Source organism: Polistes fuscatus, unplaced genomic scaffold, assembly GCF_010416935.1.
Source record: "Polistes fuscatus isolate 324 unplaced genomic scaffold, CU_Pfus_HIC Scaffold1, whole genome shotgun sequence".
NCBI lineage: Eukaryota > Metazoa > Arthropoda > Insecta > Hymenoptera > Vespidae > Polistes > Polistes fuscatus.
In genome coordinates, this window is record NW_025112997.1 from 12,159,702 (window position 1) to 12,217,384 (window position 57,683).

Sequence of the window (57,683 nt, forward strand, 5' to 3'; positions counted from 1 at the left end):
AAAATGTCAGAGATAATAAATTTTACTAACAAAAAAAAGCAATTAATATTTTTTCGATTTCATTTATTGATAGCAGATACGTAGGATAGAAAATAGGAAAATATAAATTTGATACTCGCGAAAGGGATAGCGCCGCGAGTGGTTTTCGCATGAAACATTCCGATTGTACGAAAGGGGTGGTTATAAGAGTGTTAGTAGGGTGGAAAAAGAGGGTGTCTCTTTCGTGGGAGAAGGGAGGTTACGTTTCAGTGCGCGTTCGACCGTTCTCTCTACGACTTGTGTCATCGGTGAATGCGTGGTTAGAAACGCTCGGAAAGGATAGGCGGGAACAACGCGAGCTTCGAGTTATTTTTTTTTTGCGAGACATGATTTTAAATAATGTTTAAATGATCGATCGCATTCGTGATATGATCGAAAGAAAGTAATCCGAGATAGTAGGAAGTCAGTTGTTCGAGAATCATGAAACGAACGATGTCTCCTTTATTTTCCTCCCTCTTGCTATTTTTCTTCCTTGTTACAGCAGTTCTCGTAGTAGGTGAGTTTTTATTTATATATATTTACATATATATATATATATATATATATATATATTGAAGAGAAATATAATTTAATATACTTTCTCACATTTATATTAGGTTTCAAGTTGAACAGGTTAAAATTTCGTAAAGTCGATTAAAGACATATTCGATAACGTTGTTAACACCGTCAACGTCTATGTACCTTACTGTGTTCTATCCCTTTCTCTCTCTCTTTCTCTCTCTCTCTCTCTCTCTCTCTTTCACACACACTCTTTGTCACATACCTATGGACAACTAGCAGTTATTTGCGGAAATTGAATCGTAGACTAAGGTAGTAGGAAGAAGCACAGATGTCACGGTCAGTTAGGATATCTTAGGGTAGGCCGCCAATCGAGCAATTTTTTTTCGTTCACGAGGTTAAAGTCGAACGACTTATATCGAATCAAATATATGTATTAATGTTCCCTTATATCGATCTAAGACCATTAAATGTATTTCAAAACCTTTCTCCGATTACGACGAATCACAGGGGTGCTTTTACCTTTTAATGGATAAAGTCATTTTTTTTCTTTTTTTTTCATACTTCGATAATCGAGTTATCGATAATCGTATTGTCAGGAACAGTAGAGTGTAATGTCATATCAACTAATAGAAATTCGATAGTAACATTTGAAAATTGCATTTAGATTCTGCTTGCTTTATTATTACTCCCGATGGAATACTAGATCCTAAAATGTTAATCATATTATATATTCTTTCACGTGTTATCGAATATATCCGTAATTTTTAATTTGTCAAGAAAGAAAAAAAAAGAAATTCGCATTTCTTTTTTCTCTCTCTTTTTTTTCTTCTTTTTTATTTCATTCGTAGTACTTGCCAGACGAATATAACTAACGAGGATGCAGCCAGCGAGAATCGGAAAACCATTGTTATATACCGTAGTAGTTGGGTTAAAGTGGGTCACAAATAATGAGGTTCGCATAATGGACGTCGAGCTTTGTTTCAAGAAAGGAACGACGAAAAATGAGACGCAAAAGAAAAATATTAAGACGAAGGGAGAACAAAATATTATTTTTGAATTATTGACAAGATCCCGTTACAAGAGTTTCGTTGTCAAAATTGGCATGACCTCTCTCTCTCTCTCTCTCTCTTTCTCTCTGTATACATATTTTAGGGTGAACCAAAAGTTCGTGTGTTTATTTTGTTATAAATTGTATTATAAAATGCATAATGAATTGTTTTTGGAAAATTTACTTTGGAAATATTAATTTAAAAAAAGCGCACGAACTTTTGGTTCACCCTTTATATATTTATATATTTTTTTTTTTATTGTATTTTTTGTTTTTATTTGATTCGAGTATCGAATTTAAAAATATCAATAGGATAAGGAAAATAGAATGAAAAAAGATAGATTGAATCCGGAAGAGAGAGAGAGAGAGAGAGAGAGAGAGAGGAGTGAAAAGGAGAAAGTATAAAGATGAAATGAAAGAGTTTATTTCAAGGACCATGTCGACTGACTCGATTCTTTCAGAGGTCATGAGATCGATATTAAGCCACTGCCCATAAATACAGAGGTTCCTTTACTAAAGCAGGCCAACTCCGATGTTTTCTCTCATATTCGAATCTGACCTAATTTCTGTATTTCATATTTTTATTTGTTTTTTGTTTTTTAAAGCTAAAAAACTTCGACGAAAGAATCATCGGATAAAATTCGTCGTATTTTTGATTTATTCGTTTCTACGTATTTTTCATTCCTTTTTCGATTTGTTTTTTTTTTTAAATTTATTGATAAGAATTTGGAAGATATTAAACATCACAAAAAAAATGATTGTGTATAAAATCTAAAAAAAATAAAAATAAAATGGAATTTAACAAACTCCGTCGATTTGTCCGTAACATTGTCAAGCAACGTGTACAAAAGTAGAAAAAACAGAATTGCCAAGAGAAAAATAAGTATATTATTAAGCATGAGAACGAAACCCTACGATGTTGTGTGTTCACTATTCGATGCGTGGGTATAGACGCTTTATTTCTCTTATTAGTCAAGTATAGTTACAAAGAAAAGTAGTATCTACTACTACTACTAGTACTAATGTAAAAATATCTATATTTTTTTTCCTTCGATCACGTACATTAAAAGAAAGCGATGAGTTTTCTAAAGGGAAAAAAAAAATACCGATACTAAAGTAACCACCTCCTCGTAGAACGTGTAACATCTGTTGAAAAAGATCCAAATTTTTGTTGGAAGAAATAATACCATAGTTTGTTTTTTTTAAAAAGATCATTTTTATTCATTAGCAAAATTCTTTTTCTATTTAATCGTATTTTATTTATTATATTGGATCGATTATAATAAATATAACGAGTTATATTTATATATATATACGATAATGAAAATAATTAAAAATTATTCTACTATTCTAAATTATTATAAAATATATTTATAAATAAAATGTTTATTATATCAAGTATATAAAAAAGTTTTGAATAATAATGATATCTCAAGTTTCAACATGTATACAGAATTTTACAGTAAGATCCCTTGTTTTTTTTGACAATATCAAAGTTCAGAGTATCTGATCGTGACAAAACAGAACAATCCATTTCGAACCGTATTCGGAAACTTGGACGGGTTTATAAAGATTTTCTTTTAATTAGCAAACGAACATATAACTTTGATAACAACGCTGCACTTATTTATGAATCAACGCAATTGTCAAAAAAATAACAAATGGTAATAAGTAAGAATTACGATGTGATAAAATAACATATTTATAAATAACTTGCGTTTTATTGTAATAAACTTTAAACTCACGATGGCAATTATTTATGAATCAACCCAATACATCTTATTGCTTTTAGCGAGCTTGAAGAGAAACGTGAAATTATGATTTCAAAGCAATTAGGGATCAAAGGATGAATCTTGTCAGTTTTGCTTTCGAAGAGAGAGAAAGAGAGGAAGAAAGAAACGTAATGGTGAGTCTAGAAACGAGGTGAGGAGGACTTCGACATAGGTGGAAAAGCGTTGTTATCGATCGAGCTGATAAGCAAGTCAGGTGCATATATCGCGAGGGAGTACTTGGACCTGGCTCACTGACACGAGTTAAAATAGATGTGTTAGCGTGAAAGACCGAAATTGGAGAATGTCAAGATTCACGTGTATGTGAAATTTCTACAGAAATCAAATATGTTAGTTAAAGAACGAATATTTCAGTATATTATTATACATTAATATTTCGGACCATGTGTATCTTAACATTCTCCAATTAGAAGACATTATTATCTATCCAATTAAAAGACATTCGGTCTTTTATAGTAATAGATGTATAATATTTACTGCGACTATAGTTGGGCAAGGTGAATTATGTAGCCAAGGTAGTGTTCAAGAAATCGTTTGATTTTCTCTCAGGAGAGTTATTATATCTAACGAATGATTTTCTAGAAATTATTCCAAAATGATTGATTTGTAATTTATCATTAGTAAGATACGACAGTATAAAATATTTATTATAGTTATAATTTAACAAGATGAATGATACGCTTATCATAGTGTTCAAGTTTTGGATGGTATTGTTATTCTCTCTCGAGGGAACTATAACATCCTTCGAATGATTTTCTAATCTTTCTATAATATTATTAGACTAAAAAACGATGTTACGAGTATATTCGTCTAACACAAATTACATGCTATGTACAACATTAAAATATTTGATGATAACAAAATAAAACTAGATATTTTTGGATGAAAATTATTATCAACGAGTACATCATCAAATGTATATTTTCGTTTATTATTAAATATTTAAAAAGAAATCATTTAAAATTTACAAATAATCGTCAAAATTTGTCCAATAAATTTTTGTTTCTTTAAATAACAAATGAGAATTTTCTTTTTTCTCGTACAACGAGTATACGTATAGTAGTTCGTAATTAACATAAGAAGAGATTAGGAACAATTCGAATGATCGAAAATTTGTTATATACAAAAAGTTTAGATTTTTAATCTTTATCATTAGGAAGATGAGATAATAGATAAAACATCGAAGCTCTCGGTTATATGCTAATATTCACGGTGAAAATCGATAAAAGAGATAAAAAGAAAAGGATTCGTTTGAAAAGGACGACGATGAAAGTGCAGATATAATTGGAAATAGCAAGTGGCCAAGATTTCTTAAGGACGAATAATAAATGAATGAGAAATAAAATGGAGAAGAATAGAAGTAGAGATTGAAAAGGGGACGCGTATGTACGTGATAGAAACTAATTTTCCTCGAAACTTTATCTTATTTTTTCTCTTTTTTTTTTTAAATTTGATTAACATCGCTCGAACGCTCGAAATCTTTTTATCGAAAAAAAAAACAAAGAAAAAGAAAAGTCTCGTTAAATTTTTATTCTCACGATCGATTCCGTTTCTATCTCCGGTTTTAATCTTCGTAAAACGTCGTAGTAATCTCTCGAAGTAAATGGATTTCTATTATCATCTTCGATTAATCGCTCTTCTTCTTCTTCTTCTTTTTCTAACTTTTTAATTATATCATGTATTTTTTCTAGACGGTATTATTACAGATAAAAGGAAAGAGAGAAATAGGGTGAGACTGAAATACGAGAATAAAAGAATTTCTTCTTTTAAAATTGTTGTGATACCAAACTTCAATCTAATTGACTAACAGTAGGTTCTCATATTACAAATAGTTGTGTTCCCCTTTTATATTATATCGTTCCAAGAAATTTTTCACATTTTCTTAATATGTTTTTTCATGCAATATATACTTTTAAATGTTAGTTTACTAACAATGAGTTATATAAAATACTACATTATAATAAAAAATAAAAGAGTAAAATGGATCTTGCGTATATTACTAAAAGTCAAATAACGTATAAACAAAAATATATTATTGCATGTGTATAACATTTACTATATTATAAGATAAAGAAATCTGCAATAATTTAATCTGTCTAAATATATATTTTCGTTAACATTAAAATAAACTTGAAATAATCGTTTCTTTTGTTTGTCTTTTTCTTTTTTTGCATCGATTGAAAAAGCTCGGAAAAAGCTCGGACGATGTTCGTCGTACGTGAAGCGCCTACGTTCTATTATTGATCGACATTTTCTACTATACAGAGAATAACGTTTCCTTAAATTAAAAGTTATATTATATAATATATTGCTTTGAAATGTATTCGAATTAAAAGTATATACTTATCATTTTTATTTTTTATTTTCCTTTTCTTAATAGTCAACGCCAAAGCCGAGTTAGAATCTAACGTGGATAATACCTCGGTGAGTTAATTATTTATAATAACGTTGCAACGTTTCTTAAAACAATTATCCATCCTTTCAATAATATCATCCTACCGGGTTAATTTTTATTAAGCGAAATAAATGATATCATTTAGTTGTGTTAGATAACATTTAAATCTAAAGAATGATTTATTCATCGATTAATATCCTTAATATTAAACAATCGTATAGAAATTTGGGAAACGTTGTATCGGTGAAAAAATAAGAGATTAGTATTATACTATTTTGTTGTCATTCGTAACGTTTGTTATAGATTATAATAACGCATAAAACCGATGAGATCAATTCTACGAACGATTCGTTGAAACACGTGAAAATTTTTGAGGAGGAGGAAGAAGAGGAGGAAGAGGAAGAAGAGGAGGAGGGGGAGGAGGAGAATGACGAGGATGAGGAAGATGACGGTGAGGGTGGTAACAGAGACGAAGAAGAAAACGAACAGAGGGGTGAAAAATATGTTTCGGAAGAGAACGAGGAAGAGGAAGATGGTAAAGAAGAATACGAGGGTGAGGAAAGAAACGAATACGAGGACGAATTAAAGGCCTTGGCAGAGTCTCACGAAGCTATGTCGAAAGATGAAACGAAAGATGAGACTAAAGATGATATTGTTCAATCTAATACGAACAATTCGTCCGCTGGAAAAAATTTTGAATCACATGAAAATGTTCTTGAAAATAAATCGGAGGAAGATGTTGCTTTCAACGAAGCTATCACCGACGAATTGCCTAAGAAAAACGAAGATAAAGAGGTTGGTTCGTTTGAACAATGAAAACAATTTGTTGTTTATCGCGTCCAAAAATAAAAATTATTAATAAAAGTGTCACAGGGAAATTGGACAGGTTAAAATTTTAAAACGTTATTTCGATCTTATTGAACGTTTCGTCCCTTCATCGAGATTTCTTCAGCAACTCGATCGTTAATGTTCAGAGTCTTTTAATAATATGTAGTCTTCGTAATAATATGTAAAAGACTCTGAACATTAACGATCGAGTTGCAGAAGAAGTCCCGAGGAAGGGACGAAACGTACAATAAGATCGAAATAACGTTCTAAAATTTTTAACCTGTCCAACTTCCCTGCGACACTTTTATTAATAATGAAAAAAAACATTATTTTATGCATAATAACATTTTGTTTCGAGTTTTATCTACTTTTTACTACTTTATTTTATTTTATTTTATTTTTTATATTATCTATTTAATTATCTAGATCATTCGTTATAGAGGTTGATTCGTCTAAAAAAAAAAAGAATTAAATGAAAACATTACTATATACAAAGAATTCTTTATCTATTTTTTACTACTTCATTTTATTTTATTTTATGTTTATATTATCTTTTTAATTATCTAGTTTTTATTCGTTATTCATTTTATAATTTTATTCTTTCTTGTCAATTAGTAATATATCGTATTCCTTGTAATCCTGATAGGTAAATAATATATTATCATTATTATTATAAAAAATTTGTTTCGTTATTTTTTTTCTTTCCCAGGTAGCAGATCTAATAAAATATAAAAAAGAAAAGGGCTTAAGGCAAATAGAGGAAGAAGAAGGTATTAGAAAAAAAAAGAAAAAGCGAGTACCCACCGTGAAAAAAGAATTAAGTACACAAAAAGAAATCATTCTTCCTGGTAACGAGACTCAAGTTCCGAAAAGTCTCGTACCATCCGAAGAAACTTTTAATGATTTGAACGAAGAAACTGATCATGTAAAAAGAGAAGATTCAGGAAAAAATGAGGTGGGAAATAAAGTTGAATTTTTTCTAGTATTATTAACCTACACACTCAAATAAAATTGTTCTACGATTCGTTACAATTGTAATTCGTGATTTCTTAAATTAATTAGATATCTTTAAACATTTCATTATTTTTTTAATAGTCATTTTAATTATAATACAAATTTCGTGATTTTAAATTTTTTTCGTTAGAAAGTATATAAACTATATAAATTTGATATTGTAATAATTTATATAGTGAAAAATAAATATCTCGTACGGATTTAAATTTATTTTTCAGTTAGTATAAAAATAAAAATGTAAGATTCATGATTTAATGGTTCACGAATTTTGAAAATTTCAAAACTGCTATGTTAGCTTATTTATTTATGAAACTTGATTTAAAATATTTTATTAAACAACTTTTTTTTTATATTGGAAAACTGATATCGGCTCTGATGCTATTATTAATTAAAAAATTCTTGTTTATTCGTTACAAGCGAGCAAAGGATAAAAGAACGTTACTCATGAAGGACATTGGTAGAAATGACGTACGCGTCAATATATCCGATGATATTCCAGAATTGTTTAATAAATGGCTTGAAAATTTAGTGAAAAATTTGACTAAAGTATTACGAACCGTTTCAAAGGATAAAGAAAAATTACACGAAACAAAGGTAAGAATCGTTAGGAAGATTTTCTATTCGTTCTTCGAATAAAATTCTATCAATTTTAAAATGTAATTAATCAAGTATTATTTATCAATAGGATCAAGAAGAGAAAATAGGTAAATTTTTGTTAAAAATTGATGCAGATTTACCTGGACTTTTGGAACGATATTATAAAAAACAAAATCTTATACGTAAGTTCAATTAATATAAATAATAATTATTGAATTTATTTTTACGTTAATCTTAAATAAAATCAAAATATCTAGAACAATAAATTACAACAATTTGTTTAAATAATTTTCTATTACAATTTATATACAACTTTTACACTTGACACTTTAAAAAAGGGGAATTAATAACGATAATTATCAGTTGTAAACAATTGTATATAGACTCCCATTTGATAGTAGATTAAAAAATAGAAAAATGATATTACCCAATTTTAGTGGACAAAAGTGCATATATGCATTACCTGAAGAATATGGATAATATCGAGAAAAGAAATGACGATGGATTATCAACTACCTTTGCTACGATTAACGAGGTATCACAGGATGATTTGCAAAAGGAACGTAAGAAAACTAAGAAAAAGAAGAAGAAGAAGAAGAAGAAGATGAAGAAGAAGAAAAAGTTACAAGATCGTGAATCAACAACAACCATAACGACAACGACTACGGAAATAGTAACACCACCACCACCATCAACGATAACATCTCATCCAACAATGACGTCAACTAAATGGCAATTATTATCTGATAAATTATCTGGACCAAATTGGGAAGATAAAGTTCGGGTTGAATCAAACGACGTAGCAAAGATTCGTTATTCAGCCAATTCGAAACCAAGAACGATTAATGGTCGACGATTTATCGATGAACCGAATAATTTAAAGGAATTAAATACGGATAGACGACAATCTTTGTTATCTTTGCAAAAGGGACAGAAATTATCAATCAAACCGAATTATTATCCGTTAGATAAAAACAATCCTAATCGTAACGGATTCGACACGCAAGTAGACCGTTTAAGAGATTACGAAAAACCCGAACGAGTCCTTCAATCTTTTAGATTCGGTCCGATAATTTTACCATCGCGTGATTTCGCTCAGGAAAAGGGTCAGGAAGATTATCAGGATGATGATAATGGACGATGGGAGGAAGAGTTTGCACGTGTGAGAGATAACAAACCGTCTAATAAGAATTTTCCAATTAGTAGAAGTTGGCCGGATGTATCTTCGAAGTATAATAATCTTCCTTGGAAAGTGGACGGGTGGGATGGACGAGATGAACGTACTGTGTCATCGCGTTTACCTAACGAATGGCCTTGGAGACAATCCCAATACGATAATAATTATTGGTCAACTCGTGGTAGAACTTGGCCAACGATTAGAAATAACATTTGGACTCCGTTGGACAATGACAATGATGAGGAAGATTCCGAACCGGATTTTGGTTCAGATAATCGAATCGATCGGAATTGGCGTGAATGGAGAGAATCGCAGGAACGAAGGCAAAGACAACAGGACAGGGAACGTGATGAAGATGACGATGGACGTTTTTCGTATCCCTGGGAATTGGAAGGGCCTAATGTTTGGTCGGGTTCGCAAGTCAACCCACCTTTTCAAGTTAAACCCCCCTGGTCGCAAACGGAAAGTAGTCAAATATTAAAAACTCGCGAAAATGTCGAACGAAAGACTATAACAACACCATGGGATGATACTAAAATCAGACCTTATCCCGAAACACCTAAATCGACTACTAAAATGGCCAGACAATATGGTAAAAGTCAAGTTTCTTTACCGAAGATCAGTATGACTACTTGGAACAGTTTGACATCAGATCCGGCAACTTGGCCGTACAAATCTTCGGATACGAAACCGTGGCCGAAAGATGAGAACGGTAAATCGTACAATCCTAACGCGGATTTGGTTAAAAAATTAGGCTTAGACAAGAATGACGAAAAGATTTATGAAATGCCTAACGATCAATGGAACGTTTTGCAAAACGATCAAAGAAATTCGTCGAAGCAAGAAAATCAATCGATTCAAAAATACAAATTACAAAAGGATATGTTAGATTACGGTAATTACAATGTTAAATCAAAGAGTATGACGGATTGGGGAAAGCCTAAAGCCGATGACAATCGTCGATTCGAATCTTTAATTGACGACGTTTATAGCTGGTATCGTGGGAACAAAGAAAAACCAGTATGGTCTAGAAAATATGCTTTAAATTCTAATTTACCAAAGATACAATCGGTTGATTCTTGGGCCATGCCTGCTGACAAATCAACATCGATCTCCAATCGATTCGAGCATCACCAAAATGCACCTCCTATTAACGAGAATCCCACAAAAACTACGATGCAACGTTGGTTTGAACCAAACGGTAATAACAATATGGTTTCAAATTATGGAAAACATATCAACGAAGTTGAGTCTTGGTCTACAAGACCTAAAAATTTCAATCCTTGGAACAATGAACGCGATTTATTATTGCAAGACGAATCTAATCCTTCTGATCGTTGGTCTTCAACCTCAAATAAAGTTATTTATTGGCCGTCCAAAATGGAAAATGATTATTCGAACAAAGAGAATTATGTTTTACGAGATCGTAAAAGTAATTTTGACAAAGGTCAACCTGAAAACGTGGATTTAGGGATAAACAACCATAAAATCATTTCCAACGGATCTTCTTCGAAAGTTAACGAAACGAATATCAAAGCTGATCATTCGAAGAAAACTTTACCGATATATAAATCGAACAATTGGAATAACACTTATGAAAGATCAAACTCGTGGCCTTCGAAATGGAAACAATTTAGTTATCATAGGGTAACCACCCTACCGATCATGAAATCAGGCATGGCATCTAACTTTTCGACAAATTTATCGAAAAATGCTTTTGTTGCTGTCTCGGCTGTTGCATCGGAAAAATATACGATATCGAAGAACGACGATAATTTTGACGAAACTCATAACAATCGGAACGATATTTTGGAAAAACAATTGGAGGATCTAAGGCAACAGAATTTATGGAATTTCAAATCAAATGCTATCGAGGTGAGAATTATATTTTATAAGAATATATATAATTATTATTTATTATTATTATATATATAGTTTCAAATATCCTTAATTTTATGTTTATTTATTTGTTTCGTTCTTTTTATATTTTTATTAGGAACCTAATCGATTACCTACTCCTGTGGAAAAATCAATGATCGGATCGACGATCGAACCAACGATCAAAATTATCACCAATTCCACGTCCATGGTAGTACACCGTCCGGAAGAAGAAATAGAAGAAGAAGAGCTTCCGAAATATGCGAATAAATAATACAAAATGCATTATAAATATTCTAACAATATAGAGACCCTGAGAAAAAATTGTCTTTCAGTTCGTAAGAATTTTAATCAGTATAGACGAAGAAGCTCTCAATTAGATTCTTAAATAGATTTCGATGGTGATCTAACTACTTAAAAAAAAAAAAAAAGAAAAAGAAACCCTCGTTATAGTTCAAACATTTAACGTACTTTTGCGTTTAAATCTATAATGGTTATTTATCGTATCGTCTTGTAGCATATTTTATAACGATAATTATGATAGTTGTTTAAAATTAAAAAAAAAAAAAACATTGATTTTATGATGTATTTATTCATTACAATTGTTTATATTATAAAATAAAATTGTAAAATAAATTTTCTTTATCTTTGGACTTGGTGTCACAAATTATCAAGATATATATAATTATCAATTTGTAATAATTTAATTATAAATTTTATTTTATGAATTTTGTGTAAAAAGAAAAAGAAAATATATTAATTTTCTTTTTTATTATACGATCGATAAATACCAATAAGTAGTGACTAATAATAACATGGGCAAACATATTACAGGGTCTTTGGCATAATACTCGTTGAAATGAAAAACATTTATGCGATCGGAATAAATTCCTTTCATTTTTCTTATCGTTCGATTCGATATGAAAGTTCGAATTAAATTCTTATATTTCTTTCTTTATATACTTGACTCGATTAATCATCATTATAAAACTTCGTAAATTTAACGATTAACGGTACTATTATACTCGTCATTTTCATTTATCGATTTTTATCAACAAATAAAATCAAAGATATCGATTAACGCGATGACATATAATATAATATCTATTATAATTCAAATCTTCAAGCGTGAAATGATTGAAATGATTTATTAAAATGATATTCACGCAAAAAAAACAAAATTGGTTATCGAGAAAAGCGATGTGTATATACGTATACATACATAAATATAATATAAAGAGAAGAAAGATACGAAATAAATAATTAACAATAAATAAAAAAAAAAGAAAAACTAAGAGAAAGAAAGAAAAATGAAAAGTGTTACGATTGATCGTTTGATCAAAATAATAGTTGTACGCACAACGTATAGATACCTACATATACATATACATATACTATATAAATATAATATATGTTAAGTATATATTTTATTGTTAGAAAAAGTTGGCGAACTTCTAGTTGTGCAAATTTATGTTAATCCTTTAGAATTCTTTAACGATTTCAAAGTGACATATCAATTAATTGTATTTAAAATTGTTTCCTTTTAATTTAATTTTATTATCCCAATAATAATACATATATTGTTTAATAATTAATTATCACCAGTAAATTTAGTATATTTGAAAGTTGTTTATTCATTATTTATTTGTATTTATATATATATATATATAAAACAGATCTGTTCAAAGATATACAGAAGAGAGATACTTATATATATATAAGTAAAAAATAAATATTCTCATGGATTTTCAAGCTTAAGCTTGACCAATTCAGACGTCTACGATTTTAAACATTTGTCTTAAATAAAAGATCGTAATTTGATCTATCTTCTTAATCCAAATGATCTGTATATACACACACACATATATATATATAGGTATATATCTCCCTCTCTCGGAATCTCTCTCTCTTTTTCCCTTCCCACGTTACATAAATATGTAATACTTTTTTGTTTGTAGGATCTTCTATACCAAATCTGTACTTTAAATTAATTCAAGGAAACGAAAATGAGAATAAATGTCATTCGTTGTATATTCTTCATGGCACTTTGTTTTTTAAAACTTTTATTTATCCATTACCTAAAATATCCTACTATACCATACAGAACGAATAAAATAAGTTTTAATAATACTGAGAAGAATAAATAAATAAACAAGTAGCAATAAACAAAAGACTATTTTTGTAAGTTTTAAAAAAACAAATAAGATGTGATACAAATGGAACGATATTACAGAGGTTTGTTTACAAATATATAAACGCGTTCAGATAAAAATGAATATAATCAATCGAGTAAATTTATTTTCAATTAAATTTCTCGGGATTATTTTGCCACGTAAAATTTTTGTTTTGTAATCTCACAATCATCATGACAATCTTGATAATTATCAAACGAATAAAAATTAAATATCGAGTTTATCGTTAACAAATAATATTCGTTCTTTTATGATTGACGTTAGCGAATACGTAATAATTTATGATCTAAATTTGTTAGTTTCGTGATATTTAAATTAATACGATAATTACGATTTGTTTACGATTTGTTATTGAAAAACTTGACATAAATTAATGAGAACGTAATTAGATATACATCAAACTCTTACGTAAACTGATTAATAGATCACGCGTTGTATTAAATCGCGTTATACGAGTAATCATATTATACAAGAATATGTTATGTGTAATACGAATAATATAAATAACATTTTTAAAATAACTATTATCAAGTCTAATTTTGTTTTTCTATTAAGATAGTAAAATGACTACGTAAAAAAGCACATATAACTTTTTCATTGATTGTATTTAAATTTATATATATATTTCAATGATAATTATTAATTAATTAAAAATAAATAAAATTTTTACGTTTTACTAACAAATTGATTATCATATTTTTTTAGCCTATTTTAGGAACTCTCATTAGATAGAAAAATTTAGTGTAATTAAAAAAAATTATATTAATAAAAAAATAAAGTTAATAATTTTCGAATAACTTATATAATAGATTACGTTAAAAACAAAAGTAAAAGTTGGATAAAAGATAACAATTAAAAAATATCGACGAATATTCTCGTTATCTTAATTAATGATAAGACACAATTTACATTCATTGATCTTGATGAGATATCCTATAAATATAATATTAAATTCGTCAAACAAATAAAAAGTTTAATCGATATTAATTCATTCTCTCACGTATATGTATCGATTGTCATACGAATTTAATTACAAAATGATTGGTGTCAAACTTTTCATAGTTGTTATTGTAATGGTTATATCCGTCGAAGAAATTTATGGTCATGGTATGTTAATGGAACCCGTTAATAGAAGCAGTGCTTGGAGAAAAGGATTTAAAGTTCCAAAGAATTACGACGACGATGGAAATTTCTGTGGTGGTTTGAACGTGAGTACTTTTTAATGTATCTCATCTTTAGTGATTTCTCATTCGAGCCCTTTTTGGTCAAAGTTTCTTCATCGATCATGTGCTCAATGGTAAGAAATTCAACAGGTACAAATAAAGAACGGTGGTAAATGTGGAATTTGTGGGGATGATTATGCTCTTTCACGACCCAGACCTAACGAGAATACTGGAATTTATGGCACTGGTACGATCGTCAAAAAGTAAGTTAAATTAATTGTACATCGATGTTAACATTATATAATTTATCTATAAAAAAATGATTATTATTAAATGTAAAATTGATTATTTTAAAAACTAACAATTTCCCCTTTCTTTTGAATACATTGATTTATCTAATCGTTATCAATAATTTTGATGTTACATATTTAAATACACTCGACGTATTACATTTTGATACACACGTATTTCTACAAGAATATATAATACTAATATTAATTTTAAGAGAACAATTAATAACGATTAAAAAAAAAGTGTAATATTTTTAAACTTAAACCCTATTAAATATAATAATACTGTAACGAAGTTCACACACAAAGGTTAATATTATAATTGTTTTCTAGAAAAAAAAAAAAATATATATATATATAATTCGTATGTTATTTAATTATTGAGATATCAAGATGTTCCATATTAAGTATAATTATCTTATATTGATTTTTTTTTGAATGATAGATATCAAAAGGGTCAAAAAATTAAGGCCGTAGTTCGCATCACTGCTAATCATTGGGGTCACTTCAAATTTCAAATATGTCAACTCTCGAAACCAAAAGAATTGGAAACCGAAGAGTGTTTTGAACGATACCCCTTAAAATTAGAGGATGGATCTGACAGATACATGCTTAAAAGTCATGATGCTAAAGATTATACGATGACCCTGATTTTGCCTAAAAATCTTACGTGCGAACACTGTGTTTTGAGATGGGAATACGTTGCTGCCAACAACTGGGGAGTTTGCGAAGACGGTTCTGAAAAAATGGGATGCGGTCCTCAAGAAACTTTTAAAACTTGTTCTGACATTACCATCTCATAATATGTATTCTAATTTGTTAATATTTAATAAATTTATCGATTAATTTTATTGTATTCTCCTTTTTTTGCTTCACTCCAAAATTCTTCTGTTATATTGAATTGTTTCAAAATAAATAGTAATAAATAATATTGTGTATATGTTATCGTTAAAACATGAAATTCGTTAAATTCATTATATATATATGTAGTTAGAATTATACGAAGCTATAGAGCAAATTTCTTATTATAAAAATTAAAATATATTAAAATATATTAAATTAAAACAATAATATTTAAAATATTTCATATACTTGGATATGTAATAATATGTTATTAATAATATAATTATATATATATATGTAGTATATTTAATTAGGATATATCGTATAAACTTATTTTTATAAGATTAGTATGAAAATTTCTTACAATTGTCTGCCTAATTGTTGAAAAATCACGATAGGCGTTGTCTTGATCATCCTACAAACGATACTAAACGTTTTGTAAGCACTACGTATCCTTTTATAAGTCACTTCTTCGAATTATAAAACGATAAAAACATTTTCCTAAAGAGGTCAAACTCTTTGTATACTTTTAGTAAAAAAAGTTAGCTGGTTGATGTATTCCATATTTTTAAAGTATGTTTCTCGTATATAGTTAGTTTTTGAAATGATCTCATCCAGGAATAAAATTTTAATATTTCAAATATGAATGTGTACGTGTATGCGTGTTAAATATAAAATTTAATCAATTACATAAGCATATGTATAATACGATGATTAAAATGTTTACGTAGAATTTAAAAAATAGAACTTTAATAATTTTAGTATGTGTGTGCGTGTATTACTGTGTGAAAACATGAAATCCATTAATTCATATATTCACATATTCACATGTTTTATTAATAAACTTGTAATCTATCCAAAAAGTAATAAAATTATCTTATGCATTAAAAATATTAATAATCGTTTGGAATTAAATTCAACTTACGATTAGATAGTATATTTTGTTTAATAGTATCGTAAATAAAATAAATTAAATCTAATAAAAGTTCGAGATACATCAATTGCGTGTAATATTAAAATATATGGGTTAAGAATAAAAATATACTTAGATATACATGTAATCAGATAATTTGACGACAAATATCGATAAGATTGATATTCTTTTTCCTGACTAGATTGTCAACATCACGAGCGATTATTAGAAAAGTTTGACATTACTTTATCGTTCAACGCTCGATAAATATTGTCGATTAGATTTTTATTCTTTTATTTGATTACATTGTTAACAAATTATCAACGGTATAACAACCGTTAATTTTTTACTGTTAACATTAGATGAGAAGAAACGAAATATCATCCGTAACGTAAACAATTTCATATCATACGTGGATGAAAAATTTTAATGGTCGAGCAATTTGTTTAAATTAATTCTTAATTTAAAAATTTGATATTTTTTTTCGTCGTTTTTCCAATTTGAGTTTATCTATCATCTTACGTTAGACGAAAATTGATGCGTTTACTCATCCATTTGTTATTTTTATCGATTATTTGACATGGCACTCGTCTTATCGGCTCATAATAAATATATAAAGCAATCGGTGAGACATATTTCTAATTGTATGAAATATAATTCGTTGTTATAGTGTAGTTAGTATATCTCGTAGGAATATTCGAATTTGAGAAGAAACAAAAAAAAAGAAAAAGAAAAGAAACAAAACAAAATGTATATTTTACAAATAATACTGTATTTTTGCATGTTTATCGTGAATTTGAAACAAATTCGTGGTCATGGTATGATGTTGGATCCGATTAACAGAAGTAGCGCATGGAGAAAGAATCTTCCTGTTCCTCGTAATTATCTCGATAATCAACATTTTTGTGGTGGTTTTCAGGTAAGATCACATTGCTTTTTCATGACTATGTTTAATAATTTCAAATTTATTTTCGAGGTATCATAATAATCAATATTTTTTTACGAAATCTTTCAATAATAATCGATAATCGTAAAAATTATTCAAAAATTCATACACTATTATTAAATAACGCCTGCAAATATGCAATCATGTAAACACAATTGAGTTGAAATATTGCCTATCGTATGGCGTAAAATTATTCCATTATACGGTGTCCCATTTAAATCGATTCACTTAAATATCTTCGAAACTGTTGATGGTAAAAAGAAAATGTGTTAAACAAATGTTAAATAGTTTAAAATAACGCATTATCTGATAATATTAATTTTTTTGTACGTGGATGCATAAAGGTCACACGAAGGTCTACTTTGATTTTGTAAACGAAATTATATATTTTTGAATATACCAATCCATGCAGGTTTTTATTCCCTACGTAAAAGTATTAAACAATTTATGAAGAAAAATTATTACTTAACAAGATATTTTACTTTTAATATTGATTAGTCATATTGGTGCTATGTACGCGTATTAGTATTATTTACCTTTTCATAGTAAGTGTTCATAAGTAAATCCTTCAGTCTAAAAAAATCGATTTAAATGGGACATCCTTTATAAGAAAATGTTTGTTCATTAGAAAATCTTCATTTTATTATATAACGTACAATTAATTTATATAAACTTGTCTTAAATAATTAACGATTTATTTAAATAGTTATTTTCATACAGATTCAATATCGAAAAAATAATGGTCATTGCGGGGAGTGTGGTGACGATTGGTCTTTACCACGACCAAGACCCAACGAAAATGGCGGTATTTATGGTACCGGACTCATTGTCGAAGAGTAAACTAATTTTACATCTCACATTATTATTATTATTATATTTCATTGGAAAAATATAATAAAGAATTATTGTTACAGATATAGAGAAGGTTCTTACATTCAAATTCAAATCGAATTAACAGCTTCTCATTTGGGACATTTCGAATTTTCAATTTGTCCTTTGAACAATACGAAGGAACTAGAAACGGACGAATGTTTTGCGAAATATCCAATACGATTGGCCGATGGGTCGTACAAGTATAATATCACATCATACGCTATAAAGGATTACACGATCGAAGCAGTCCTTCCCCAAGGACTTACCTGTGAACACTGCGTCCTTAGATGGCATTATAGGGCTGGAAATAATTGGGGTATTTGCGAAGATGGTTCGGGTGATGTTGGCTGTGGTAATCAAGAAAATTTTCGAAGTTGTTCCGACATATCTATCGTCAGCTAAAACTTATATATTTTTTTTTCTTCAAAATCATCCTTAAAATCTATTAAACGTTAAGAATGATATTAAAATTACGAAAGAAAGAACAATCATACAAATAACGTCAAATAATATCACATTCATCTTATTATTGTCTATATATTATTTCATATTATGCAAAATAAAAATATTTATAATAAATTTAATTAATTATGGCATTTTATTATAAAGAAAAAATTAAATAATATTTATATATTTTAAATGTTACACCACAACTATCGGAATGTCAAAAGACAAGTTGTAACGTTGAAATATTAACATTGCTAATAAAGTACTAATCAAAATTCAATGTTCGCAAATACTCGTTCGTGTGCACAAGTTCGATGAATACTCATAGGAAAACCGATACTCTGGCATGATGATTCACGCGTCATTGTAAAACATTACTATTTCGTAAAATCTTATATTAAGAAATGTTTTCCTGAAAGGATGTGTCAATGTTTCATGCGAATAACGACCATTAAGATCGTACGAATATTTTAACGTATCAGTTTGATTTCTCGGAGACATACCACGACATAAGATTAAGTAACCAACGTACAACTGTGATTATTATAACACTCTATGCGTTTATATATTACTTGCTACTATAACAGCGAGACTAGAGAGAACCCACTTGCTTTTCCTCTCTCTTCTTCCAAACTTAATCGAGGAGATGACCTCGACCAATCCCAATTAGTCTACCGGGTGTTTTCTATTTGATATATAATCCCATGAACGTTTGAAAATCATCAAAAGAATAAAATATATATATATATATATATATATGAAAATTATATCATTTTTTCGATTTCTTTATTTGGGGGTTCGAAAGTTTTCGAATTCAAATTTTTCCCCTGACTCATATTCGCGCGAAGAACAATTTCACCATCACTTTTTTAAAACATGTCGTCATTGATCTCGGTTCTGTCTCATCCGAAAATCTACTTACTTTTAAAGCTGATCGGTACGTTAATCGGTAATTATTTATACGCACAAATTAAATACGTTTTATAATAAACAAATTAATATTTCAAATTAAAATAATAACTATTGTGGGGAAATTGTTCATGTAAAAAAATGTAAGTATAAGCAAGCATTGAATATAATAAATATTATTATAATAACGAATTGTATAATTATATATTTTTAATAATAACGTAAGTTGCTTGCACATATACAAACACATGTATATATAATAAACAATATATTATAATTAGAATATTTTATCTAACGATTCGATTTAATATCGATAATGTATTGAACAACAAATATTGGAAAAATAACTCGTATAGACGAAGAAATATATATGAATTAATACAAATGACAATTATTTTTCTAACGTAAAAACAATATCATAACGTTCTACAATATGCATATATAATTTATGAAATGAAAAATATTAGTTGACTGACATTCTTATTTCTACTATATATACTTACTTTCAATTTCACCACTTTCCCCTCGATACATTATAAATAAAATGTTCTACATCCAGAGATCGCGATTGGCGTGCCGTTGGATTTAAATATTAATGAGAGAAATGTTCTTTGAAAAACATTGAGCTTCGTTGACTGAACGGTATGAAATAAAATAAAGACATTTCAATCGAGACATACTTTTGTTACATATCAAATGAAATATTATAGATAAACCGATCGTGTTTATTAACAAAAGAGATCAAAATATTTAAACACAATGCATACAAAATCAAGAGGAAATATAATACAACAATAATTATAAACTGAAATAATAAAACTCTTTATTTAATTATAATATCCTTCCATTGTCTCATTACCTGTTCTATCGTTCGAGTTTATGAGAAAAAAAAAAGGATAAAACAAAAAGACGTGTTTTTTTGTTAGTATATTCGAAGGAAAGGTTGAAAGAGTAGGAAGTCTTCGTTTGCTATGGTCACTCTATAGAATCGGGTTGCCTAGCAAGGTGAGCGTAGAGAATTCCCTGAGGCCTAGTATACAAGAGAGGGGGGAAGGGGGGTTAAAAGAGAGAGAGAGAGAAAAAGAGAGATAAAGAGAAAGAGAAAGAAAGAGAAGGATTGAAAAGTTTAGATATTAGTAGTGTGGTAGCTTGTGATTGTGATAGTGATGTCGATGATAATGACGGCGATGTACCAGTGACGGTGGTATTGGTATTATTAGTGGTAGTGGTAACGACGACGAATACGAAGACAGTACGAGAAGAGAGTAGGAGGTAGAAAGAGAGAGAGAGAGAGAGAGAGAGAGAGAGAGAGAGAGATAGATGGATACCACTCTACTGCTGCATTTCGCCTCCGTCCTCGACACGGATCAAGTGTGTTATCCCTGGTCAGCAAAGGTAGTACGTAAAAACTGAGAACCAATATAAAAACGGAATATCACCCTTTTAAAAAACTTAAACGAGAGAAGTCAACGAATTAAAACGAAAAAGAAAAAAAAAGGGGGGCCCAACAACGTTCTTTGTACGTACTTTCAAAAAAATCGAGTATTAGAAAATCAATAATATAATCCTTTCGAAAAATTCGTTTCGTTCGTTTTTTTCTGTTTTTTGATTTTTTGATTTTTCGATAAATTTTGCGATTATTCTCGTTGTTGTAAAAAAAAGATACGAGGTGAAGAAAAATAATAATAATAAAAATAATAAAGAAGGATTAATTGGGGGATACATTCGAACGATCAACGTGAACGAATGAATTCGATGAAATAACAAAGTGACAGTGGATATTTTTTCATAGTGATATATTGTAATATTTATTTGTGTCGGGCTAATAGTTTTTAGAACAAGAGTGTTTCGGTGGTTTTTAGTGCCTTGCAGAAGTATGCGGTAGGATGCGCATCCAGAAAAAATGTTTCTTGTGTACGATGCTGGCGGGACTTTGCCTTTTAGGCCTGCTAGCTATTATTCCTTCCTCATCTGCGTTGGATATCGAAACTATTCCGATAACAACAACAACGACGACGACGACGACGATGACGACGGAGGCGGCAACGACAAAGGGGACAACAACGAACGGTAGATATAAATTAATATTAGTATTATAATTATATTATAATTAAAATTATATGATATACACATATATATACACTATGAACATTATTATTATCGATTAATAATTATAAAATAAAAAAACATTAACAACTAAAGCGCCAATATAAAAAAGCTATATAATATAATTATAATTATAATTATTGGATTTAGAAATTGAATTAGATTGGTAAACAATTTCTTTCCCTTTCTATTCGTTTGAATTTCATTGTTACAAATTTTGTCAAAATATTATTGAAACGAGTAAAGAATTTCTTTTGACTGATCGATTAAAGTACACGTGTTCTTTCCCCTTCTAAAACAATTTTTTTTTATTTTTGGAGTAAAACTATAACGAACGTTGGTTTTAGTAACATCGAGGATGTTCGCACGATTGAATTTCAACGATAGGAATGTTAAATAGAAAACCCATCTCTTTCTCTCTATTTCTTTTTACTTAAATCGTTTTCCCCCACGTGCGCAATAAGAAAGTAAACGAAAGAGTGTTCCTTTTTGTTTTTGTTTTTTTTGCCTTCTTTTTTTTACTACAAGGACGTAAACGTAAAAAGTATTCGTCTTTCGGATTCGTCATCATTCGGATTCGAAGCGGATTAACGGTAGCATGAAGAGTCCAGTTGGTGAACCGACCGACACGCATTCGCTCGTACGACGACCTTCGAAAGAACAAGACGCCTAACTGTGACTCGTAAAAGGAGGAGTCGGACGTTGATCTTCCTTTTAAATTTCACGCTCAATAGTATAATATTATAATATGACTTATGCGATTATTATTTTGCTATATAGGCGAGAGAGATACAACTTTCTTATTTTTAAATTACAGATACCTAAGTAGATAGAAGAAGCTTTGTAATGCATCAATGAACGAATCACATACTTTCTTTTATGGTTTCTTATGAGGGAACCCACTTCGACACCTCTCTCTCTCTCTTTCTCTTTCTCTTTCTTTCTCTTTCTTTCTCTGATACAATCTCGTCGATATCACCGTGCAACGTTTCGATTTGAAAGCAAACAGAAAATAAACATTGTAACGTATTATTTTTAACGAAGCCAATTATGGTTCGTGAATTATTTTGCGATAAGATACCTCTATTAGTTTTTCTTCTTATTATTATTATTATTATTGTATTTTATTAAATTTTCTTCTCCTTTTTTTTCTTTTCGCTCCTTTTATTTTACGGGTTTTTTACGCGCAAACTAACGAGGTCTATAATTAAACTCAAACAATGGAAAGAATTCGTCGAGATTTTATATGGGTTAGCATCCGATCCGATCCACTCTCTCGAAAAATGTGTGCGTGTACCAGAAAAATTATAGCAAGACAATTGTTGTGTACTTTTATATTTATTTTTATTAATCTATCGTTATTATTTTATCAACGGAATAAAATATTGTTAGAAGTATATTTAAATAAGTAACTTTCTTTGAGCTTTATTCTCAAGTATTTTACTTGTTCCAATAATCGATATCTCAAAAATGAAATTTGTGAAAAAACAAGGATAAAAAAATCATGGCTTTTAGAGAGTAAATTCTGTGATTGTATTGTACGTATATTTTCTTTCTTACTAATATAAGAACATGAAAGACAAAATAATTACTTGACGTGTCGTAACATAAAGAGACATATGCATATACGTCCTATAAGTAATTAGTATATACCTAGTGTGTACGAAACGTTTGACAAATAAAAATAACATTAAATATCAATAATCAAAGATATTCAAATATTCTTTGTTTTAATTCTTAATATGCTGTAAATAAAAAAAGAGAATATTTAATTATTATTTTTAATTTATTTAATTTCGTAATAAAATAAATAGATTACTAAAATATATACAATTACTAATTCTCTAATAAGTACACTTCGAATAATTAAGAAAAATAATATTTAAAATCGATCACTTTGACGAGTTTGATACTTCCAGTATCGAAATGATCACCTACCCGGTATATTGGTAAAGCAACACAAACGCGAATGTACTAGTATATTATCCCATATGCTTCTCGCGTAGCTAAGAAGAGAAATATTGGAATAAGAAAGAAAAGAAGAGGGCATAGAACTCTTCGAGGTCTCGCTCCTTGTCCGAGTTTTCAAAGATTTCAAACAATTTTCCATTCTAATCCTAGAGAGAGAGAGAGAGAGAGAGAGAGAGAGAGAGAGAGAGAGAGAACAAAATAAACAAGAGAAATATTAGGGTGAATCAAAAGTTCGTGCGTCTTTTTTTTATAGTTGATATTTCCAAAGTAAATTTTACAAAAAACAATCCATTATGCAGTTTATAACGCAATAAACGTACGAAATTTTGATTCACTCCCTAATGGAAAGAGAGTTTTTAAAGATTACCAAAGTAATCTGGTGATTTCAACGCTCGCATAGAAAACGACAACGGGTGTTTGGAAAAATATTATATTATCGAACGATGTCAGATCGATCGTAAAAATTTATCAACGTTGTTACAAATTTATTCTAACAAAAGTGAGATAGGGTAAAGTAGGATACTTCAAAATCAAAATTTCTATGCACCTTTCCGTCGATTAATACGAATTATTTTTTCGTTGCAATGTTTTACGCGGAAAAAAGCCCCGTAATGAAAACTAGTATAAAAATAAAAATGTATATTAAAGAAATATAAGGCTAATATATAAATATTTATTTTATATAAAGGCTGTTTCAAAAGTCACTTTACCGAGAAATAAAAAACAAAGCAAAAAATCTATTATAGTTTGTTAATATTATTACAATGTCAGATTTGTTTCATTTCAAGATACGAATCTCACCATAAAATATGGATTCATGATAGCATTACTATAAATACCTATTAAATAAATATTTCTAATTTTTCAATTAAATAAAACGACTCTTTAAACATTATACTATGTATTTTCACATCCAAAAATAAAAACGAAAATATAGAAAAACCTAAATCTATTTTATTCATTATTGATATCAGTACTATAATTCAAAACAATCATGCATTTCATTTTAATTTTAAAAATACGTATTAACTTCGAGTAATATTAATATTTCGTTTCGAATATTCGATACAAGATTGAATATATTGGATTATCAAAAGAAAAAAAATTCGGGCCAATTAAAAAAATGTAAAGAAAATTCACATAATCAACATATTGCATAAATCGAATATATATTATATAATATTTTATAATTCGTTACAAATTGCCTACGTGCAATCCAATACATTATTAATTTTGTAGACCTCGTAAACGTATAGTATAATTTATAACGTATAAAAACTAATAGCGAATAAATCAAGGGGAAGGGTGTCAATGATGAAATATGAAAATAAAATCAATGCAATGGTTTACGTAACTATCCCGTTAAAAGCTCAACTTCTCAGCAACAGTGGGGCATGGCTTTTTCTTATTTTCTTCTTCGCTTATGTTAGATTAATCCTCACAGTCAGTTAAGTACGCTTTCGAAGATAAAGAAGGTGGGATTGGATTGGGGAAAGGAACCTCGAACGAATGAACGTATAAACGAACAAATGAACGAAAGAGCAAACGCGGGCGCGGCTCACTCACACATTAACAAACGTGCGAGAATCGAATGCAATAATGAAAAAGAAAAACAAAAAGTAACGAGGACCCGCCATAGTGTTTTTTTATCTTCGAACGAGATAGATATTAGCGCATTTCTCTTTCAATCATAGTTCGCATTGAAAATGCCACCGTTCCACTCTCGACTCTTCGTATTTGTCGAAAGTACACACACACACACACACACACACACACACACACACACACACACCACACACACACCGGTAACCTCGTATGTTGTATATAATATATATATATATATATTTCTTTCTCGCTCTCTCCTCTCTCTCTCTCTCTCTCTCTCTCTCTGAAAACTGAATTAATCGGTTAATAAAACTAACTTTTCTTTTTTATCGAATCTAAACCTCGTCCAGAGACAAGTAGTATTTCTCGTTGTTATTTAAAAATATATATCCGATTTGCATTTCATAGTTTATTTATAATAAACCTGATATGAGTCAAGAATTAAATAATATCGTAGTGATATAATTTTAAAGTATCGATTATCAAACTGTATTACGTAAAAGGATAATAAATGTTCTGCGATAAAATGTATTTGATCATTTCTATACGTTTTATTTTTCCATAGTTAAATCATTCGTATGTATTCTCAATTAATTTCTTAATTAACATATTATATATCTATAAAATAATAAATAAATGTTCTATTGAAATTAGAAAATTTTTGATATATGTATTCTATAATTGGTGGGAAAAGTTTGGGAAATGTTGATTTGAAGAATCATTAAAACGAGTTGGATGTTAAGTTAACATGTTCTACGTTCTCTCGATGGTTTCAATATCGTAAGATCGGTAACGAACGATGATGTAATAAGAAAGATGATCTGAATCATCGTTATCCTTTAATTTCTGATCGAATTCATATCATCGGATGAAAAATAATATCAAGTATATTGATTTCATTTGATTTCGAATTAAACAAAATAACAAAAATATCGTAGTTTAGATCGATAAAACACAAAGTATGGAATCAAATGTTTATTTTACAAGAAGTGGCAAGTAGGATAGGATACCGTATAGCCGAAGGCATGTTCGCTCGGTGACCGACTATTTTCTCTCTCCCTCCTTCTCCGGCATCTTGTTTTATCCTCCCACCATAATATCCCGCGTTCCATCCAGTTTACCTTCTCGTGCTACCTTCTCGAGATATTTTTCCCTGTTTTTCTTCCTCTTATTTTTCTCGTCTTCCTCGAGTTCCTCTTCCCTTTTCCTCTTCGAATCTCTATTCAATCAATTTTTTCAACCATTCGATCAATATTCTTTACTTCTTTCTTTCTCTTTGCATTACAAGAATTCTATGATACATCCAACTTTAAGATCGTTTAATTTGTTTTCATCAGAAAATGTTTAGATCATTGATGTATAAGTTATTTGGATCGTGCATGGAAAAAAAATATTGTTTACGATAACAAACAGTTTCAACATTTTAAATCGTTATGAGATAAAATTTAAAACAAAAACAAAAAATGATTATTTATTTTCACATATATATATATATGAGCCACTCATAACTTATTCATTTTCAAATTTACATTGTAGTTTCATTTATCATGTACGGTCTAAAAATTGTTCTCATTTAATGGTGTTAAGACCTAATTATTAAAATAAGTAAACGGCTCATGTAACATTTTAAAAAATGTATATCGAATATATATTTATAAATCAGCACAAATTTTCCGAGCAATCTAATATTACATATATATAGAATAATATAATAAAATTATTCTTTAAATTTAATTAATTATTAACTATAATTAAATCCTCTTTATTATTTTTTCAAAACTTTTTATTAAAATCATCATTATATGATAAAACAATATAAAAGCTTCACCCTAATTTTGGAAATATTTTGATTGTCACATCCAAATTCAGATAACGTAACGTAATTGTGTTAAAATGTCGACATTAATCGTCCCAGTAACTAGTTTTCTAAGATATCGTATTCTCTTAATTATTGAACGTTATAAACCTAGATTGCAAGTAAGCTGTGGTAACTTGTCTCCAGATTGGAAAATATTATAGTACGAGTAGTCGATACGCGAATAGCGTTACACTGGCTGGCCTTCGATGTAAATATACTGTTTCTTTACGATTAAAAGTCGATCTTGAAAGTATTACTAAACTCTCAATCGAACCTTTTATTTTTTTTTTTATATATATATGTAAGTATTTATTTGATCACAAATACATATGCGAAAAAATTCAAATATTAATAAAATAGCTTGATTATATGTATATATATATATATAAATAAGTTTTTAAGGTAAAAAATTTCTCTTGACGTATATATGTAATTTTTATGTTTTTTTTTTCTATTAATCGTTTATTTAAAATTCTTTCATTAAAATCAACATATAATTCTTTCTAATGGCACACCGTGATTCCTCGTAAGTCGCACGTGTCGAATATGCCGTGTCAAGTGAACTCGACGAATATAGAGTTCGTGTGAACCGGTTAAACCGTTATGATTCTTCATTCATACCGTAATGGAAGTTGTACTTCCTTGGTATGTTATTTGATAAACGACAACATTTTCTATAGTATAAAATATAACGATTAAACCCTTAGTAACCTAATTTCTTAATTATATCTACATCCCAAATAATATAATGTTCCACAAGTTCTAACATTACTCGTTCTAATGCAATTATATACTATAGTAAATATAACTTATACTTTTAGAGAATATATAAATTTCCTATTTTTATCTATTTTAAAAGCAAGAAATAATTTGTCAGAATAAACTAACAAAATGAAATGGAAGGAAAATAAATATATTACTATGCGACTTCAAAGTTAAACGATGTAACATAAGATTAAATATCGAGTTAAATTATAAAAAAAAAAAGAAAGAAAAAAAATTAGGCAATCGATTGGAATAATTAGACAAAATATACATCCGTTTAACGAATGTAATTCATTTGGTTGCATCTTCGTGAGGTCGTCCGTTACGTCAGGAAACTTTCTACCTGCACAATGTCGTATCACCGGCAGATCTCTGAGAATAAAGGCTTCTTTGAAACGAAACAGAGAAAGAGAGTTGTGATACTTTCGTGAGGTCCCAATGAGAATAACTGAATAACAGAACGCATATATGTATATAAGTAGGTTTATCAAGGACGTTCACTTCCTTGTCTTATCTTCTTTTATCCGTTTCAAAAAAAAAGGGGAACCTACTTAATATCCTGGCAACATTATTATCGTATGTATTTTCATGGTTACACAACCAGAATGAATGGTCTAGAAAATTGTTTAAATGATTAACAAAAAGAAACAAAATTACGAGTAAATCGTTGAAAGTTATTCTATCGAAACGAATCCATTAAGTATTTACAAGTAGAATTTGTACTTTACATCCAATCACCATTATCGAACTTAACAAGTTTCTTGGCCCGGACATACCGCATCGCTTGCTCACGGTTCCATTTACCGTTACACCGAACCTCTTGACGACATTGTTTCACAGTTGGATCATTGATAACAATTAAATAATGTTAACGTATTCTCGAAAGAAGGTCGAAAGATATTAACTTATCGTGTGAATCCTTGAGAAAAGAGGATAGCTCATTTAAATACATGTATAATATATAAATAGAAAATATACAATATATATTAGGTTTAAATCCGGGAAAGAGAGAGATGATCTACTTTTATTTTAATATGATTTAATATGATCGATATCAAATGAAGGAGAAGATATATATATTTATAGAAATAAATATATAGGGGAAAAATGATAATATCAATATAAAACTAACAAATTGTTATAAATTTTCCTAGATAAAAAGAAAAAAAGATAGTGTGGCTCAGGTAAAAAAACACATTAATAAAATGATAATTTAAGAAATAAGCTAAACATTTGTTTGAAAGTATTATCTTATTTCCATGTTACAAATAATTATCTAATTTTTCAATTGAAAACAAAATGAAAGAGAATCATTAATGAATTTTATGTAATGATACTATAAATAGTTAAAAGTTGAATTATATTATACATAAAATATATAATACGAGATCAAATAGCCATTTAATTACGAATTAAAATAATGAATCTTTTACATTAGTTAAAAAAAATGTCATTAATATCTAACGATAAGTTAATCGTGTTTCTTTTATCCTTCTTTGCAGTTGGCGAAAACGAAAATATATTGAAAGTCGAGCCATTGGAAACTAGGCCAAAAAACGAAACGTTTAATTCGAAAAGCGAATTATTGATCAAAGAAACGGATACTAAAGTATCGACAGAGGCTAAAAAGAAATCCGCAGTTGACCTTAAAACAAAAGTGGAACAAAAATATCAGAAATCTTATAAGGAGGATGATGCTAAATCTTCTACCGCATATCTCGTATCTTCTCGAGATAACACGGAATCAAGGTCCTCCGTTAAAAAAGAAAGCACCGCTATACCTCTTCTATTTCGTGGCGAGGTAATTGCTACTTCATCTTCATCTACGATGAAAATTCCTGACGTAACGGAGATATCAACTTTAACGGAAGATGAAGAAAATACGACGATGATGGTGGAAACGATAAAGGGGACCAAAATTATGGATGAAGAATTACGAATCAACGAAGCGACATCATCATCATCATCATCGTCAAGCAGAGGAAGAGCACTCAACGTTACTGCGCCCGAACCAGCTAATTCATTGCACACCAATTTGACGGATCTGAGTGACGTCAGCATGGACGAGAACGACAAAGAAGTCGAAGGTGTAAATTTCTTTTCGTCCGGTTATTCTTTTTCTTTTTCTTTTTTCATTTTTATATTTTATATTAATTACAATTTATCGTCATCTTGTCAATTTGTATATTTAATTTTTTAATTATGATTATATCAATGAATTTTGTTAGGAGGAGAATATGTGGTACCTCACAACGAGACTTTATTGAACGTTTCCTCGAGCTTCTTGCCTAATTCGATTCAATGTATCGACGATGGACGAACGTATTCTATGGGAGAAAAAATTGTTAAAGATTGCGAAGAAAAATGTATTTGCAAGGAGGGTGGATTTATTGGAGATTGTAAACCATTATGTGTTTCGCCATACGTTAGAGCAGGTAGAGGTATACACGATCCTCTTTGCGAAGAGAAATTAATCACCGAGGAACCATGTTGTGCTATTTTAATTTGCGCTGCTGATTCAGGTACGTAGGACTTAATATTTAACGTGTATTTCTAATTATACTACGATCGTTATGATCATGTTAAATTTACGGGATAAGATAAAATCTAAATTACAAAATAATTATCAACGATTGTATATATTATAATATTCTTATTCGTAGCCCCAGAACCGGAAGAGACTTGCTTATTTAGAAACAAAACTATTTCGAGAGGACAACGAGTTGAAGATGGTTGTTCGAAAGTATGTATTTGCGAAACTGGTGGAAATCTTAAGTGTCAACCAAGGTGTCCACCAAATGAAACTACATCTATCGCTAATCAACATGATCGTTGCGTCGAACTTATGGACCCGAGGTGTGTGTGTATGTGTGTGTACATCTAATTAAAGTAAGATTTAAATTCTACGTGTTACAAAACAAATCATAGAATATAATTTTTTCTGTTGGCAGAGATTCTTGTTGCACTATTACATTATGCGACGTTACTCTCGGCGATCACGAAATCAAAACCGAAAATTCAACCGATTTAAGTGTTAATTTGACCGATGTCAAAGTTTTAAATTCAACGGCGATCAAATTAAAACTTTCTGGAAAAAATTTGGATACCGTTACCATCGAAATATCTGATAACAATCACGTGTGGAGACAACAAAAACCCGACAAAGGTAATAATTATAATTATATTGAGAATAATTATCTAGCGTTTTAGTTTAACGATTTATTTATTTTTTTTTTCTCTAGCTGGCATCATTTCGAATTTGGAACCAGCACATACTTATTACGTTCGTGTTATTGAGTCAGGCCGAACTGGTCCAGCTATTCAAGTATCTTTACCTGCGGAAGTAATAAAAACTAATGTTTCGGAGAAAATGTTCGATAAAAACTCGTGCAGTCACAGAGGGAAATCTTATAAACTTGGTGCAGAATGGTACGACGAATGCATTTCCTTCTGCATATGTGCTGAAGGGGGAAAAGCGGAATGTGTTACAATACAGTGTCCTACAGATTTTGGATTAGACGTATTGGATCCTTATTGTATTGATTGGGAAACCGTTCCAGCAAATTTCGTTCCGAAGGCACCTCAGTGTTGTCCTCAGGTAAATAAATATAATTAATATTATATATTAATTAATTTTATTGTTTTCTGATTAAAAAAACAATGCCTGAATTTTCCACTTTCCCTATAACATATATAATTTAAAATATTAGAATGTTACTATTAAACGTTCGCACCATCCGCCACCTTCAACGTTTCAAGACTAACTGTTCTCTTCATTGTTCTTCGAAACATTTAAATTTATATTTAATGTGTAAACACACAAATTTCTGATTTACGTTTCGTCTGACAATTAGTTCGAAATAATGTGAGAAAGATAAACAGTGTCATCATTATTCCCTTTCTATTACAATAACATATATATTATCGATAAAATATATATATATACAGGGTGGGGCAATAACTCTATCGTTATATTTCTATAAATTCTTTTTTTTCCTTTTTCAGGAAGTTCATTGTAGAAATAATGGATCTTGCAATTATGAAGGAGTGACATACGTCAATTGGAGCGAATTACCATCGAATGTCACTGGATGTGAAAAGCGATGTTATTGTGAAATGGGAAATGTGACCTGTCATGCAGCCTGTCCACCTGTTCCTGCTTTGCCACCTGTAACGTTACAATGCCCATCGCAACAAGCAACCTTGATGCATTTACCTGGTGATGATTGTTGCTTGCATTGGGTCTGTGGAAATCCTTCGTTACAGGGTACAGATATACTTCGAACTTTAATCATTCGAAATTCAATTATAAACTTGATTTAAAATATTTTTAAAATAGTTGAGAAAATGACTGATGATTGAGGAATGAAAGATAGAATCAGTTTTTAAAAAGAAAAAAACAAGAAAAACTGTTCACAATTCTTTTATTCTATTTAATGTGACGGTGACGGTAATCGTAAAGGATAAAAAACTTTCTCATCATTATATTTTCGTCCTTAAATTATAACAACAATTGGGTGTCTGGTATTGGGTTACGCTTTGTACCATGCGCGGACCTGACTGGATATATCCAGTATATTATTTCAAACAAAAGATGTATATATATATACATTTGTAAAAGATAATTATCATCTCAATTTAGTGTGTTCATCTAAACTAAGGACTATGGACGTATATCCATCGCACAAATTCATATCACTAAAAAGATAATAATCGGATAGGCATACCTGTCGTTCACCTATAAAAATCTCTTATACATATATAGGTATAGGTATAGGATATAATAGTTTTGTATAAATACATACGTATATGTATATAAGTAGATACGAAATGATTGAAAATAACTGTAAAAATGATCAATATCGGTCTTACACGTTCGTTAATTGTATATTTTTGCACAAGAAACTGTAGATGCTGCATGCTTTGTACGGCGGCAGGTGTGCTTGCACATATACGTATACATAGGTAACTTGGATCTGGCTGTAAATATGCATGGACTTTGGACAAATTCTGACCGAATTACCGACCGAATTTCTGTGACAATAGACTTTACTTATTGCAGGAATGAACGCGACGCCCGCGTATCCCGGCCCCTTAGCTACAGACACATTCAATCGGCAATCGATTGACGATAGCAAAAGATTGAATAACAAGTCGGAAATGGTCAGGCCCAGCCAGGAACCGGAACATGGCACTTCCTCCTTGTGGGAAGATTCGAAAAATACTAATACTTATGCCGACCCTGCCACTACTACTCATGGACTCTTTCATTATCCTATGGATCCTGGACATCCTACCGTGCCATACAACGGACCTTACAGTCCTGACTACAAACCTACTCATCCTACCATCGACGATGTCTTTCATGTATCCTCTCAGACAGAAAAATTAATACCATTGGTCAAAGATAAATCAAAATCAAAGTTGGATTCTAAAAAACCTGTCGAACCAATGAAAACACATTTTCCTGGACCATTGAGTCCTGACAAATTTCCCGATAAAATTATGTCCGTTCCAATACAACCAAACATGGATAATCAATATATACATAGTACGATTAAACCAAACAAATTATCAATCTTTCAGAAGGGCGTTCACAACGTCGATCAACCTCAATTTATACCATTAAATCCTCATCAAGAATCCGACAGTTCCAGTTTCTCCTTTATACCGAATAACGGAGAGAACATACCTCCTTCTAGTTTTAATGAACAATTCGACGAGAGCGTGGCAGGACCACCTTACCATGATTCAATACCATCAAAACCAGACTCGATCGATCCAAACGTGATAATTCAAATGAATTCTAAAAAAAAAACTCAAATCGTTGATCATTTCTCCGACATAGACAAGATTAAAACTTTGACACCAATTTTACCGGGAAAACCGAAACAAGGTCAACGCAATCCCGAACAAGAGATAGCACCCGATGAACTGTACCATTTTATAAATATTCAACATCCTGGTTTAATTCAACTCGATCATGGTCCACCTCAGGGCCACTCCGGTATTTACAATCTTCATCAACAAATCGCAACACAAAAGCGACCATCGACTAATCAAATACAAACAGGATATTTTGGTACTCCACCACCATTAGCGAAAAAAACTAGCAAGCCACACATTTTTACGCAAAAAAATGAAAACGGACAAACCACTTATCACATACACACGCCAGATATTCCTAATACTCCTCAAAAAATAGAAGAATTGTTGGCTCATATCAGTCAACATGATACTAATCCTGGACCATTCCAACATTATCCTGGACAACCACCTATACCTCATAACATACCGACCGGTCCGCAACCTTCTCTACCGCTTCATATTGATGCTCATATACCACATTCAGGACTCACGCACTTGAATCATCCGTTCGCAGCACAAACGCCAAACCAGTCAGGTTCGTCCCTGATAGAAAAAGAAAAACAAAACAAAAAAAAATAGAAAAAGAATCAACAAAAAAATCATTAATTTCATATATATATATATATATATGACAATAGGTTTTTATATTTATTACCTATACTTTGATTCTCTAAAATCTATCACTTCAGGAAAAATTCATGTTCTACAATGGAGAATAATAGCCCATATCAATTATTCGAAACTTTTATACGTTAATGAACTTTGGAAATCGTTGAATATCTTTATCATTTTTATTGCAGGATTAGACCATAATTTACCATCAGGTTTTCCATTAACAGGAGGTATTCCTAATTTCCCTGTATCGTCTTCATCCGATGAGGTGACTGTGCAAGTTTTGGAAGCACTCGATGAAAGTACGGTACGATTAGTATTTACGGTACCAACAATTTTAGTAGGTCTTCATGGAAGAGTCGAATTACGATATACTAGTGATCCTAAGTAAGTTTTCTATTTTATTTTATTTCTTATTCATTACTACAATTTTCTATGATAATCACATTTATATGAATATATTTAGAAATTTAAATCCAACAACTTGGAAATCAAAAGTATTTGCACCTCCTGGTGATCTGATAGCAACTCCTCAATTGGAATTTGAATTAGACGATTTGAAACCATCTACAGAATACAAAGTGAAAATAATGGTTAAGCTAAAAGATTTAACTAACAGTCCAATGAGTAAAGTATACACTGTACGTACTTTAGAAAAATATGCTGAAGGTACAACGTTACCACCAGAAATACCAGTCGATGCGGAATTAAGAATAATGGAAACAAATTCGAGTTGGATTAATGTTATATGGAAGAAATTTACGGATTACGAGTTACAGTTTATCGATGGTGTTCAATTACGATATAAGGAACACGATGGGAAAGTATACGCAGCTACGCCATTGATTCATAGATCTGTAACGAATTATGTTATTGAAAATCTTAAACCTATGACAACGTATGAAATTGGAATTTATTTTATACCGTTCCCTGGACAAACTACTGAGCTTGTCGCAGAAAAAACGGTAATATAATAATGTGTATTTTTTCATATATATATATTTCTTATAAAATATAATACATATAAAAATTTGTTTTTATACAGATTCACGTAACTACGTCTTCTGAACCAGATCCTTATTCATTCGACGTAAAAGTTGAGATAAAAACTATTAAGTCGACCGATGTTGAGTTATCATGGAGTGGTGTTCCTTATCCTGAAGATAAATATGTTAATATTTATCGAGCGATTTATCAAAGTGACAGTGGAAAAGAAGATACAAGTACATTTAAAATCGCTAAAAGAGATTCTCCAGCTAAGACTATTATCAGTGATCTAAAACCGGGAACAAGGTATCGTTTGTGGATCGAAGTTTATTTAACAAATGGAAGAATTAAGAAAAGTAACGTACAAGATTTTGTTACTAAACCTGGTATTTTAATACCAACAAATGTGCCTCGACAAGGTATAAAATATAATAAATTCTTATTATTTTAAAATGCATTTTGAATATGCATTATACAAATGTAATATTTCTAAATAATTTATATTTAACAAACAAAAAATTTAACTTTTATAGTGGGTAAATTGGCTTCTATACCCTTACACGAAGGAGATTACTATGGTCCTTTAGTCATAGTAGCAATAGTTGCATCTCTTGCGATATTATCTACATTGATTCTTTTAATGATGTTGATGAAAAGACGAACGAGCAGTAAGGCAGACATTTCACCGCGCAAAACTACATCGGCGTATGATAATCCTTCCTACAAGGTAGAATTACAACAAGAAACTATGGGTAATTTATTGTTATTTTATTTGCATTAAAATGCGGAGTTTGTATATATTCGAATTTTTTTATATTATGGTTTCCTTTGCAAAAGATTTAATAGCTTGTCCAAGAAATGATATGAATTAAATTTCAATATCGTACATTGTCATCTACTTATTATTGTTATTAAAAAATTACATTTTATTCGTTTTATATAGTAACGTGAAAAGAAAAAACTATTGGAGAGGAATTAGTTTAAAATATTAGAATATTCGAATAGAAAATAATTACCACCACCACTTATTTTAGTGGTAAAAAATTAATAAATATTATAATTATAAATGCTCAATTAGTATAATCACAGCACAACGATATAAATATTCAGACTTTGTAATATTTGTTTTTTTAGACTTATGAAGATTCGACTGTTACTAATGGAAGAAAACAAAATATGGAACATGAAATGGCTACAATTAATAGCAATGTTAAGGATGTTGCCTGATATTTTGTATATATATATATATATATATATATATATATAATTTATCGGATTATATTTATTTATAAAGTTATATTAATATACTTACCAATTTATAAAATCCGTCCATAGAAAACAATCATCTATATATTTTACGCAAAAATATGCGTTTATTCGAAAATAAACGGGAATTTCATTATTATGGACTGTTCACTATCATTAACATAAATACATTATGTATTTTAGTCTAACGTAAAAATACTGAAACTTCTTCATTTATTAAATATAGAGCTTAATATGTGTCATGTATCAAATTTTGTACATAAAGCACGTGATAATGTAACATTTAAGATTTTCCATGAAAATGTTATAACACAAAGATTTTTATTATGAGAACTTTTACTTTTATTCAGTTTTAAGGTATTAAATTAACCGTTTGAGTCCCAATCAGCGCGATCGCGCTCTTCAGATTTTGTGTCGAAAAATGCTAGTACATTTAAAACAGCATGTTAAACAATCACTATCGCGCTGTTTAGGATTTTTCGACTGTTTTCTTTTAAATGCCTCTGGGACTCAAACGGTTAATGATTAATAATTAATAATAAATTTCATATATAATTGTAAGAAACTGTGAATAAACTATGCTCTAAATTAAACGCACGTTTAAAAGTATTTTACAATATTTTCTTATAAATGTTAATAATATACAGGATGAGTCAGGGAACGTGACGTTTCAAAATAACTCGTAAAATATACATTGTATGAAAAAATGTTTCCTGCATAGTTAAACTAAATTAGGGAACAAAATGTACTTTTTTAATAAGATATCAAGATCATCGTTATTTTTTTAAATGGAATGCCTAATTTTTTTCTGGATTCTGATAAAGCATTAAATTCTGCATAAAAAACTAGTATACTATGTAGGGCCTAAAATGAATAACTGCTGAGATATTCACAAATAAATTTTTATTATCACAAGTGTTCGAAGTGTTCCCCATTACAATCAATGCACTTTCGTAATCTTCTTATCAAAGAACGTGTGACGTTTTCAAGCGTTTCTGCAGTTATTGCCGTATTAATAATATCACAATGACAAACATTTTTGTTGTGGCACTTTTTCTAATAGATTTTTGAGCGTTTCAGACAAAAAAGTGCAGAATTTTCTACCTGTTAATGAACCATTAATGAAGTAAGGTCCAATAATTTGGTAATCAATTATGCCACACCAGACATTCAAGCTCCATCAGTGTTGATGGTCTGTTTCACGCATCCACATTATTATTATTACAATAAGTGTGCTATTATTAATGCATATACGTCACACGTTCTTTGATAAGAAGATTACGAAAGTGCATTGATTATAATGGGGAACATTTCGAACACTTGTGATAATAATAATTTATTTATGAATATCTCAGCAATTATTTATTTTAGGACCTACATAGTATGCTAGTTTTTTATGCAGAATTTGATACTTTATCAGAATCCAGAAAAAAAATGAGGCATTTCATTTAAAAAAATAATGATGATCTTGATATCTCATTAAAAAAGTACCTTAAAAAAAAGTTTTGTTTACCATTATATTTTCCCCCTAAATTAGTTTAACTATACAGGAAACATTTTACACAAACTAACAGGAAACAAGAAATGTAAGACTGCTAAAAGGATATAAAATGGGCAACGAAGAAATAACCATCCTATGCTATGCTGATGACGCTGTATTAGTGGCCGAAAATGAGGATGATCTACAACGTCTACTACACCGATTTAACTGCATAGCCAAATCATTCAATATGAAAATATCAACTCAGAAAACTAAATGCATGACAACATCAAAGACACCGTTAAGATGCAAACTGGAAATTGAAGGGAAGGTTATTCAGCAGGAAATGAGATTTAAGTACCTAGGAATAGAAATCTCAGGATATGGTGATGTTGAAGCAGAGGTAAGAGAACAGACAATGAAGGCATCCAGAATAGCGGGTTGTTTGAATGACACAATATGGAGAAACAAAAACATGAACATAGAGACCAAAGCAAAAATCTACAAGGCAACGGTAAGACCTATTATGTCATATACCGTAGAAACTCGACCAGATACAGCGAAAACGAAACAGTTACTAGAGACAACCGAAATGAGAGTTCTTCGCAGAATAGTTGGAAAAACACTACTGGACTGAGAGAGAAGTGAAGATATAAGAAGAACATGCAAAGTAGAGAACATTAACGAATGGATACTAAAAAAAAAAAAGAATGGAACGAACACATTAACAGAATGGACAACGGAAGAATTGTCAGAATTGCACGGGATAAGCCACCGGTTGGCCGCAGAAGCACGGGGCGCCCACGAAAACGATGGTGCGACAATTTAACAGTGCAATAGGCAAAAAAACGTCGTTACGAAACAGGCAACTTGCCTAAACTAAAGAATGAAGAAGAAGAAGAAGAAGGAAACATTTTTTTCACACAGTGTATATTTTACGAATTATTTTGAAACGTCATGTTCCCTGACTCACCCTGTATATATGTATTTTATTTAATGTTAAAATTTAAGTCTAATCATGCTGAGTTTCTTTAACTTGGGATTATTTTGTACAGTCTGCATTTATATTGTCAAAAATCTTGAAAATAAACTCATTCATTATAGTAACTTGCATTAGTATAATTTTCAGACAGAATAATATTTTCTTTAAATAACACTTATTTGTGTTATATATGTTGTTCCTTTATTAAATTATAAGAATTTTTGAAAACAAATAATATTATTAAAACAATCAAAATGATATTTGTAAAATGTTGCTTTATTATATATTTATATATGTCATGGAAAGAAAATAGTTCTTAACTATAAAGTTATGTTACACTATATGTTATTATTATCTTGATATTTATATATCTTAGATATTTAAACATAGATCTACCATAAAGTAAGATTTACAAATATTCTTGTAAAACAGGTTCCAATGTTAATGGTTCATCATTAGGAGAAAATCTGGCTACAACCTTGCCTTCTTTATTAATGACAAACTTGGTGAAATTCCATTTAATGGTTCCACCTAGGTTGGTCAACCATTTCCACAGAGGATGAGCATTATCTCCATTGACATCTACTTTTTCAAACATGTCGAAAGTAACATTATATTTCTTAACAAAGTTAAGAATTTCTTGAGAAGTTCCTGGTTCTTGGCCACCAAATTGATTACATGGAAATGCAAGTATTCTCAATCCTGAATTTTCATACTTTTCGTACAATTGCTGAAGTTGTTTATAATTAGTATCGGTTAATCCACAGTTGCTAGCAACGTTAACTATGATTAATACATGACCACGGTATTTGTTCAAGTCAACATCATTTCCATGGATATCAAGTGCGTGAAAATCATAAACAGAAGTTGGAGATTTTAAAGATTGTTGCTGTACATTTTTAGATGCGCATAGCTCTGAGTTGCTGTTCTCACAATTCTCAGACAATACTCCTGACAAAAAGCAGATGAGAAGCAACGGTATCTGCATACCTAATGAAGACGAATAAAGAAAATTCTTAACGAAAAGTAAAAATGTAAAAATACTTAAAATTAAGTTCTTATATGATAAAACAAAAAAGAAATAAACGCTCTAATGATAGTTTGTTATAGCTCTTTGACATTACAATTCAGAAATAATTATCCTACGCAGTTTCATATATTTTTACACTATCGAATATTGGTTGAACATTGTTTGTTTAAAAAACGAATCTCTCATTATTATTTACACATATAAAATTAAAATATTTATACTTAACGAAAGAAAATTACTCACGTAACATTTTTAAAGAAGTGTGGATGAATTCAAACACAACAATCAATTTATTTATAATGATTGTTCAAATGGCTGAAATAATTCTGTCTTATTATTTCTATTTATTATTAAGAATACCAAAATTAACCAGACGTAATAAGAAATGAATTTACCTTTACTGTATCTCCAATATATACTGCTCAGATCACAAAAAGAAAAACACAACTCTTTCTTCTCTCCGGTTTCTTTATTACTAAAAGTTTTTTAAAATGAGGAACAAGGAAGTACCAGTTTCTTTTCTCTGGTTAGTCTGACGTCATTCAGCCACCACCAATCAGAGTCTCTGTATCATTCATCTGCAATAAAGAAAATAAGATACTATCTTAGAACGCATATACCTTATAAAATAACTTCTAACCTTGTTAAATTAAAATAAGATTAAAAATTCTTTTCAAGAAAACATATCAATGAATGCGTGTATTTAAATGCAAACTATTTTAATAAATATTATTACTAAAATAACTCTTATATATCTCGAGTTTACAAAGCGTTCGTGTCTTTCTTTTTTTAAAATGTTGCATTGTGTATACCGAATGTATTATTGACACTTGAAATCACGTTCTTTACATCTATATACACATTCTTTCTCTTTTATAATAATTGTAAAAAAGAGTTTGTTTAAATTATTAAAATTATTAAAATATATATTTGAAATGTGTCATTATTCAGTGAATGTGTTAGATGTTTCAATATAACCTAAAAATAAAACAAAGTCATATTTGTATTTTTTATTTTTGCATTTGCTGTTGAAAGATTGTCATTAATTAAAACATACATATATTTAATACACGGACTTGTATTGTATAAACTAAGTTTTTCTTTAAATTGAAATTTAAAAAACCTATATAAAAATGGTAAGTGTAAATCATGTATATATCTATAAATAATAGAAAGAAAATAATTTTGTGTATAATTTAAATAAAACAGATCTATATATATATATATATATATATTCTTATTTCAGGCACGTAATGCAGAAAAAGCTATGTGAGTAAATAAAATTTTCTTGCATTCCTCTATAATATTTATTATAGTTTCTTCGTAGATAGTAATTTGTTAAATTATTTTAATAGGACCACCCTTGCGAGGTGGAGAGCAGCACAAAGTAATGAAGGAGCTAAAAGAGAACAAGAGAGGAGGCCTTATCTAGCTTCTGAGTGTAGAGACTTGAGGAAAGCGGAGAAGTGGAGAATGCAAATTATAAGAGAAATCGCTAAGAAGGTTGCACAAATACAAAATGCTGGTTTAGGTGAATTTCGAATTCGTGATTTAAACGATGAAATCAACAAATTACTTAGAGAAAAAAGGCATTGGGAAGCGCAAATAAAAGAACTCGGAGGACCAGACTATTCTCGTGTAGGACCACGAATGCTGGATCATGAAGGCCGAGAAGTGAATAGATATATAATGATCATTTGATACGCTTACTACTATTACTTATACTTAACATAAAACTCTTATAGGTACCTGGAAACCGTGGTTATAAATATTTTGGAGCTGCAAAAGAATTACCAGGTGTGAGAGAACTTTTTGAACAAGAACCTCCACCACCCCCTCGAAAAACACGTGCAGAATTAATGAAGGACATAGATGCTGACTATTATGGATACAGAGATGACGATGATGGCATTTTGTTACCGTTAGAACAAAAAGCGGAACAAGAAGCAAGAGACAAAGCTATAGAAGAATGGCTACAGCATAAGAATAAAGAATCAGACTCGGAAGAGGAAATAGAAACAACTTCTCAAAAACCTATACCATCACAGCAAGACATACAAGAAGCATTACTTGCTAGAAAAAAGAAAGAACTATTAGAGAAATATGTTCTCTGACTGACACTTTATTTTGTATGCTCTTAATAACAACTATTCATAAATTTATTTAATTGTATCAGAGTACATCTTTATAAAACGCGATAAATATAGTTATTAATTTGTAAGTATTTAATAACATTGATCAAGGTAATTATTATTTTGTGCAGTAGACGTTTAAACTTTAATCGTTACTTATCGAGAAAAAGGGTGCTGTAGATAAAATATAAATAAAAATCCGATGAGATAGTCTGTTTATAACGTTCGCGATCTTCATTTATAATAGTTTTTGAAAAATATCGCGAATAAGATGATACGTTAATCCGCACCATCTTGATCTCATGATTTGCATAAAATCTTTTTTTTTAATTTGGCATACTTCTTTTTAACAAACGATCTTTAAAATAATGTCGTTTGTTAAGATCGTAACATTTTTATAGCGTTCACTGGGCATAGAAACAGCCGAGTATAACGAATTCTTTGAATTCTTTAGAGTAACTTGACGAAGTGATATATAAGGCAATGTAATCACGAAATAGTGCTCCTGCAATGACAGAGTCATAAGATACACCTTTACGACTTATTACAATTATTTCATTTCGACGATGGATTACAGACAAATAAAGAATTCATTTTTGTAATAAGAACATTCTTAAGAGTGTACAATTGTCTGTATGTATGTAAATATGCAAGCGCGACCCAAAAACTTGCATTCCCATATCGTGTCATTTATAAACAGACTGTAACATAGTACGTTATGTACAATCATGTTGCTGTTAGGACTCAGAAGTAAATAACACTAAAAAGTACTAAAGTATATAATATTATCATTCCTTCGAATTTTTCTAACGTAGATGCATTTCTCTTGATCCAATTGTAAAGACCTTTTAGCGTATTATTATCGCGATTTCTTATTTGATAGCTAAATTAATTAGAGAGCTAGATATTAATCGGTATTTAAGTGTACTAGAACCAGAAGTGCTAAAGAAAATCGAAGCTGTAATATAGCGTGTATTTATATTTAACCAACGAGTCAACTTCTGAGCCCTTTTTGTATAATCGCTTTTGTGCCTAAGACATAAACGACAAAATAGTTCGAGCATGGATTAATTTTCTTTTTTTTTTGTTTCATTAATGACTAAAAGACTATTACATATTGTAAGGCTTGAAAAAATCAAGCTCTAAATGATTCGTAGCTTATCCGTTGATCAGTCTCTCGCCCATTTCTTTTTTTTCTTTTCTATTTTTTTGTTGCTTCTTCTTCTTCTTCTTCTTCACTATCCAATTCCTTCTATTATTAAACGCGTAGATAGTAGTAACGTAACTATATAGATCTATTCGTACTTATAAATTACAATCGCATAAATTTCTATGTCGATAATAAAATCGATAATCTATGATCATCATCACATCTGCATCAACGGGGTGCGTTTTGCGATTTATTGTGCGTCATTGAATTGTGAACGTGTCCTCGTCATCATATACTTATCATTCAGCATCGCACAACGGCAATCCATTCTCGAACCATCATCTCAAGACACCAAAATCCGTCGTACTAATTGGTATGAAGGAATTACTGCTTACTAAAATATATATATATATATATATACATATATATATATATATATATATATATATATTATATATATATTTCAATATATATATATATATATTGAAAAAGTACCGCGGAACAAAGATAAAACTCGGCACACTTGCAGCTCGAATCGAATTTATGATTCGTTTTCCTTCTTTCTCTCTCTCTCTCTCTCTCTCTCTCTCTTTGTCTCTCTAATATTTTCTTGTTCTTTCTTTTACTCTCATTGCACAAAGAAGCATACACGCACATGCACACACACATACATACACGCGCGCTCGTTCTCTCCTTTCCTTAGACGTCTTCCCTGTGTGTCACAAGTGTCACAGTTGGGACTATCGCGACATTTCCTAAAAAGGGTGAAAGGCACAAAGTAAAAAATAAACGATCAAGGTTTTGGCTCAGGCACATATATCCGAGTCGGAGAGTTCTCATGCCACAAATTCGTGATTTCGACGAAGTCGGTGGTGCCACCGTAGTGGATGAAATATATCGAAAACACCCTCGACTCCCTCCACCGTATCAAAAAGGGGAATGTATGTATGTATGTACTTGGTACATCGAGTATAGAGTTTACAACTCAGAGTTTTTTTTTCTTTTTCTTTCTTTTTAGCGCTTATATTACGATAGCAAGCAGCTCTGATTGTAACGCAGTATCTATCTATCTATCGACAGATGAGACGCTTATTATTGGATTCGTGCGCGTATGTGTGGTTTCCTTTTTCTTCGTTTTCTTTTTCCAGTCGGCAGTGCACGCGACGGGACTCGCTTTGTCCGATGTTGTTTGAAATAAATGCCTAAAGACGAGGAAAATCTTTGTATCGTTCTTAGAGCGAATCCTTTTCTCGCTTCAAGGACGTAAAAGTGAGTGCCAGCGTTGAACTTGCGTTGGCTGTCGGGCCGCACGCATGTCGTTCCAATGTTGCAATTTTTCTGATCCTGAACTGTTAAAACCTAAACAGAGCCAACCGATCATCTCTCTTCCCTTCTTGCCCATACCGCCTCTTCGTCGATTATAAACCGAAACCAAGAGGGTCACGTCACCTAGTTGGAAGAGAGCGACCTGTGAACAAATCAAATTTCTATTATTCACTTTGGATATAGTGTAGTATACTTAACGTATGTTGATCGTCACATTGGTCGTCATCCGTGACCGATGTGGTACTATATATTATATTATATTTTATCTTAGAATTATGACATTTATGGTAACGTGTTTAAGAAAAAAGCATATTCTTTACCTGAAAAACAAAGGTTTCCTTATAAAGTGGATTTGGTTGGGCTCTTTTCAAACCTGTCTTAGATCGACTCATCTCGTGACCATTGCTATCGACCAGAGCCAATTTCACATAAGTATCCGGTGGTTTAGTATCGTTGCCACCACCCCCACGGAAATGAGAACCCTTGATAATTTCTACCGATAATCGTCCAGTCGTACCGTTGTAAGATAGCCCTATTAATATTTCCGCAACGCTTCCACCTTTCATGCTACTTCCGTATGGTGGTATGGTAGGTGATGCGTATGATTGAACAGATTGTTGAGAACCCGTAGAATCGCTACGCGTCAAACTGCTGCTCGTACCCCAATCCTGAACCTGTAACAAGTTTTTCTTTCAACGTGATTCTATTCGTACCTTGTATAAATAAAAATATTTAATAAGTCAATCATATTTTTGATTTACCGAAGATGGCGGTGGTTGTAAAGTTAACCAAAGAGTGGTTTCGAGTTGTAGGTTGATTTGATCGAAGGAGACTCTAGCTTCTCCGAGCAATCTTTCTCTACGCATTCTTCCACCCCATAAATAAACTCTCAACCGTACTCCCATAGCGTTCACATCCTCCGGATTAACACGAGGGAGAAGGAAACTTTCCATATATTGGGGTGAGTTACCCTGTTTAACGCGAGTCTTACGTCTTTGCTTCTTAGATGGTAACAATACTAAACGCACTTGACTACCACCGATTCCGGCTGGATAGTTTCGTCCTTGTAAAACTTGTACCTGCCATAATAAATAATGCATCATTATAAGCAAGTACATATTTATTTACATGTGAAGTAAACTCCCATATAACACGAGCTGTCTTCATTGTTTCATCGCGATTTCTTTTCTTTGGTAATTGATTTTTTGTTTATATTCTTTACTATTACAATAACAAAAATAATTTATGAAAAAAAAGAAGAATTCTCTTAATATTTATATCTAACACATATGTTCTCACGAACAAATTACTTATAATACGAATTCATATTAATCGTAATATATTAATTGCGTTATACGAAAGTTTATTGTTATTATACTTATCGAAACAATATTTATCCATCTAAGAAGCTAACCGTCATCTCACGCATAGGTGCATCGTAAAGAAAAGCGACTTCTAAACTACCAATTTCTTCTGGCACGGCTCCCATTGTCGTGATAACGTCATTCGTCGTAGGTACATTCTGTTCGATCTCTGCCTCCTGTTCTCTATTATCAAGTATAATACTGGAGGCACCAACTTCCACTACGCACTATATTACAAAAAAATTGTCTAGTTTGTAAAAATATTCGAAAAATGGTGGAATTTTTTAGATTAGATACGCATTAGTATTATGTAGATTACCTGTTGCTGTTGTGCTGTCGGCGAATGTTCCTCGGTGCAACTACTTGAAGTAGTTCCAGCGTCTAAAATACATTAAGTATAAAACGTATTTAATCTTTATTTATATTGATTATATAAAATAAAAACGAAAGAAAAATTATAAGTACAGACCAACAATCGCTGGACCATCCTCGGCTTGTATAGTCAACGTATCTGGTGGTGGATGAGGATGCGAATTCAATCTTCGTAAGGCGTCTTCTTCTGAATCGGAGCTCGTTTCTGGATCCGAATAAGAAAATGCTTTTCCTGTAATAACGTTTCGTCAAAGATAATTATTTTGATCGACGATAGATGTTTTATAAAAGCGTCGGCTGATGATTTAGGGAAGAACAACAAGGGACTAATGCTCAAGGGCACTCCGTAATTTTTATATTTTTCTGAATTTTTTCTTTACAAAACGTTATAAAAATAAGCAAATTTTTATAACAAAATAATAACGCGTAATTATGAATTTGATAATAATAAAATCAAACTCTTTTGTCTATAACTTCTGAATAATGATTAATTCAAAATGATTATCGTTTGAAATTATAGCAAATAATTAGAAAGGCCTTCACGTTGTTCAAGTTCGGCCCTGTATAACAGGTAGAAAAAAAGGATGAATAAAAAAAGAAGAAAAGGAAGAATTAAAGAACGAATAAGTAGGCGTAAATTGCGTACCTATATTCTTCGATATTTGAGATGCAGAGTTATTGCTGGAGTCACAAAGCGGAACGCAAACTCCACCGAAGAGGGCAGCCGAGGTGGGCGGTGTGAAGCACCACTTACGAGAAAGATAGAGGAAGATGGCCAGCAATAGGACGATAAAGCCAGCAACGGCACCCAGAAATGCAGTCGCTTCCACAGGTACTAAAAACAAGCCCAATATAATAATGAATCTTCTAATCGATTTGATTAACACGAACTCTTATATACTTATAGTGAGAAATAAATATTATAGATTTTTCGATTTCTTCTACAGATTTCTCTTAAACATTGGAATATATACATATGAACTTTCGAGCGACGATCTCATGACAAACGAACCGTTCTTGATAACGTTATTCGCGCTATTGGTTGTTACACGTCGTTATACGCTAGCATGCTTATTATTTAATAAGCATAGAAACGTTACTGATCTTTAACACAGAGAAACAAGAGAAAGTCTAATATGTATATACTCTCTCCTAAGTAACTTTTTTTAAAGATACATATATAATATATAATGCGTATATGCGAAAAACAAAAAGAAACGATATCGCAATTTGTAATACCTTCGTAAAAAGATTTTCAAGTGCGGAAGATTAAACGAGAGAGAAGGAGAAAAAATATTGCTTTTTCTTTCTCTTTTTTTTTTATTTATTCTTTATTCTTTTATCAATAATGATTATTTATAGTTTCGAGCTGAGAGAACTCTTCGGCCATCCATAAACGAATTTTATAATCAACTACCGGTTGCGCATAGTACTGTCAGTATCGAACGTTTCAAACGATAGCGACGCATTACACTTTAATGACCCGGAATAATTAATCGTCGCCCCAGATACCGTAGAAACTATCGTGCCACACGCAATATATTCTACGCATGGTCTTGCTATACAATACCAATATTTCCCTTTGCTATTCCGGAATGGAGATAAAAATGAACAGCTAATTCTCTCTCTCTCTCTTTCTCTTTTTTCTCTCTCTCTCTCGCGTAAGACGAGATTTTTCGAAGAGACGTTATTCTCTCATCCGCGTTATATTCGCTCGATGAGTTCGTCGATAAAGCGACGAAAGGAATCGCGACTTTGTGGTATCACAAAGAAAAAACAGGCAACAAGGGGAAAAGAGAAACTAAGAGAGAGAGAAGGGGGGGGGAATGAAAAAAAAATAATGGCTTTGCGCAATGCGGAAGACGAAAAGTAAGTATAACATAAATGCGTAAGCATTTAGGGAGAGTCCATAAAAGTTAGAATCTCATATAGGAATGAGAAAAAGTATTGGTGATAGTATCATAGAAAAGTGTGAATGGTGCACGTGACAAGGGCTCCTCGTTGTTGTCCGAGGACGAAGAGAACGAAGGTGAAGGAGTGTTAGGATAGAGGGTGGGAGGGAAGGAGGAGCATATCTAGAGGGTGAGATGGTGGGTAGGTGGGAGGTGTAAAAAGGGTTTTGTCGCGCGGCAATGCGGTTGGTCGGTCGGTAGGTCGGTCATTTGGTCGTTCATTCAGTCGTTCAATTGAAAAAAAAACCGACCACCGCGATTGAAAATTCCATGAGAAACTGTAGGGTTACGTGGCTTTATACATATCTACGTGCTTGGAATATTTGTGTTAAGGGCACATTCAGATCGCGTTAGGTAGCTTTCGGTTAGGTACTCGGCTAGACTCTCGTGGGTATCGGTTGGGCATTCGGCTGAATTCGCGACTAGTCTCGAACATCATGTTAGAGTGGACTTACCCGTTAAGAAATGGTCTGATCCAGCCAGAGTCATACTCGTCCGTGGTGACACATTTAAAAAAAATACCTCGAACCAACTTACTTGCGTCTCTCGATCGGGCACGATAAATAAGTCAACCAGGATAAGGGACTCATTGTACAATTATATTTCTTTCTCACCTTTTTTCACACTCTATATATATAGATATATATATGTATATATATATTTGATTATTTTATTTACTCTCGTTAGCGCACAGATAGAAAAAAGACACGGGCAGCGGCGGCGACACGTTTAGCTTTCCGTCAGGCTTTATTATCGCAGGAAAAAAGCGTGGACGCTTCCTCGAGGAGCGTCGCGATACGTGGGCGAGGGTGTACACAACGACACTCTGTTGCTCCGTTCTCTGACAGACTTGCGCTTGTAACACCCCAACCGCGACACTAATACGCATGCGTGCACGCCCCTCACGATATCGTTCCTATAAACCACTCTGCTTTCTACGATCAACGTGCAACCAACTGACCGACCAACCGACTGATTACTCTTTTCTTCTATCCTTTCTATCTTATTCCTTCTCCCCTTTTATTCGTGTGTACCTCTTTACCTATATTTCTCCCCCGTTTTCTTTAGTTATCATTTCTTTTGGACACATCCTATTTGATTCATTCACTATGCTTTTATTGAATCATTATCGAATTAACGAATGTTTTAAATCGAGGAATATATCACGATGTAAATTAACTATTAGATCACGTTATTTATATTTTTATGAGTCTCTTTTTTTTCTATATGCCAATTCAAAAACATGAATTCGTTTAAAGACAAACCTTACGCATATTTAAAAGGTATTAAATTTTTTAAATACTCACTAAATATACTTCCATCGTTCTGCATAATTGTCACTGGGAAACATTTACTGCAATACTATATGCGCATTTCGAAGTTTTATTTTGGATGCATCTATGTAAGGTGTGTAATCTATCATCAGGGACACGCTTGTAAAATTATTTCTCAAGTTTTATCGCTAGATGGCGCTCACATATCTCGAAATAATCGATCGAGGACATCGAGCTTCAATTCAAGGTCATAAATACGATGATCTAGAAATATCGAGATAAAATATAGACCTTCGATTTATAAATAAAATGTTTAATTAAAATAATAAGATTAATAAACGAGTCAATATCATTGTATTAAGCGCTGTACCAGCATTATTTTATTAATACGACTTTTTAAAAAATAACGTTTCAAACCATTTGCTCTGTTTTATTCAAAAAGTCTTAAACGCTCGACAATCTGATTTCATAATAAAACTATTTAAATAAAGATTAAAGAAATAATCACAATGTTAATGAAACAAAGCAATATAAATATTAAGTATTATGTTGTATTTAATTAACAATGCTATAACAATATGTATTTTTTATTTAATTATACTTTAAACCTTGCAATTAGTAACAATCGTAGTTATTTATATAAATTGAATAATATTCAAACAATAAGTATTATTTTGACATGATTTTTAATTTTTTTATTTTTTTTATTTTTTAATGGTTAGAGAATTTAATAAATTATTAAAAAATTTTAATTTTCTCTATAGCATCCGTCGATAATAGTTATCGGAATTTTTTTAACATGTCTCTCGAATATGAGACAACATTGTAAATTTTACCAATGTCATAATAATAAGATGTGATTTTAATATAGACTTTTGTATGTCATACTAATAAATAAAATATTTTTTATTATGAACGGATTAAATTGCATTTAAAATCTTATTATAAAAGGTAAGCTCGAATTATTACGCGTTATAAATACCGAATTCTAACCTAAAAATAAATTTACAATTACTAATTTTATTGGTTATGCAAATATTATTATGCTACTTTATGTATATATATATATATAAAATATCTTTGTTTTGTAACTGGTAATTATTACATTAAAAATATTTTTCTTTATTTATTTAAAGAAATATAGACAAATAATTATGAATTTCATTACAATATTACCATTGAAACAAACAAGAATTTTAAAGAAGTGTCTCTTAGAACAATATTTGAAAAGATATTTAAGATGCCAAGTAAAGCTTTATTGCATTAAACATACTAGTCATAAGAATTCTATTAATTTAAAAGACCGTACTATAAAACGTAAAGCATTAAAAGTACGGATATTGGAAGATATCAAAAAAACGAGAAAGAAAGTAGAAGGAATTATCGAAAGAGAAAATATCTGGACTGTTCCTAATCTTCTTTGTGTGGGTCGTATGGTAACATCGCCTTATTTAAGTTATTTAATATTATCACAAAATTATCAGGTAATTCTTTCCTTTTTTGAAAGAGATGCTTTTCTAAGTGATTATTAATTGATAAATAAAACGTATTATCTTCTTACAACTATAGGTAGCATTATGGCTATTAGCATTCGCAGGAGTTAGCGATTTAGCAGATGGATGGATTGCAAGAACATGGTCGTCGCAAGCTTCTAAACTTGGTAGTTTTTTGGATCCTGTTGCAGATAAACTGCTTGTAGGAACTCTTTTTCTTTCTTTGGCATGGGTAGGATTAATACCGGTGCCTCTTACATGTCTTGTTGTTGCAAGAGACATTACTTTAGTTGCTGCTGCATCTTACATCAGATATCGGTCATTACCTGCTCCCGTACGTAACTGAAGTTTTATTTCCTAAAACTGAAGCTACACTTTTTGATATAAATACATTATGTTTCCATAATGGTTCTTTCATCTTTTAGAAAACACTGGCAAGATATTTTGATCCTACGCATGCGACAGTACAGTTAGCACCTACTATTGCGAGTAAATTGAATACAGCAGTTCAATTGGCTTTTGCCGCTGGGACTGTAGCAGCTCCTGTTTTTCATTTTGTCAATCATCCCGTTCTTCAAGTTTTATGTTATGTGACTGCAATATCAACATTTGCTGGGGGAATTAGTTATTTGATATCTAGAAATACGTACAAATTTCTCAGAAAGAAAAAAATCTCAACAAAGCCGTAATAAATACATTTTTCTTCTTTTTTCTATTATTATTATTTAATAGCAAATAAATAATGTACAGTTACTGAATATTATGTACAAATTTATTATTGCAATTTTTCATACATACTATTTTGCATATCGACATTTAAGCATGATATATAATATTTACAGAGTAATATAGTATTAATTATTAAGCTTAGAGGGTATATTTACACTAACTAATCTATATACATTGGCCTTATTAAAATAAAACATCATGTAAATCGTACATTTCATAAGCAAATTCTTCCCATTCATAAGGATCGTATACAACTCCAATATAATCTATTTCGAGCTTAAATGGTCCAGGAGCTCTATCAGAAGCTATGATACCAAAACTTGATATATTAGTTAAATCTATAGACACTTGAGAATCTTGTACTCTTCCATGACTGGACAAAAAGAATTTTGAAAATGGTATTTTCACAAATTGCCAATATGGACCACCCCTTGTACAAAGTACGTAATTATACAAATCATTCCAAAAGATATCAAAAAACCCTTTATTTCCAATATTGATCATATAAATTCTTCCATCCCCTCTTACACGCATAACTAGATGATTGTATGCTTCCCAATTCAATCGTGCTTCTCGTTTAAAGCTTTTCCTAAATGTTGCTGTTTTAAGAGCGCAGTAACCTGCATTGTGGATTTTACCAGTTCTTGGAACTTTACAATCTAATGTACCTGAAAATACGCCTCTACCATCAGGACTTAATTCTAATCTAAAAAATAATGTAAACAATTTTAATATATACACACATCTTTTAAAATTTTATATTACATTTTGAATAGAATTAGTAAGGAAAACATGTACTTACTTGCAAGTTGAAAAACCTTGTTTATAATCACTATCGCATACGGTCAACCATGGGTCCAAAGATTTTGGATTCCCATTAAAATCCCAAACAATGTCTATTTCATCTGGCTGTTGAAAAATATCGGGACCAGCGATAAATTCATTAGTTTCTTTCTTGAACAAAGCTAATTCATCTTTTAATTGTAAATAGCCTTTTTTTGCTCTTTGTAGAAAATTTAAGTTTTCTTTCTTAGGTGGTCTATCATATACTACAGGATATCCTGATCTTGGATCTTTTTGATATACATGTCCTAGCCTGTAACTTGGATAAAATGCTTTTTTCACAACAGGTCTATTAAATAGTATTAAACGCGTTAAGAAATTCATTTTGTAAATAGTTTTTTTATAACGTTATTGTCATCAATTTTGTATACATTGTTACAAATTTTTAATAATTTTTATTTAAATATAAATTTCTATAAATAATATATAGATAATATTAGTATATATTAATAACAATAAATTTCTGCATTAATTTTTTAAGCTAAATCGTATATTAACTCAAAATTTAACTAATATACACCTAATATTAAGATGTGTTAACTCTGTCGAGTAAATTAACAAGAAAATGTTTATACTGCACCCTAGCGATAAGTTATAGTAACTAAAATTATGTGACTACCAACCTATTCGTGTGTCTAGTCGTTTATGAGAGATGGCGATTGTTATAAATTGGAGGTTATTTAAATGTGATAAATTACAACTTTTTCGTTGTAAAAAATATTGCAATAATGGTAGCATCTATTCGAAATTTAAAAGAGCTGTCAGTACTCTCAATGAATCTGAATGTAATACTACAGCAACATTTTCTAATGGGTAAGAATAATAGGTGTATATTTTAACCTCAATATTACATGTATTACATATTATAAATTTTTATTTTATTTGCAATAGTTATTGATAACTGTTTATCGTTTACTATATTACTTTTTAACATTATTATTTAATTACTCCTAAATACTTTATTAATATAAAAACATGTGTTATTATTTAATTATTATTTAATTATTTTATTAATAAACAAATATATGCATATGTACGTCAAAAAAGAAATATAGAACTCTGATCAGTATTTATAATAATTTGTCTTTTTCTTATATAGGACAGAACTTATTATCTCTAGTGGAAAGTATGCTCGGCTTAGTAATAGCAGTACTGTTGCATCTATCGGACATACATCTGTTATGGTAACAGCAGTGTGCAGTAAAAGTAGCAGTAATAAATCTATGCTTCCTTTGACTATAGATTATAGACAAAAGTCAGCGGCTGTTGGTCGTATACCAACTAACTTTATGAGAAGAGATATTGGAACAACGGAATATGAAATTCTTACTAGCAGATTAGTAGATAGATCATTACGACCATTGTTTCCACAAGGATGGAACTTAGAAACACAATTAGTATGTAATACATTTGCCGTTGATGGGATTAATGATCCAGATGTAATATCTATTAATGGTGCATCTGCTGCTTTGAGTTTATCTGACATTCCATGGAATGGTCCTGTTGGTGCAGTAAGAGTAGGAATAATAGATAACGAATTAAAAATAAATCCTACTAGACAAGAAATGCAAGAAAGTATATTAAATCTTATTGTAACTGCAACAAGCAATAATTATGTTCTTATGCTAGAAGGATCTGCCAATAATGTTTCACCACAGAATTTAAAAAAAGCTATTAAACAAGGTGTTAAAGAATGCCAATCTATAATTCAAGCTATTACAGAATTACAAAAGAAATGCGGTAAAAAGAAGATGAATTTTACTGTTCCTGAAATTAAAGATGTAGATGGTATAACTGAATGTATAAAAACAAACACAGAAAATAAAATACGAGAAATATTGACTAATTTTAAACACGACAAGTTATCCAGAGACAATGCTATCTCCGAAGTTCTTGTCAATGTGACTGATATTATTATAGAAAAGTATCCTGAAACAGAACTAAGAGTAATAGAAAATATATATTATAAGTTTGTTAAAGAGGTTTTTAGATCTCTCATCTTTGAAACTAATATAAGGTACATATATAATAAATTTATAGTGATAAATTGTATCAATGTAGTTGATAGTTGTATGATAATCCATCTAAAATTAAATACATTGAAGGTGTGATGGTCGTAAACTACAAGAATTAAGAAAAATTACCTGCCAAGTAGATTTATTTAAACCTCTTCATGGTTCTGCACTTTTCCAGAGAGGTCAAACGCAGGTTTTGTGCACGGTTACATTGGACTCCTTAGAAAGTGCTCTTAAAATGGATACAGTGTCTATGCTAATAAGGTGTATATAATATAAAATAATATAGACACACACCATAACTCATAAATATGTATATTGATTTTTAATATTTCTTTATATATGTTTGCAGTGGTATGAAGGAAAAGAATTTCTTTTTACATTATGAGTTTCCTCCATATGCAACTCATGATGTAGGACGTCTAGGAGTTGTTGGACGTAGAGAAATGGGACATGGTGCATTAGCGGAAAAAGGATTAAGATCTGTTCTTCCAAAAGACTATCCATTTACAATAAGATTGACTAGCGAAGTACTCGAATCTAATGGTAAATATACAAAATGAAAAATATTATATAAAAATTTTGACAAATTCTTCAAAATAATATTATGCTCCTTATGGAAAGGTTCTTCATCTATGGCTTCTGTATGTGGTGGGAGTTTGGCTCTTATGGATGCAGGAGTACCAATCTCATCACCAGTTGCAGGTGTTGCTATGGGTTTGGTAACCCAATTTGATGATCAATCTCCCATTCAGATTACAAATTATAAAATATTAACTGATATATTAGTAAGCACTTGATATTTCATTTTATTATATATGTAAATTATTAAATTATATATACATATATATTGAATTCTTAGCGACTATTTAAATTATATTTTTTATTAGGGCATGGAAGACTATTTAGGTGATATGGACTTCAAAATAGCTGGTGATAAGAATAGTTTTACAGCTTTACAAGTTGATGTAAAGATTGCAGGTGTTCCTTTAAAAATAATAATGGAAACTATCGAACAATCTCAGGTTGCTAAGAAGGAAATCATTGAAATAATGAATAGAGCACTATCAGAACCGCGGAAAGATCATAGTGAGAAGATGCCAGTGGTAGAAGATTTAGAAATTCCTGTACACCAAAGAGGAAAATTTCTTGGAGTAGGTGGTATTAATTTGAAGAAACTTTTCATTAAAACTGGTGTTCATGTACGTAGCATTTCTATATAATTTAATGATATAAACTTTTTATATTTTCTATAAATTAAGTAAAATAATTTTTTATTGCCATTTTATTAGATATATTCAAAGAATGATGATATATACACTTTGTTTGCACCTAACGAACTTGCCTTAAAGGAAGCCAAAGAAATAATAGAGCAGACGTTACAAAAAGATCGTGAACCTATATTAGAATTTGGAGCTATATACACTGCAAAGATAGTTGAAATTCGAGAAACTGGTGTTATGGTAACACTCTATTCTAATATGACACCTGCGTTGTTAGTTAATTCTCAGTTAGATCAACGTAAAGTTTTTCATCCTAGTGCTCTTGGTTTAGAAGTTGGACAGGAAATAAAAGTTAAATATTTCGGTCGTGATCCGGTTTCAGGTTCCATGAGACTATCACGGAAAGTTTTACAAGATCCCATCACTGTTACAAAAACATTATCGTGAAATTAAAACCATATTAAATTGTGTACAATTTATAAAAGTTCCATCAAACAAACATACAAACAAATTTAGGACAGTTTATATCAATTTTAGTCATACGATAAAAATTAGTTCTTATTAATTATTGTTTCTAAACGATTCCTTCATAATATAATATACATATACATGTGTGTGTGGTGTGTTATCGTGAAAGACCGAAATTGAAGAATGTCAACATTCACATGGTTGTTTGTTGTATGTCCGAAATATTAATTATTATATAAAAATATTATATAATATATATATAATATCTATATATATATAATCTATAATAATTAATAGAAATATTAATTATTATTATTATAATATAATTATAAATATTCAGTTTTTCACCGAGGTATTAGTAATGTGTTGACAAGCGACCGTGTGAATCTTGACATTCTCCAATTTCGGTCTTTCATGTTAACATATGTATATATATATATGTATATGCTATTGATTTTTAAACGATTATTATATAATAACATATAAATCTTTTTAATCGACTAAGACAAATTTGTACAAAATAGAGAAAAAATATTTATATATTTTTTAATTATAGATAATAATGATTTTCAATTAAATGTTTAAAAAAAGAATATTCTGTTTTCTACCTATATAAAAAAAATATCGAAAACAGTGTTTATGTTAACGTGAATCCGATAATAATTTTTTATTGAATTTGATTAACAAGGTCTCATTTGGTAAGTAAAGCTTCATCAAACGAATAGATGGATTTAGGACAAAATTTTAGCACAAAAAAGTTGGCACACGACCACCAGAACTAAGAAAAATGAAGATATACATTAATTGCTAGCTATTTGCTAATTCGAAATCCATATGTTTTAAAATTTTTTATTAATTATTTAATTAGTTATTGATAATTAAATATTTGAAAATTTTTTTCTCAATAAAGCAACGTAGTTGGCCACAGCAGAAAAAATGAATAAGTGCGCTAAAGTGCTAACAAAATGT

The 57,683-nt window shown here is 30.4% G+C and overlaps 10 protein-coding genes across 13 annotated transcripts; 7 read left to right on the top strand and 3 right to left on the bottom strand.

Moving 5' to 3' along the window:
- The first annotated feature begins 236 nt into the window (after positions 1-236).
- Positions 237-12,127, top strand: LOC122520482. The gene is made up of 8 exons (XM_043640544.1): positions 237-535; positions 5,759-5,802; positions 6,077-6,568; positions 7,311-7,556; positions 8,033-8,209; positions 8,301-8,394; positions 8,650-11,264; positions 11,386-12,127. The coding sequence occupies exons 1-8, from the start codon at positions 460-462 to the stop codon at positions 11,539-11,541; spliced, it is 3,900 nt and encodes a 1,299-aa protein (XP_043496479.1). The 5' UTR covers positions 237-459; the 3' UTR covers positions 11,542-12,127.
- A 2,369-nt stretch (positions 12,128-14,496) lies between these two features.
- Positions 14,497-15,736, top strand: LOC122515300. Its single transcript, XM_043632649.1, has 3 exons — positions 14,497-14,667; positions 14,773-14,885; positions 15,358-15,736. Exons 1-3 carry the CDS (start codon positions 14,497-14,499, stop codon positions 15,713-15,715), a joined length of 642 nt encoding a protein of 213 aa, XP_043488584.1. The 3' UTR covers positions 15,716-15,736.
- Positions 15,737-17,449: 1,713 nt separating this feature from the next.
- On the top strand, positions 17,450-18,889 carry LOC122515400. Its single transcript, XM_043632762.1, has 3 exons — positions 17,450-17,587; positions 18,335-18,450; positions 18,529-18,889. Exons 1-3 carry the CDS (start codon positions 17,450-17,452, stop codon positions 18,887-18,889), a joined length of 615 nt encoding a protein of 204 aa, XP_043488697.1.
- A 2,584-nt stretch (positions 18,890-21,473) lies between these two features.
- On the top strand, positions 21,474-37,474 carry LOC122516392 (putative epidermal cell surface receptor). Its single transcript, XM_043634158.1, has 13 exons — positions 21,474-21,913; positions 29,651-30,235; positions 30,377-30,670; positions 30,812-31,004; positions 31,100-31,314; positions 31,391-31,746; positions 32,154-32,415; positions 33,211-34,551; positions 34,817-35,015; positions 35,095-35,593; positions 35,674-36,034; positions 36,149-36,342; positions 36,750-37,474. Exons 1-13 carry the CDS (start codon positions 21,730-21,732, stop codon positions 36,840-36,842), a joined length of 4,776 nt encoding a protein of 1,591 aa, XP_043490093.1. The 5' UTR covers positions 21,474-21,729; the 3' UTR covers positions 36,843-37,474.
- A 2,124-nt stretch (positions 37,475-39,598) lies between these two features.
- On the bottom strand, positions 39,599-40,869 carry LOC122519916 (probable phospholipid hydroperoxide glutathione peroxidase). The gene is made up of 3 exons (XM_043639760.1): positions 40,769-40,869; positions 40,617-40,688; positions 39,599-40,333 (listed from the first exon to the last, which is right to left on the bottom strand). Exons 2-3 carry the CDS (start codon positions 40,621-40,623, stop codon positions 39,753-39,755), a joined length of 588 nt encoding a protein of 195 aa, XP_043495695.1. The 5' UTR covers positions 40,624-40,688; positions 40,769-40,869; the 3' UTR covers positions 39,599-39,752.
- A 75-nt stretch (positions 40,870-40,944) lies between these two features.
- On the top strand, positions 40,945-43,113 carry LOC122519846 (pre-mRNA-splicing factor ISY1 homolog). The gene is made up of 4 exons (XM_043639639.1): positions 40,945-41,509; positions 41,620-41,642; positions 41,729-42,047; positions 42,119-43,113. Exons 1-4 carry the CDS (start codon positions 41,507-41,509, stop codon positions 42,485-42,487), a joined length of 714 nt encoding a protein of 237 aa, XP_043495574.1. The 5' UTR covers positions 40,945-41,506; the 3' UTR covers positions 42,488-43,113.
- A 1,132-nt stretch (positions 43,114-44,245) lies between these two features.
- On the bottom strand, positions 44,246-50,098 carry LOC122519728 (synaptotagmin-14). Of its 2 annotated transcripts, none has more exons than XM_043639515.1 (8): positions 49,977-50,098; positions 47,364-47,552; positions 46,815-46,949; positions 46,665-46,726; positions 46,396-46,572; positions 45,743-46,060; positions 45,302-45,655; positions 44,246-45,123 (listed from the first exon to the last, which is right to left on the bottom strand). In XM_043639515.1, exons 1-8 carry the CDS (start codon positions 49,999-50,001, stop codon positions 44,911-44,913), a joined length of 1,473 nt encoding a protein of 490 aa, XP_043495450.1. In that variant the 5' UTR covers positions 50,002-50,098; the 3' UTR covers positions 44,246-44,910. The 2 variants fall into 2 exon arrangements, with proteins under 2 accessions (XP_043495450.1, XP_043495370.1); XM_043639435.1 differs by lacking the exon at positions 49,977-50,098 and adding an exon at positions 49,125-49,882.
- A 608-nt stretch (positions 50,099-50,706) lies between these two features.
- On the top strand, positions 50,707-52,375 carry LOC122516307 (probable cardiolipin synthase (CMP-forming)). The gene is made up of 4 exons (XM_043634003.1): positions 50,707-50,894; positions 51,080-51,427; positions 51,513-51,770; positions 51,862-52,375. The coding sequence occupies exons 2-4, from the start codon at positions 51,098-51,100 to the stop codon at positions 52,123-52,125; spliced, it is 852 nt and encodes a 283-aa protein (XP_043489938.1). The 5' UTR covers positions 50,707-50,894; positions 51,080-51,097; the 3' UTR covers positions 52,126-52,375.
- On the bottom strand, positions 52,191-53,419 carry LOC122516297 (complex I intermediate-associated protein 30, mitochondrial). Its single transcript, XM_043633991.1, has 2 exons — positions 52,968-53,419; positions 52,191-52,871 (listed from the first exon to the last, which is right to left on the bottom strand). Exons 1-2 carry the CDS (start codon positions 53,330-53,332, stop codon positions 52,349-52,351), a joined length of 888 nt encoding a protein of 295 aa, XP_043489926.1. The 5' UTR covers positions 53,333-53,419; the 3' UTR covers positions 52,191-52,348.
- Positions 53,420-53,579: 160 nt separating this feature from the next.
- LOC122516282 (polyribonucleotide nucleotidyltransferase 1, mitochondrial) lies at positions 53,580-56,811 on the top strand. Of its 3 annotated transcripts, XM_043633969.1 has the most exons (8): positions 53,580-53,821; positions 54,108-55,025; positions 55,114-55,287; positions 55,376-55,569; positions 55,648-55,811; positions 55,914-56,225; positions 56,316-56,486; positions 56,629-56,811. In XM_043633969.1, the coding sequence occupies exons 1-8, from the start codon at positions 53,661-53,663 to the stop codon at positions 56,635-56,637; spliced, it is 2,103 nt and encodes a 700-aa protein (XP_043489904.1). In that variant the 5' UTR covers positions 53,580-53,660; the 3' UTR covers positions 56,638-56,811. The 3 variants fall into 3 exon arrangements, with proteins under 3 accessions (XP_043489904.1, XP_043489896.1, XP_043489913.1); XM_043633961.1 differs by having other exon boundaries at positions 56,316-56,811; XM_043633978.1 differs by lacking the exon at positions 53,580-53,821 and having other exon boundaries at positions 54,104-54,192; positions 54,251-55,025; positions 56,316-56,811.
- The last annotated feature ends 872 nt before the right edge of the window (positions 56,812-57,683 follow it).

Excerpts from the sequence above, each read along its gene's own strand:
- LOC122516392 (XM_043634158.1), top strand. The coding sequence starts at position 21,730 with ATGCGCATCCAGAAAAAATGTTTCTTGTGTACGATGCTGGCGGGACTT. Across the intron at positions 35,016-35,094 it reads CGATATACTAGTGATCCTAA|AAATTTAAATCCAACAACTT; the intron begins GTAAGTTTTCTA and ends GAATATATTTAG. Across the intron at positions 36,343-36,749 it reads ATGATAATCCTTCCTACAAG|ACTTATGAAGATTCGACTGT; the intron begins GTAGAATTACAA and ends TTGTTTTTTTAG.
- LOC122515300 (XM_043632649.1), top strand. The coding sequence starts at position 14,497 with ATGATTGGTGTCAAACTTTTCATAGTTGTTATTGTAATGGTTATATCC. Across the intron at positions 14,668-14,772 it reads ATTTCTGTGGTGGTTTGAAC|GTACAAATAAAGAACGGTGG; the intron begins GTGAGTACTTTT and ends GAAATTCAACAG. Across the intron at positions 14,886-15,357 it reads ACTGGTACGATCGTCAAAAA|ATATCAAAAGGGTCAAAAAA; the intron begins GTAAGTTAAATT and ends TTTGAATGATAG.
- LOC122519728 (XM_043639435.1), bottom strand. The coding sequence starts at position 49,158 with ATGACTCTGGCTGGATCAGACCATTTCTTAACGG. Across the intron at positions 47,553-49,124 it reads ATCAGACCATTTCTTAACGG|TACCTGTGGAAGCGACTGCA; the intron begins GTAAGTCCACTC and ends GCTTGTTTTTAG. Across the intron at positions 45,124-45,301 it reads AGGAAACCTTTGTTTTTCAG|GTCGCTCTCTTCCAACTAGG; the intron begins GTAAAGAATATG and ends ATTTGTTCACAG.
- LOC122516297 (XM_043633991.1), bottom strand. The coding sequence starts at position 53,332 with ATGAATTTCTTAACGCGTTTAATACTATTTAATAGACCTGTTGTGAAA. Across the intron at positions 52,872-52,967 it reads CAAGGTTTTTCAACTTGCAA|ATTAGAATTAAGTCCTGATG; the intron begins GTAAGTACATGT and ends ATTATTTTTTAG.
- LOC122520482 (XM_043640544.1), top strand. The coding sequence starts at position 460 with ATGAAACGAACGATGTCTCCTTTATTTTCCTCCCTCTTGCTATTTTTC. Across the intron at positions 536-5,758 it reads TACAGCAGTTCTCGTAGTAG|TCAACGCCAAAGCCGAGTTA; the intron begins GTGAGTTTTTAT and ends TTTTCTTAATAG. Across the intron at positions 6,569-7,310 it reads AGAAAAACGAAGATAAAGAG|GTAGCAGATCTAATAAAATA; the intron begins GTTGGTTCGTTT and ends TTTCTTTCCCAG.
- LOC122516307 (XM_043634003.1), top strand. The coding sequence starts at position 51,098 with ATGAATTTCATTACAATATTACCATTGAAACAAACAAGAATTTTAAAG. Across the intron at positions 51,428-51,512 it reads TATTATCACAAAATTATCAG|GTAGCATTATGGCTATTAGC; the intron begins GTAATTCTTTCC and ends TTACAACTATAG. Across the intron at positions 51,771-51,861 it reads ATCGGTCATTACCTGCTCCC|AAAACACTGGCAAGATATTT; the intron begins GTACGTAACTGA and ends TTCATCTTTTAG.
- LOC122516282 (XM_043633961.1), top strand. The coding sequence starts at position 53,661 with ATGGCGATTGTTATAAATTGGAGGTTATTTAAATGTGATAAATTACAA. Across the intron at positions 55,570-55,647 it reads CGAAGTACTCGAATCTAATG|GTTCTTCATCTATGGCTTCT; the intron begins GTAAATATACAA and ends CCTTATGGAAAG. Across the intron at positions 55,812-55,913 it reads AAATATTAACTGATATATTA|GGCATGGAAGACTATTTAGG; the intron begins GTAAGCACTTGA and ends ATTTTTTATTAG.
- LOC122515400 (XM_043632762.1), top strand. The coding sequence starts at position 17,450 with ATGTTTATCGTGAATTTGAAACAAATTCGTGGTCATGGTATGATGTTG. Across the intron at positions 17,588-18,334 it reads ATTTTTGTGGTGGTTTTCAG|ATTCAATATCGAAAAAATAA; the intron begins GTAAGATCACAT and ends ATTTTCATACAG. Across the intron at positions 18,451-18,528 it reads ACCGGACTCATTGTCGAAGA|ATATAGAGAAGGTTCTTACA; the intron begins GTAAACTAATTT and ends TTATTGTTACAG.
- LOC122519846 (XM_043639639.1), top strand. Across the intron at positions 41,643-41,728 it reads CGTAATGCAGAAAAAGCTAT|GACCACCCTTGCGAGGTGGA; the intron begins GTGAGTAAATAA and ends TTATTTTAATAG. Across the intron at positions 42,048-42,118 it reads TGGATCATGAAGGCCGAGAA|GTACCTGGAAACCGTGGTTA; the intron begins GTGAATAGATAT and ends AAACTCTTATAG.